At 40.7% G+C, this 72,089-nt stretch overlaps 3 protein-coding genes across 3 annotated transcripts in view; all 3 read left to right on the forward strand.

Annotated features, from left to right (window-relative positions):
- The first annotated feature begins 11,939 nt into the window (after positions 1-11,939).
- LOC146608784 (T-cell surface antigen CD2-like) lies at positions 11,940-18,219 on the forward strand. Its single transcript, XM_085347778.1, has 6 exons — positions 11,940-12,058; positions 12,646-12,789; positions 15,621-15,911; positions 16,134-16,213; positions 16,506-16,686; positions 17,898-18,219. Coding segments are annotated over exons 2-6 (636 nt in total). The 5' UTR covers positions 11,940-12,058; positions 12,646-12,707; the 3' UTR covers positions 17,900-18,219.
- An 8,118-nt stretch (positions 18,220-26,337) lies between these two features.
- LOC146608785 (uncharacterized) lies at positions 26,338-56,761 on the forward strand. The gene is made up of 13 exons (XM_085348685.1): positions 26,338-26,398; positions 29,347-29,637; positions 29,861-29,940; positions 30,284-30,449; positions 37,176-37,443; positions 41,985-42,088; positions 48,536-48,823; positions 49,066-49,142; positions 53,765-53,939; positions 54,302-54,589; positions 54,832-54,908; positions 55,681-55,855; positions 56,733-56,761. Exons 1-13 carry the CDS (start codon positions 26,338-26,340, stop codon positions 56,759-56,761), a joined length of 2,079 nt encoding a protein of 692 aa, XP_085204811.1.
- A 10,379-nt stretch (positions 56,762-67,140) lies between these two features.
- Positions 67,141-72,089, forward strand: part of LOC146608786 (uncharacterized) — a 21,097-nt gene continuing 16,148 nt past the window's right edge. The window contains exons 1-3 of the mRNA XM_085348686.1: positions 67,141-67,213; positions 67,547-67,834; positions 68,049-68,128. Of these exons, the coding sequence (XP_085204812.1) occupies positions 67,153-67,213; positions 67,547-67,834; positions 68,049-68,128 (429 nt within the window). The 5' untranslated portion in view covers positions 67,141-67,152. The remainder of the gene's footprint in view (positions 67,214-67,546; positions 67,835-68,048; positions 68,129-72,089) is intronic.

Consider the following 72,089-nt stretch of genomic DNA (forward strand, 5'->3'; position numbering starts at 1 on the left):
CTGCTGCTTTCTCAATGGTGGTCTGTGCTACCCTGGACAGCTTCACTCCTCCAGGGCTGTACTGGATGACCTCCTCCTCTGTGCTGAAAGTGAAAAACTATGTCAAACTGCTACACACATGCTTCTCCAGCACCTCCAAAAGACTGGCCACAAAGCATCAGCAAAGAAAATGCAGTACTGTCAGACTTCTGTTCAATATTTGGGATTCACACTGTCTCACGGAAAACGTTCCATGACTGCAGACAGGGTCAAAGCTGTGACCTCTGTCCCTCGGCCCACTACACAGAAGGAAATGTTGTCCTTCCTGGGCATGGTGAACTATTGCAGACAGTGGATACCAGACTGTTCTTTTCATGACCACATTCTGCGTGAATGCTGTAAAAAAGAGAAGCCTCCTCGAATACTGTGATCCACAGAAATGACTGCCTCTTTCAATGCATTAAAGGGAGTGCTGACCTCCGCCACTCAAAGGTGCTGCCTGAATTGTTCAGGAATGCCGGCCTGCCTGAGGGCAGTAGCAGCTTGCTCTATCATGATAAGGGACTGCGAGAAGCTTACACTCTCACATGACACTATTCTACACACCAATCACCAGGTCACGACCATTCTAGCAAACATAACTACACAACATATGCAAATCTCACCATAAAAGCGAGCAGCACACCCAATTCGCCAGCACATTTATTGATCCTATGCTGTGTTCTTCTGACCGACAGGATGGCTCAGACAGGCTTGACGATCATGACTGCATGACACGTATACAGGAATCCACAGCACCACGTCCAGATTTAGAGCAAACACCTATCCCAGACTCAGCCACGGTTTATGTGGACGGGTCCTGTTCAAGGCCGAGTGACAACTCATTTCTTTGTGGCTATTCAGTGGTGACATTGCCTGACATCATACTAGAGGCTCACTCATTACCATTTCACTCAGCACAAAAAGCAGAGCTCATGGCTTTAATACGCGCCTGTGAGCTACATTTGGATAAGCATGTGATAATTTACGCAGACAGCCGCTATGCATTTGGCGTTGTGCATGACTTTGGCACATTGTGGAGACAAAGAGGATTTAGATCTGCTGATGGAAAATAAATTGCTAAATTCTGATTTTGTTCAAAGACTTTTTCAGGCTATACAGCTACCATCGGCCGTTGCAGTTGTAAAAACGAAAGGACACAGTACAGCTGACACAGACGAAGCAACAGGTAATGCCTTAGCAGACGTGACAGCCAAGGCTGCAGCTGCATCACAGCTCCCACCTCCGCAGGAAGTATTATCTGTGCCCCTACAGCTGCCACTTGTTACACTCCCAGACTATTTAGACACAAATGTTGATTTAAAATTCATACAAGAGCAAGCCTCTGCATGTGATTACACCTATTGGGAGAATAATGACTGTACCTTAGATGACAGAGATGGCTTATACAAAATCTTAAGGGTTTGATTGCCCTCCCATATTCCCTGATGCCAGTCCTTGCCCGACATTTTCACTGTGTGAGTCATGTCGGACAAAGAGGGGTAATAGGGGCAATAAAATCAAGATTTGTAATTGAGAAAACATCACATGCAGTAAAAAGCATATTAGCAACCTGTCTAACATGTGCGCGAACTAATGTAGGTAGCTCAAAAGCAAAACATCAGCATTTACCACAACCAGATTTTCCATTTCATACATTATGACTCCATCTGCAGTAACCAAATTATTTCCATTTGAAATAAGACTATTTCCAACACCATGGTCAGCTTCCAGAGGGGCACCGCTAGTAGAAGGTGATGTATATTGCATTGTCCACTGATGTTCACAACCTGGTAGAAACACTGAATAATAACTATCAGAAAGTTTGTCTCTCTCAGCCTTTCCCCTCCACAGTTCCACCAGTGGAGACAAGGAGATGCGTGTTGGTGAAGCCACTAAAACCAAGGACACTCTGGGAGGCCGCGCATTTTCCAGCCCCCAGGCTTTACTGGCAGTGACGAAGAACCAGCATCCTCACAGACGGACAACCTCAGTGGATTCATGCCAGCAGGGTTAAGACCAGCCCAATCGGACCATCTCAGGCGTCGGATCAAGCAGATGACATCTCCGGCGGGCCAACGCCCGGAACCAGAGCAAATAAACACACACGGGTAGACGACATCTCCGGCGAGCCAGCGCCAGGATCCAATGTACATACACACACACAATCACTGATTAACACACAACGCCTGAAAGAACAACAACAAGGTACTCAAACATCCAGCAGGAACAGAAAGCCGGAAGTACCACATGATGTCTAACCTGATAAAGCTAGACTCATTCCATCCTGATAATGGAGAAAATGAAATGCCCATTGTCATCATACGACGCTTATTCTGTGTCTCTCGAACCTGGGACCAGGCCAGAAGACGACTGAAGAACTGTTTTTCTTATATATTTAGGTTATTTATTATATCTATCGCATTAACTTTAGGATTTCTCTTTGCTATTTTGTATTGAAAACTGCAACCATGTTCACATTTCTGCAGGTCATATTTTGCTGACGATACCTCATGCTCCATTTTGCAAGACACCTACTTAATGCACTCCTCACGCTCCCTAAAATCAGTAAATGACAACATAGACGCCACTAATAAACCATTTTATGCACCCCATAGAGCAGGAGCTAACGCCTGGTATGAAAATGCCAGAATAGCCGCTCGTGATTTAGGAAACAGTAACTGTTATGTCTGTTCAAAAGGTAATCCAGAACAGGTTATAGTAGGATACCCCATATCCGGTTTCCCCCTCACTGAGGGACTAGAGAAAATCGGCGGAGATAATGCTCTCTTTAAAGACGCTTTACAGTTGACTCTGAGCCCTCTCGATTGCTTACTTAGACACACACACACACACCAACTAACCCTGAGACTCCATTAGGCGAATTATTGAAGTTATCTAATGACACCGCAGGGACCTGCGCCCCAATGAAACGCCCCAAGAATAGGTTAAAGCCCTCACTGCCCTTAGGACAGATCCCTCTCCATTTTAATACTAGTATGATATGTCTGCGCAGACTAAAGTTAACTGGCCCAGACACACACATAGATTATACAAAGGATAACTACACATTCTTCTCTGACTCCCCAGGTGCACGCTGTAATGAGACATGGCTAGCTGTCTCTGTGGCTGAAGTTGTATCATATCTGGAGGAACACACACACAGTTCAAGTTCGAGCAGAGAATCGATCATTGTTCCCCCAGAGGGTGTCTTAAATGATACTGACTGGGGGGAGTTAGTTAAATCACATATGGTCACGCGCCTAACTAGAGCAATCCCTAACGCTTATTGGATGTGCAATAATACCCTTAGATTAGCTTTACCTGTTAATTGGACCGGTACCTGTGGTCTAGTGACCGTTGATGTATGCTGTACTTTCATTCCCAATAACACCGCTCCTAACGGTTCATTCACACAAGCTATGAATAAACTTGAAGCATTGCAGATAGAACTAATTGCCAATACAGGCCACGGTCAGTGGCTAGACAAGTGGCTGCAGGACACGTTTGGAAAATGGAAGGAACTAATTGTAGCCTTTGTAACCGTTGCAGCATGTTTTTGATGATTATTGTCTGTTGTGTGATACCATGTATACGCTCTCAGAATTTTTGATATTAAGCTTGCTCGAAGGACCAGTTACAGTTATGATTTGTCTTTATATTATGTTATTACATTCTGTCTTTATACTATGTTATCATTTCATGATAAAAGGAGAGAACTGTTGTGATATTTTGATACCATGGTAGCATTTACAGGATATTGTTTTATTGTGATATTATACAGAAAAGAGTTACTCAATAAGGCCCATTTAATAGTTGTTTTTCTCTTTCTCTGTGACCCAAGAATTAATGTGTAAGACTCACAGGCTGGTACCCCAAGGTCGAAAATACCACAGAGACGAGACCACTTCCTTACTCCCATCCTCCCTTTTTCTTTATCTCTTAGAAAAAGGCTCGTTAAAGGCCAGGTGGTTTGTTTCAGAATTCACTAATGAAAGAACTCTGTATTCTATGTCTAGGAGTGTATTTTGCTGGGATGATCATAAATTGTAGCTGAACTGATAAACTACACACAGGATACTTCTTTGCTCACAAGGCAGGAAGACGTTTCCTTATTTGGTCTGTACCGGTTTGAACTGAGAACTTGCTGACACACGAACCTTTTTTTCCTCTATATAAGCTGTTATGTACTAAATAAACCTTTGAGTCGATTTGGGAAGACAACCTGAAGCAGTCTGTGTTTCCTTGTTCTCCCAAGCTGCTCCCGACGTCGTAACTAACCCAGCTGAATGGCATACCTGAGTGTTACTTTAAATAATTAGGAATCTTAGAAGGAAAGGACAGAACTCTGCTTATCGCTCGTGCCTTGGAGGGAAAACCGGGATGGACATTTTTTTCCTTCAATTTGGCGTCAGAAGTGGGATTGACTGACAGAAGGTAAATATGCGTCTTTCATATTTATATAAAGACCGTATTATACCTCTCTCAGTGATCGATCCATAAAAAAAAACGGGATATGCTGACGAAGTTTCACTTAGTGATCCAGAGAGATACACTGACGACTTCCTCAGTCCCCGAATAAAGTAAATTAACCCTTGTGTGGTGTTGGTGGACCCGCTAGAGTTGTGGCTTTCCAAATTAACACTATCAAACAATTTTATGTTAAATTACTATGAATTAATGTGCTTCTCGTTTTTCTTTTATATAAAATGTTATAAATAAATCAGTTATAATCAAGTGGAAAGACACAACACATTTATACGTAAAAAAAAAAAAATAATAATAATTAATTGTTTAATTTTTCTTTTGAAAAAAAAAACAAAAAAACAAAAAAAAAAAAACACGGGTCTCAAGGGTTAAAAGCAGTAAATTAAAAGCAGAAAGACACAGGAAGTTGCCTGTTGTTTTGCGAGAAGTTGCTCGTTAAGTGAGAAGTTGCTCACCAAAAAGTGACACAGGAAGTTGCCTGTTGTTAAGCGAGAAGTTGCTCGTTAAGTGAGAGTTGCTCACCCAAACAAAAATTGCTAGCAATAAATTTAAAGTGATCTCAGCTGTGCCGCAGCGAAAATACTAACCTAAATCCTCCTAGCGTGTAAACCCCTCTGGAAATCACTGAACATGGGTCAGAATAATTCAAAGACCACAGACAGGTCCGATAAAAAATCTAAAGTACCTGTAAAACCAAAAATTAATAAAATACAAAATAAAGTCTCAAATAACGGCTCAGTACAACTCCCATTTCCGGTTACGTGTAACCTACGTCCGCGAATCGGTGAAGACGTCCATGATCACGTATCCAGAACATGCGGAAGTGCTTATGTGACTGACTTTGTTTACAACTTACGGACTGTAAGTTCAATGCATTCTAATTTATTTCCGGAGCCCTATCCCGAACGATTATCGCCAGAAAACAGGTCAGTAAAACTGAAGGCCAGTGCAGATACTACCACGAAAGCTAAAAGTGTTAAGATAAAGTTGAATTTTGATGTAGAAGGCTCAGAGGAAAGTGAGAAACTAATGTATGCAGGATTACCCGCTCCAGCACAGCAAGGAAGTTTCAGAGGACGGAAGGATAAAAGTAGAGATATGTGTTTTTATTGTGGCTCAGTTTTCCAGCAGCCGCAGACACCCAGAGCAAAAATGAATTTGTGTATTTCATTTAACATAAAGGGTGAAATGTTTGCTGACACTGATAACAGCTTATGTTTTCTCTGCCCTATGTACCGACATGATGGAGAAGGAACATCCTCTGTGTCAGCTGGACCCTCAGCAGAGAATGAACTCAACATCCTTTTTGTCCGGTACTCTATGTCACACACTGTGCCAAAAAAAAACGTGTACAAATACAACAAGCCACACTTTTGTTTCTCTCACACTGTTCAACAACATGATAACTGCTCACACAAGTGAAGGTCAAACAGTGATTTTGTCACATAACTCAGACATAGTTTATGACATAACTACACCATGTCGTCACATAGATCTAACCTATCCTATCCACTGTACTATTTCTGCACTTACGTTGCCAGCTGAATACCAGAATATGACATTGTGGTCTAAAAGTGAGAATGATATAGGATTTATTGACTGTACACTTTATCACGTACACCTATTAAAACACAACAAGCCAGTATATGTCAAGCAACGTCCCATTTCTGCCGAAAAAGCCGCAGCCCTAGATGTCATGATAGGAGATTTATTGACTACAGGAGTAATAAAGCCCACACTCCTGTCAATCCTGTGCCAAAGCCTGACAAACCTGGCGTATGGCGTTTCATACAAGACTTAAGGCAAATTAATGCAGTCAACATTCCTCTGCCACCTCTCGTTTCAGATGTTCACAGCATATTGACATGCATTGCATACACATTTTACCGTGGTGGATTTATGCTCCGCTCCTTTTTCTCAGTACCTGTACATGAAGAGACACAGCCGTTATTTGCATTCACACATAGAAATAAGCAGTACACTTGGACTCGTTTGCCCCAAGGCATGGTAGACAGCCCTGCTGCTTTCTCAATGGTGGTCTGTGCTACCCTGGACAGCTTCACTCCTCCAGGGCTGTACTGGATGACCTCCTCCTCTGTGCTGAAAGTGAAAAACTATGTCAAACTGCTACACACATGCTTCTCCAGCACCTCCAAAAGACTGGCCACAAAGCATCAGCAAAGAAAATGCAGTACTGTCAGACTTCTGTTCAATATTTGGGATTCACACTGTCTCACGGAAAACGTTCCATGACTGCAGACAGGGTCAAAGCTGTGACCTCTGTCCCTCGGCCCACTACACAGAAGGAAATGTTGTCCTTCCTGGGCATGGTGAACTATTGCAGACAGTGGATACCAGACTGTTCTTTTCATGACCACATTCTGCGTGAATGCTGTAAAAAAGAGAAGCCTCCTCGAATACTGTGATCCACAGAAATGACTGCCTCTTTCAATGCATTAAAGGGAGTGCTGACCTCCGCCACTCAAAGGTGCTGCCTGAATTGTTCAGGAATGCCGGCCTGCCTGAGGGCAGTAGCAGCTTGCTCTATCATGATAAGGGACTGCGAGAAGCTTACACTCTCACATGACACTATTCTACACACCAATCACCAGGTCACGACCATTCTAGCAAACATAACTACACAACATATGCAAATCTCACCATAAAAGCGAGCAGCACACCCAATTCGCCAGCACATTTATTGATCCTATGCTGTGTTCTTCTGACCGACAGGATGGCTCAGACAGGCTTGACGATCATGACTGCATGACACGTATACAGGAATCCACAGCACCACGTCCAGATTTAGAGCAAACACCTATCCCAGACTCAGCCACGGTTTATGTGGACGGGTCCTGTTCAAGGCCGAGTGACAACTCATTTCTTTGTGGCTATTCAGTGGTGACATTGCCTGACATCATACTAGAGGCTCACTCATTACCATTTCACTCAGCACAAAAAGCAGAGCTCATGGCTTTAATACGCGCCTGTGAGCTACATTTGGATAAGCATGTGATAATTTACGCAGACAGCCGCTATGCATTTGGCGTTGTGCATGACTTTGGCACATTGTGGAGACAAAGAGGATTTAGATCTGCTGATGGAAAATAAATTGCTAAATTCTGATTTTGTTCAAAGACTTTTTCAGGCTATACAGCTACCATCGGCCGTTGCAGTTGTAAAAACGAAAGGACACAGTACAGCTGACACAGACGAAGCAACAGGTAATGCCTTAGCAGACGTGACAGCCAAGGCTGCAGCTGCATCACAGCTCCCACCTCCGCAGGAAGTATTATCTGTGCCCCTACAGCTGCCACTTGTTACACTCCCAGACTATTTAGACACAAATGTTGATTTAAAATTCATACAAGAGCAAGCCTCTGCATGTGATTACACCTATTGGGAGAATAATGACTGTACCTTAGATGACAGAGATGGCTTATACAAAATCTTAAGGGTTTGATTGCCCTCCCATATTCCCTGATGCCAGTCCTTGCCCGACATTTTCACTGTGTGAGTCATGTCGGACAAAGAGGGGTAATAGGGGCAATAAAATCAAGATTTGTAATTGAGAAAACATCACATGCAGTAAAAAGCATATTAGCAACCTGTCTAACATGTGCGCGAACTAATGTAGGTAGCTCAAAAGCAAAACATCAGCATTTACCACAACCAGATTTTCCATTTCATACATTATGACTCCATCTGCAGTAACCAAATTATTTCCATTTGAAATAAGACTATTTCCAACACCATGGTCAGCTTCCAGAGGGGCACCGCTAGTAGAAGGTGATGTATATTGCATTGTCCACTGATGTTCACAACCTGGTAGAAACACTGAATAATAACTATCAGAAAGTTTGTCTCTCTCAGCCTTTCCCCTCCACAGTTCCACCAGTGGAGACAAGGAGATGCGTGTTGGTGAAGCCACTAAAACCAAGGACACTCTGGGAGGCCGCGCATTTTCCAGCCCCCAGGCTTTACTGGCAGTGACGAAGAACCAGCATCCTCACAGACGGACAACCTCAGTGGATTCATGCCAGCAGGGTTAAGACCAGCCCAATCGGACCATCTCAGGCGTCGGATCAAGCAGATGACATCTCCGGCGGGCCAACGCCCGGAACCAGAGCAAATAAACACACACGGGTAGACGACATCTCCGGCGAGCCAGCGCCAGGATCCAATGTACATACACACACACAATCACTGATTAACACACAACGCCTGAAAGAACAACAACAAGGTACTCAAACATCCAGCAGGAACAGAAAGCCGGAAGTACCACATGATGTCTAACCTGATAAAGCTAGACTCATTCCATCCTGATAATGGAGAAAATGAAATGCCCATTGTCATCATACGACGCTTATTCTGTGTCTCTCGAACCTGGGACCAGGCCAGAAGACGACTGAAGAACTGTTTTTCTTATATATTTAGGTTATTTATTATATCTATCGCATTAACTTTAGGATTTCTCTTTGCTATTTTGTATTGAAAACTGCAACCATGTTCACATTTCTGCAGGTCATATTTTGCTGACGATACCTCATGCTCCATTTTGCAAGACACCTACTTAATGCACTCCTCACGCTCCCTAAAATCAGTAAATGACAACATAGACGCCACTAATAAACCATTTTATGCACCCCATAGAGCAGGAGCTAACGCCTGGTATGAAAATGCCAGAATAGCCGCTCGTGATTTAGGAAACAGTAACTGTTATGTCTGTTCAAAAGGTAATCCAGAACAGGTTATAGTAGGATACCCCATATCCGGTTTCCCCCTCACTGAGGGACTAGAGAAAATCGGCGGAGATAATGCTCTCTTTAAAGACGCTTTACAGTTGACTCTGAGCCCTCTCGATTGCTTACTTAGACACACACACACACACACCAACTAACCCTGAGACTCCATTAGGCGAATTATTGAAGTTATCTAATGACACCGCAGGGACCTGCGCCCCAATGAAACGCCCCAAGAATAGGTTAAAGCCCTCACTGCCCTTAGGACAGATCCCTCTCCATTTTAATACTAGTATGATATGTCTGCGCAGACTAAAGTTAACTGGCCCAGACACACACATAGATTATACAAAGGATAACTACACATTCTTCTCTGACTCCCCAGGTGCACGCTGTAATGAGACATGGCTAGCTGTCTCTGTGGCTGAAGTTGTATCATATCTGGAGGAACACACACACAGTTCAAGTTCGAGCAGAGAATCGATCATTGTTCCCCCAGAGGGTGTCTTAAATGATACTGACTGGGGGGAGTTAGTTAAATCACATATGGTCACGCGCCTAACTAGAGCAATCCCTAACGCTTATTGGATGTGCAATAATACCCTTAGATTAGCTTTACCTGTTAATTGGACCGGTACCTGTGGTCTAGTGACCGTTGATGTATGCTGTACTTTCATTCCCAATAACACCGCTCCTAACGGTTCATTCACACAAGCTATGAATAAACTTGAAGCATTGCAGATAGAACTAATTGCCAATACAGGCCACGGTCAGTGGCTAGACAAGTGGCTGCAGGACACGTTTGGAAAATGGAAGGAACTAATTGTAGCCTTTGTAACCGTTGCAGCATGTTTTTGATGATTATTGTCTGTTGTGTGATACCATGTATACGCTCTCAGAATTTTTGATATTAAGCTTGCTCGAAGGACCAGTTACAGTTATGATTTGTCTTTATATTATGTTATTACATTCTGTCTTTATACTATGTTATCATTTCATGATAAAAGGAGAGAACTGTTGTGATATTTTGATACCATGGTAGCATTTACAGGATATTGTTTTATTGTGATATTATACAGAAAAGAGTTACTCAATAAGGCCCATTTAATAGTTGTTTTTCTCTTTCTCTGTGACCCAAGAATTAATGTGTAAGACTCACAGGCTGGTACCCCAAGGTCGAAAATACCACAGAGACGAGACCACTTCCTTACTCCCATCCTCCCCTTTTCTTTATCTCTTAGAAAAAGGCTCGTTAAAGGCCAGGTGGTTTGTTTCAGAATTCACTAATGAAAGAACTCTGTATTCTATGTCTAGGAGTGTATTTTGCTGGGATGATCATAAATTGTAGCTGAACTGATAAACTACACACAGGATACTTCTTTGCTCACAAGGCAGGAAGACGTTTCCTTATTTGGTCTGTACCGGTTTGAACTGAGAACTTGCTGACACACGAACCTTTTTTTCCTCTATATAAGCTGTTATGTACTAAATAAACCTTTGAGTCGATTTGGGAAGACAACCTGAAGCAGTCTGTGTTTCCTTGTTCTCCCAAGCTGCTCCCGACGTCGTAACTAACCCAGCTGAATGGCATACCTGAGTGTTACTTTAAATAATTAGGAATCTTAGAAGGAAAGGACAGAACTCTGCTTATCGCTCGTGCCTTGGAGGGAAAACCGGGATGGACATTTTTTTCCTTCAGTTATAATTAAAAAAAATTTAAACAGAGAGCCGTTTCTGCCGCATATATTAAAATAAACTGATATTTCATTCATTATTACCGTAATATTACCGTAAGGACCAGAATTTGTACCATGTACATGTGTATGGAATGGTGCCACCTTGTGGACATCTGCAAATACTGACAGAGTCACTGTTCATGTTTCTGAATATCAGCGATAACCAACTAATTAGGCCTACCATAAATAAAAACAGGGAAGAGGATGAAAAAAAAAAAACAATTTACAATTTAAACAAAATTGAAGGAATGAATCAGAATTTGCCCACGGCTGAGACAGTTGGTCAGACCTAGAATCTTTGTGTGGTGTGTCACAAGTGGCAGAAAAAAAGAGGAACGATGCTGATGAGAACTTGTACTTTAAAAAACAAACAAACAAACAAACACAGAAGAGAGCTTGGACAAAAAGCAACTAAAAAACTTTTTTATTTTTATTTTTTTAATTAATGAATTAAAACCTTCACATTTAGACAGAGACATTGTTACTCTGCTTCCTCTTATTTTATAAGCAGAATTGGCTTCATTCATTCACTCATTCAATCATATGACTTTTATTCACTTACTTCCACTTTTGTTCATTTTAACCAGCATGTTTTGTGTTTTTGTCTGAAGGCGGCATGTATGACATGACCTGCTGCCAGGTTAATAAACTGCTATCAGTGGAAAACGAGGAATCCGCAGTGGAATATGTAATCAATAGTTGCCAGAGTGACACTGCTTCTTTCATAAGAAATATCCAAACTTTTATACAGCTGTCTGAATGGCCAGATGTTTTTTTTTTTATTATTTATACTTCAGTATGTTTATGAAGGCATTTTGAAAACATGCCACCACGATGATCCCAAACAGATCCTGGAAATGACAGTTCAGGGGGCGGATCGGGTCCGCAGTCGCTTCCGCTTTGATAATCACAGTTCCCAGGATCACACCGCCTCCACCCTGAGTCAGAAGAAATCTTTTTAATTCATGATTTTTTTCTTTTTTTTTAATGGATCACATGGACTTTATTAATCATCATCTGCTGTCTGATAGCCTCACTGCAACTTAGGCTTCGTCCACATCCACACTGCTTTGGGTGGGTCTAAGCTTTGTGATCACAGAATCATTGTTTTCTAATACGCGCGTGTAAGAAATCGATGCAAATCTATCAACGTTATGTGTGCTGTGAACCCCGAAGACGAACGCGGTCAGTATCCATGATTGCTTTGATAAAGACGAGCTGAAGAGAGAGTGGGTGAGCTGGGCTGACTTATAACAGCGGAAAGAGAGAGAGAGCGAGAGAGCTGCGCAGTAAATTCCTTCCTTTAAATAATAAATAAATAATATTAAATACAAGAGACATTTTCAGCTCTAACCACAGTCTGGTCTATTGTTCAATTAGTTCAATTGTTTTTTTGTTTTTTTTTTTACTTTCACTTTCTATTTACTGTGTTCGGTGACGTCATCCTCACTCTCTATAGCCAGAAATTGAGGCAATATTCCTGTTTGAATATAATATGTTGGTAACCAAAAGGGAAACTTAAGAACATGCTAGACAGTCTGGATTGCATCAGTTGGCTCAACAATTTCCCGAAAACACATCTGCTTTGTTTGCAGCTGTTTTTGTTTGTTTGATACATTTTGTTCATTTTTGCTCACTTTTGTATTTTTTCACGTCGTTAGAAGGCCTTTGGATATTCATCTACCCCTGATTTGGACTGAGTAACTGTTTGGACCTGAATGTGATGAGAAGAGTGAAGAAGATGTCTTCTTCTTCCATTATCACCGCTGTGTTTCTGCTCTGCTGCTTAGCCAACGGCTCCACAGGTACAAATACAATTTAATGAATCTCATTATTAATTCCTCAGGCTTTATTAAAGGAAAAGTTCATTTTAACTTTTCAAATCGTTCTTTAAGATGCCACTTGTGATTGGCCAGATGTTCTATGTGATTTAGTGATCGTGCAGTTTTATTTCTTTTTCAATTTCTTTTTTTTCTTTATGAGGCTGTCAGTGGAAATGTGCTTTACCATCAAAAAACCTAGAATTTAGCAATAATTACTGAACTAAAGTATCTCTGCTGTCACTGAAGCTTTGCAAAATCCTCTTGGAGGATTGCCTTTTCACATCTCTGATGCAGCGTGATGGCTTTGCCCTTGCTGTTCTTAGGCTCACCACATCCAGCCATGGTTTCTGATTGGCCCGGACAGTGACAGTCCTGGTCTCTGTGACATCACTGATGCACTTTGAAATGTAGGCAATGACAGTTTGTCTGTGAAGGTTCTCAGTCATCTGGGTAATCGCAGTCTAAGGAGCTGGGAAAGAAAAATTTCTTCAAGTTTCTTGAACACGTTTCACCTCATATGAGAAGCTTCTTCAGTTCTAAGACCAATTGGTGGAGAGTCCCAGATTTAAGCCCTTTGGGGGAGACCCTCAAGAGGGTCATGGACCCCCTATTGATCCCCTACCTAATCACATGATCCAAGGTGTGAAAACAGGTGTAGGTGACAGCCAAGGTTTTGGGTGAGCTCATTGTGAAACCTGGCCCCACCCTATCATGTGATTTCCTGAGGTTAGATGGCCCAGGATGTGAGTGGGCGTTAAGGTGCCTGGGAAGGGATCTCAAAACTGGATCATAGATGGCAGACAGTTGGTGTCGTAAACCCCCGCCTCTGTTCAAAGATGGTCGCTCACAGTGGACATAAATGGCTTCTTTCACTCCTTTCAAACCATCTGTCTTCTCTGTCCAAAATGTGAACATTGGCATGCTCAAAAGAGTGACCTTTGACCTTTAGATGCAGATGGACAGCAGAGTCTTGTCCCGTGGAGGTGGCTCTTCTATGTTGATCCAGCTTGTTGTCCAGGGAGAGCACGTTGGACAGTACGATGGGGGAAATAGCAGGTTTGTGTGAATTAGCTGCTAGCCTACTCCAGATGCCTCCACACTTACCCGTCTTCTTCCTCTTGCACTGCCTGACACGTTCCATCTGTGTGCGAGATCTAGTAGCAGGGCTCGCTGAATGTAGGTGCCTCCGAAGCAGTCCGCAGTCCCTCAGTGTAATTCATAGCTCTTCCGTGATTAATAAAGTCAGTTTGCTTTTCTTGATTTTGAGAAGGAGCTCATGACAGTGTGGGCCTTGTTTCACAAGAAAAAGAGCAAAACAAAGACACTGTTTTGTCGGGACAGAGAGCAGCCGCCCTGTGTGTCCATGTCGGGATAAGATGGTGAAAGATGAACCTTTAGGCCCTCCCTCGATTCAGAGATGGTCTTTCCCTTTTCACGTAAATGGCCTCCTTGACGCCGTGCTCAAACCAGCGTTCCTCCCTGTCCAGGATGTGAACATCCTCATGCTTGAAAGAGTGTCCACTGGCCTGTAGCTGTAAATAGACTGCAGAGTCCGGCCTAACGAGGTAGTTCTTCTGTGTTGTGCCATCCTCTTTGCCAGAGGTCGTTTGGTTTCTCCGATGTATAAATCCTGGCAATCCTCCTGGCACTCAACAGCGTACACTATGTTACTCTGTTTGTGTCGGGGGACCTGATCCTTGGGTGGACCAATTTTTGGCGCAGCGTGTTTTGGGATTTGAAACCCACAAAGATTCAGTGTTTAGAAAAAATGCGTCTCAACTGCTCCGACACTCCTGACACATACAGGATCACTACGAGTCTTCGCTTAGGCAGCGTTCGTCCTTCTCTCCTGGATTGCCAGGAGCTTTCTGGTTGGGGAAACCTACAGTCAGCTGAGACCAGTGTTGGGCAAGTTTCTTTGAAAAAGTAATTATAGTTACTAGTTACTACTTCAAAAAAGTAACTGAGTTAGTAACTGAGTTACATGATTCTAAAAGTAATTAATTACTTGAAAAGTAACGATTGCGTTACTTTAAAAAAATGTTTAACCCTCTGGGGTCCAGCTTATAATTGTCCATTTTTAGCTACTTTTCATTTTTGATCAAAAACCAGACAAAAAACATAAAATCAGAGTAGAAAAAGTTATATTTTTTACTGTAACAACCACAAACATGTTTATTGAATCATATTTCATAACTTTAAATGCAAATAAAAATTGTCAATTTTAAAATCATATGCACAAGTTTTGCAAACAACAAAGTTATTTGCATCCATTTAACTTTTACCCTTTTTAAAATAACCATTTCAAATTATTTACATAACCATCAGCTGTTCTGCATTCAATAAGTGTTCCCACACCATATAGAAGAACTCCAAAAAAAGCCTGATACCTGCAGGTCTGACAGCAGCAGGTGTATCACTCCTGATAGCAGTCGCCTCATTGTTCTGACACACAACACAAAACTCTCTCTCGCTCACTCTCTCACTCACTCGATTGTTTTATAGCTGTTTGTGGTTGTGTAGTTTGTAATGCTGTTAGTCCCATCACTGGGACTGAAGAAGTCACTTGGATGAGTGACGAAACATTTCTCCCAAACAAAACGCTACGTCCAGTTGAACAGAATTAACTTTTTGGGATTACCTGGATGCACTTTTGTTTCTTCTTGACACCAGGTTTTCATTCACCTTTTAAACATTAAAAAAAAAACACCAAGAAGTAATAAAAATAATAATTTCCTTCAAATTTGATGAATTGACATGTAGTTGTTGAGAGCTTTTCTAGCATGACTATTCTTCATTTCTTTATCTTTCAGGCTCTCAGGATGATTGTGTTTATGCTGCAACAGGATCAAACTTCACTGTGCCACTTAGATATGAGCTGAAGGAATCAGATAGCCTGAAATGGATCAAGGACGCAAGCGTAATCTTTAATCGCAGACAGAAACTGGTGATCATAGGGAAAAATGATGATGTTGATTCAACTGGATCACTAAAGCTGACACAACTCACCAAAGACAAGTCAGGACGATACAGACCAGAGGTTTACAGCGCAGAGGGAATAAATGTGGGGGGAGATTTACAGAGTGTGCATTTGTGTGTATTAGGTAAGTAAAACACATTATATGTGTATTTATTGTGTTTGTACTACTTATATCACAACAAGCAAGTGTGCTAAGCTGTCTTAGTCATACTTTGTCATTAAGAGTATTTGGTTTTATTATGACGCCACTTTTCAGTCTTATTAATCAACAGTGTTGGTTATTGTAGAAAAGCATTATCAGCAGTAGTTTATATAATGTTGATATAAAGAAATTTTCTGTACTCAGACCGTGTGCAGAAGCCCAAAGTAACAGTGATGTGTACAGGCGACAAGACAAAAGTCTCTTTTACTTGCAATGTTATTAAGGTGAGTACAATATTTATTGTTTCAGGTGCAATTAAGTTAGAGTACTCTACCAATAACTGACTCATAATTAAGCTGTTGAAGAATCTGTAGTTTGCAGTGTGCATTTCCTCAGATGTTGTTTCAGTGAGGCTTGGGTCTCTATGTATGTATTATTTAATTATATAGGCTGGAAAATTACCCAAAATGTATGAAAAGATTATTATATTTCTAATTTTGGCGAAGTTTAACTTTTTATGTTAGACTTAAAATCTGAACCTTCCAATAAATCCACTAATTGTCTGTTTGTCTACAGAGTGAAAATAATTTTCAGATCAAATGGTTTATGGGTGATAAACCTGTGGCAGAAAAAGAGACTGGCAAGGAGCTGACAAGGCCAGTCAAAGACGTGCTAAATGCTGGTTTCTCTTGCAATGTTTCTAACCCCGTCAGCTCTGAGATCAGTCAGCCTGTTCAACAAGACTGCATTAAGCCCTGTAAGTAGTCAAGTCAGTGACACTGGGTTGTGCAAGTATGATGTGCTATCACGTGTCACCTGTCACTCATCTCCAAATAAATACATTTCTGCTCCTGTTGTTTTAAGCTGATCACAGTGGCATCTGGATCGCTGTGGGTATGTTTCACATCTTATATGAAATGTGGAGGAATTAAACTTCACACAATCATTTGTCTATTTCTAGTCCCACTTTAACATGTCAAACACAATTTGCTGTTATTCTTCACCATCAGGCATTTGTATTTGTTTGGTGGTAATCCTTGTTGTCGTCATTTGCTGTGTCCAGTCCAGACGGAAAAAGCGGATTAAAAAAATCCGTAAGATTTCTTTTCAAAAATGTCGTCTCCTTTTTATTTTGTTGCTGGGTTGTTTTGGCTGGTGTTTGGTGGCAGGGCGTATACTTCACTGAAAGCTCAATAACGTTTCTTCCTTGAGTATTGAGACAATAAGTTCATTTTTCTTTAGGTTTAGCCATTGTAATGAATTTCACAGTGCAGTATTGACATTAAGACTGAACAAACCAGGCTGAACATGTAATGCTGGATTAGGCTACAGATGACACAAATTATTGTGTCAAAGAAGGAAATTAAGTTTTTAATGTTTTGAGCAGTTTCTTATCTTTTACTACATGGTCAGAAATCATCACGTGTTGCTGAAATGACCTTTTTTGTGACTGGGTGGTCTGTGGTCTGGATTTGATTTCATTTTTATTTTTTTTTAAATCTGAGTGACACCTCCAACATGTGTTGAGCTTTTACATTTTGTTGATTGCAAAGCAGATGAAGTTTGATTCTAGCTCATCTTTGTTTAGCTGGCAACACCACATCAAAGCCAGGGTCTTAGTATGAGCAGGTTTTGCGAGAAATGATGAGAGATGATTGTGATGTGAAGACACAGGATGTCTTTTGTCCTGTTTCCCTCCTCTCACCCTAACCGGTGGCGGCTGATGGCTCCTCCTCCCTGAGCTGGTGGTTTCTTCCTTAAAGGGAGTTTTTCCTTCTCACTGTCACTAAAGCTCTTACTCATAGGGGGTCATATGATTGTTGGGGTTTTCTGTTTCTTTGGATTACTGTAAGGTCTTGACAATATAAAGTGTCTCGCATCAACTATTGTTGTGATTTGGCGCAGTATTGACACAACTGAACTGAGCTGATTCTCCCTCTGACCTGTCGTCTATGCTTATTTTAACAGAGGAGGAGGAGCTTCGTTTGCAGATCCCTCAGGAACAGCAGCAACATCAGCAGCAGCTGTAGTGAGCTGGCCTGCAACACTCAAATAACTGATCACCACCATCACGACCAGCAGCATCCCAGAACCTCTGAGTGAGACAACAGAAAAAATACAATCATTATCCAGCCTCAGTGCTGAGATGAAACGGTGTGTTTAGGACCCCTCGTTTGTTTACACTGACTGTATAAACTGGGTTAAATGTGCACACAATAATGGAGCAGGTTAATAAACCCATATAGACGATCAGTCTAAACAAGTGCTAATCAGTATTTGATCAACATTGATGGACTCATTTTTATTAAAGACTCATGTGTTACAGTGTTTTTAAAAGATGTGGAAAAACTAGATTATTCTTGGAATACTGTCGTCTACTTGTCTGTGTGGAAAAGCTTGTTCTTGTAAAAATGTGATGACACTTATATTTTGACTTTTTTAACATTTTTTCTACTTTTGTTTTTCCTGTAGGTTTTTTAAAATGTTACCTTTAAACAGTTGTAATTTAGCATAGCATAGCATGGCCATCTCTGTAGTCCTCTTGCTTGTGAACTCTGGGATTTGTATTACAACCAAAGTATCTCAAAGCCATGGCAGTCCTTTACTGTTTCTGTTTTAAACTGCTTGAAAGGGACTGACTTGTATTTTCAGACCTATGAATTCTGCCATAAACATCTGTTTGAAATGTTTTGTGTTCCTCTTCTGTTTGACAAAAAGTTCTGCTTCTATTTTTTTAATCAGTAATACTCTAATGTGAATAATAAGCATGGCCTTCCTTATGAACGCATCAACAGTTGGATGCGTGGAAAAAGTGTATAATTATATTTGGATATATTTTTGCAAAAGGCTGTGATTTTTCCTGCTGAAGTATTTCTTCAGCTTTCCAAGGATTTACCCATGAACTCCTGCAGCTAGATGGTACCAGAAGGTATATTTTGCTATCTGATCACATGGTTGTATAACATATTGACACTGGTCTCACTTCTGGGGCCCGTTCTTCGTACGTCGCTTACTACATCCAAGATCAAATGACACATCCAAGATCAAATCATCGCGCTAACCGTGAGCTCGCTAATCCGGTTCCCCGAACACGCCTGCTGTTGACGATTAGTACAGCTGGACGCAGTAATGTGACATCACTGGGTGTCGTAAAAGGGGCTACGCATCGATAGTAGAAACATTGATCGGCAACCCGCTGATTGGTCGGCGAAAATGTCGAAGGGGCGCGCTCGGTATTTTCCGGCAGCAGAGCAAGAACTCATGAGTGAGGGATTTCAGGAGTTTCAGAGTTTAATTAAAACGCAAGAGAAAACTGCAAAGGCTGCAGAAGCAAGGAGAGAGGGCTGGCAGAAAGTTGCTGACAAATCAAACTCGTAGGTAATTTAATAATAATACTAATAATAATGGATTGGGTTCATATAGCGCTTTCCAAGGCACCCAAAGCGCTTTACGATACCACTATTCATTCACTCCCACATTCACACACTGGTGGAGGCAGCTACGGTTGTAGCCAGGCTGCCATATCGCGCCATCGGCCCCTCTGGCCAACACCAGTAGGCGGTAGGGTAGATCTATCATATGACACTATATTGTCCAATATCATATGGCATTATATTATATTATAATATGTTATATTATATCCCCTTTCACATTAGAGCCACAACAGGACCCACAAGAACATGGGAACAAGTAAAAGTGGAATACAGGAGTATTCTACAGAATGGTAATATTTATCTCTTAGATTGCTTTTCGTCTCTTGGCAAGGTAATACTGGCCTGTAATACTCTGTTAGTTTGTTCATAACAGCAACCAAGAAAAGGGCAGAGGAAAAAAAGACAGGTGGTGGTCCTGCACCCCCTCGTCAACAAGTTGGTTAAGTAAATAATACCCTCACGGGAATATCGATATCTCTCTATGAGCACACTGTCGCGCTGAGCTAAAGGATCCTGTCTATCCCGTAATATACGCTGAATTCTGAGAACTCTCCTTATCAATCTTGCACCTTCCGCAATGGGTGGCTCGCGTATACGGACAGGACATGGCTGCGACAGGCTTCCCAAATCCACCTTCGCTTTTATAGCCGTGGTCTCTCATCTTGATTACACGAAGTAATTTACAATTACTACTCTGAAATATGAATTACATCTGTAATAATCACATACATGTAATAGAATGTTAATAGTACATTTCCCTTTTTTAGGAAATGACCTGTATGTATCTGTGTGAAATCAATAAAAGGATCAAGTGCTGCATTATCTTTAGTTACATTGATGTTATTTATTTATGGTGAAACAGTGGTGGAATATCGCTGTTGCTTTCGTATAAATGAAGCGGACATACCTGCGTGGCCGCGATCTAATCCTGTTTACATAAAGTAAACCTGCTCCCGAGCAGGTTTACGCTTACGGCTCTGTTGCTATGACAGCAAGTCCCGGATGAGCTTCGGGGAACCGACTGATCCAGGATCACGCGAAATCGTCAACAATCTAATCCGGCTAACCTACTTAGCGAGGTACGAAGAACGGGCCCCTGCCCTTGGATTCTGTTATTCGTGTTTTTTGTTTATCATTACTGATAAAATAAAGTATTTTACTCTTTTCTCTCGCCTCACAGTTCATTATTTCAAAACCACTACCAGGTGAAGAAAAGTGAAACAGTATTCTCTCCCGAGAAAGCAGCAGCGCCCTCTGCAGTTTGTGTGTTGAAGTGAAAAAGCTTACAGGACTGCAAGTACTGACGAGGACCAACCCTGCTCAGCTTCCAGGATCAGGCGTGTTCAGGGTGGTATGGCCATAAACGAGAGGACAGTGCAGAAACTGCCTTTTTATACGTGCTGTGATGACACACACATGCTTATATTCTTATGTTCTATATATAAGTGAAAGTCTCCAAAAGACAAAAATGTTTGACCTACAAATCGTCCTAACACACTGTGTGCTCTCTGTCAATTTAACACTGCTGAAATAAACGAACGTGTTCTTAAGGTGATGTTACTGCGGGAAAAGCAATTTTGCAGCTCAAATTTGAAGCTGCAGCTAATAAAGAAGGTTTGCATGTTTTTGTTGTAACATATGCAGTTTAGCACAATAATATATATATAGGCTTTTTATGTAGTGGCTCTCTCGCTTAGGGCCATACCACCCTGAACACACCCGACCTTCAGGAGCAGGACTACACCTTGACACCTCCCCTTCCTGTTCTGTATATATATTAACCCCCTCCTTTAAGTAACCTTTCAAATTCAACCAGTACCTCCAAAACTGATACATCACCTTTATTTGTTATGGAATCAATCAGTAGTCCCTGTACCTTACTCAAATGAAGCAAACTAGCCAGCCTGGTAACCCGTCTGCATCATCTAGCTTAAGTGAAACTCACCCTTAAGCCTTTAGCTGTCAGCAATTATCTCCTGCCTAAAAATTCCCAGCATGCTTCACCGCCAGAGCCTCTGTTCAGACCCCGACCAAGTCACTACCTGATTCAGGTTCCCTCACTCTTTCATCAAGTTTTCTCATCATCTGCACTTTCTTCTGATCTCTTTTGCTGGCGTTCCTTTTTCATGTTTGCTGGCACATTCAATAATGCTGGTACTTCATTCAGTGCAATCCCTGACAACCTGATTGAGGTCACGAGCCGCTCGTCATCTTAAGCCTGCCTACCAGTTAGAGTCTTCGACCTTTGTAGCAGACAGTCATCAATGCTTCTTGGGGATGGGCCATCAGTCTCCTCTGAGGGCTTCTCCAAACTGCAGCCTCAGTTCCTGCTCAGGCATCTGCCATTACCAACTAGAAACGCTGTCAAACCTGAATGAGGATGAGGTGTCAGCTGGTGAATTCTAGTGTTAGCCACATTGAGCTGCTGTGGGCAACAAGTTTCTTTTTCTCATATATATATATATTTAAAAGGTTCAGATCATGCATTTTAACATGTCTATACAAACAGGATTTTTGATGTTTGTGTTCCCACACCACCATGCAAACAGGTATAGAAGAAACCAGTTTAATGCAACAAAAACAGGAATACTGCTGTAAAACCATACAGAGGAGTTTTCTCTAGCACAAACAACTTCTGTGTATTTCCCCCTTCTTATCAGGCGTTCAGTTTCTGCAGTAAGTGTTAAACCACACATGAGAAGTGGCATGTTACTGACGACAAACTTGTTTTTTCCTTTTTAAAAACAAACAGCTGCAGGGTACAGTACACACACAGTCCCAGAGAGCCGTTTTTGTCTTAAATGCACGTAAAACATTTGGTTGCACTCACACACATCTATATTTCACTCCAGTTAAATTCATTTACCAGTCTTATCATGTTTAACATCAATCTTTCATCTGGGTCCTCTTCCATCACTGCTGACAGCAGGACAAAAACAGTTCTTCGTGCTTGTGTTTTCATTTTGTTCGTTTGTTTCGTTTTTATGTTTTTAGCAGTTTTGAACTTCAACATCAGAGTGAAACCAAGATGCCGCCTTATTAGGCAGAGAGGGTCTAACAAAACAGACTGTTGTGTTCCATTAATGTTAGAGTCTGAGGTAAAATGTATGAACCAAAAGTGTTTTTTCTTACCTTTCATCCTGCCAAACCTTCAGAGGTAAGATATATTTTAATCTTCTCATCATTATAGTTTTGGCCTTTTTAACTGCAGGTGTTCTATTGTACAGAAATGCTGATGTAATAAAGATTACATAACTTTTTCATGTAATACTCATGGAAGTTTTCATTCTCGTTCATTTTTTATATGTAAAGCATCTAAATTACTAAATCCATTTTTACTGGTCTATGGAGGAACAGCATGAGCAGTGGCAGAACTACAGAATGACCTCCAGCAGGACGCTGGTGTGAATGTCTCTGATCAAACAATCAGAAACAGACTTTATGAGGGTGGTCTGAGGGCCCAGTGTCCTCTAGTGGGTCCTGTGCTCAGTGCTCAGCCATAAAGAACATTATGCTGCCTGTTACATCGTTCAGTATGACCAAGTTTGGAGGTGGGTCAAAGATGGTCTGTGGAGCCATATTCATTGAGGGACTGACCTCTACAGCCTAGGCAATGGTACCCTTACTGCCATTAGATATCAGGATGAAATCCTTGGATCCACAGACTGTAGTTGGTCCCAAGTTCCTCCTGGTGCACAACAGTGCACATCCTCATCCTGCAAGCTGTATGCAGACAGTTGATCTGCATACAGTGGGTAAAATGAGTCTTGAACAAGTCACAAATTTTCTAAGTAAATATTATATTTCTATATTTCTAATGGTGCTATTGACATGAAATTAATTCAATTATTAGTCAATCAATTATTAATAAAAAAATAAATTTAAATAAAAGCATCTTAAATTGTTATTTTATCAGATACATTGTCCTCACAGGTGTCAGCATTAGTATCCACAGGCCCTAAAATCTTTGATTGATTGATCCAGTCTTATGACATTTGAGCCCATTCCAGTAATCTTCCACGAAGTGAGCAGCTGTTGCTGTCCCTCTTTTCATGCTTTGCTTTTGCTCTTAGAGCTTTCTGGCACTGACATAGTATTCATCTCACAGGCAACGATAATTTGCATCTTGATTAAGTTGGACTGATAAGCTACACTAATATCTTTCTTCAGGGTTAAGTTCAACTCCAGCTGCAGCCTCTGGGCCACTTTACTGTCGGCTATATTGCAATTAGATATTTGTTTTCTTTATTGTAACCAAAGTCATAATGCTCTGCTAGCTGATAGAGATTTCTGACAAAGGCTTTTACACTCTCACCATGTCGTTGGGAACTTTGATGGAAATTCACACGTTCATGAATCGTGTTGTTCTTCTTTAACATTTTGTAGGAATTATCGTTTGCATATCGCCGTCCTCTTGGTTGAGTTTAGCAGCAACTCAGAAGTGGGATAAACGTTGCCTCCAGACCAGCCATTGCGCTGGTTTAGTGAAGTCAAACAAATCAGGTGCATTAACCTTTGCCATTATCACTGCTTGCATCTTCTCCCTTCTGCTTCTACACCTTTGGTGGGCAACTTCTTCTGACACCGTGCCATGAAAAGTCACGGGAACTGCACAAAAACTGCACTAAAACTTTATTACTCTCAGAATCCATAGCCATTCATTCTCACTACAGATGTAATACCTTGTGTAAACTAGGGACAGCTACACTTACAGACCAGATTGTAAACAACACATCACAGCAGTGTCCTGTTTCAACTGAAAACAATGAGGAAACAACAAATAATATTCAACAAATAAAATCAGTTTGTACATTCAGGTTTATGAAAACAATTTAATTCAAAACAACAGTCATTTGTATTTTATAGCAATTTAGCATTTGATTTCAAGGTTCAAGGTTCTTTATTTGTCATATGCATAGTTATACAAGTATAAAACACAGTGAAATGTAGCCTGACACGCTCCTCGACATGTGCAAAAATTGGGGGGGGAGGGGGGGGGGGGGGTGTAGAGGAAGAACATGTATATATATATATATATATATATATATATATATATATATATATATATATATATATATACACACACATACAGTATATACACTGGGTGAATGTGCAGTAGTAGCAGCAAGCAGGTGAATTCTGTACATTAATATGAATAGACATCTGACTATTTTACAGGATAGACAATATGAACATATTTAAAATTAAAGGAATTGAAATGTACATTGTGCCTTGGTTTAGTGTCTGGAAGAGTCCTGTCTCAGTCAATTATAGATGATGTGAGAGGGCAGGTGTGTGTGTTTAGGGCACGGATGGCTTGGGGATAGAAGCTCCTCTTGAGTCTCTCTGTCCTTGCCCGGAAGATGCGGAACCTTCTACCAGATTGCAGAAGTTGGAACAGTTTGTTGCCAGGATGGGACGGGTCCTTCAGTATCTGCGCTGCTCTAGTCCGGCATCTCCTGGTGTAGGTGTCCTGAAGCGGGGGGAGAGCAATCCTGCAGCAGCGTTCTGCTGTACGGATCACTCTCTGGAGAGCTTTTTGGTCCTTCACACAGCTGTTCCCAAACCACGATGTCATGTTCTGTGTGAGGATGCTCTCCACAGCGCCTGTATAGAAAATCCTGAGGATCTTTGGAGAGACCCTGAACTTCCTCAGTTGTCGTAGGTGATACAGGCGCTGCCTAGCCTTTTTGGTCTGGACCTGAATGTGGGCAGCCCATGTCAGGTCTGAGGAGATGTGGACACCAAGATACTTGAAGGACTGCACCCTCTCCACTGGAGCTCCATTGATGATAATGGGCTTGTAGTCTCTGTGCTGACCCCTTCTGAAGTCCACCACCAGCTCCTTGGTCTTGCTGACGTTCAGCTAGAGGTGGTTGTCCTGGCACCACGATGCCAGATTCTTCACTTCATCCATGTAGGCCGCCTCATCGTTGTTGGAGATGGCACCCAACACCACTGTGTCGTCAGCAAACTTCACAATGGTGTTGGAGCCATGGGTGGCCACACAGTCTGAAGTGTAGAGGGAGTAGAGCAGTGGCGAGAGGACACATCCCTGAGGTGCTCCTGTGTTGATGGTGATGCTGTTGGAGAAGCACCTGCCCACCCTCACCACCTGAGTTCTGCCAGTGAGGAAGTCCAACACCCATGCACACAGACGGCTGTTAAGTCCCAGATCCCTCAGCTTTGTGAACAGTCTGCAGGGCACTATTGTGTTAAACGCTGAACTGTAATCAACAAACAGCATTCGCACATAGTTACCCGTTTCTTGTCCACGTGGCTGAGAGTGGTGTGTAGGACGTGGGCGATGGCATCCTCTGTGGATCTGTTGGATCTGTAGGCGAACTGCAGCGGATCTGTGGTGTCTGGGATGGAGGAGGAGATGATGTTCTTCAGCAGCCTCTCAAACACCTTCATTACTACCGAGGTCAGTGCAACTGGCCGGTAATCGTTCAGGGATGAGGGTTTGCTGTTCTTGGGCACAGGGATGATGGTGGATCTTTTGAAGCATGTGGGGACCACAGACTTCGCCAGGGACTCGTTGAAGATGGAAGTGAACACACCTGCTAGCTGGTCAGCACAGCAGCGCAGCAGACGGCCGGTGATGCCGTCTGGCCCCGCCGCTTTCCTTGTGTTCACTCTGGTTACTATTGAAAATATTTTGGTTATATTTATGTATGTTCTCTGAAGCAAAAAGCCAAAACAAGATGCACAGTCTGTGTTCTGGGTGTGAGATCTGCTTGCTTGGTTTATGAAAGTAGATGAGGCCTCTTGGGTCACTTCCTTTTAAAACCATACATGCACATGCCTACACTTGAACACACACACACACACACACACACACACACACACACACACACACACACACACACACACACACACAAAACATGTGACACTGTTGTGCTTTTACAGGAAATAACACCGACACTGGAAAGTGCTCTTTTGAGCTAAGAGTGATGGAAATAGTGAAGAACATGGTTTCTGCTGCCACCTTCGCTGTGTTTTTGCTCTGCTGCTGCTTCATTGCTTCCTCAGGTATAGTACAATTTACGGTACAATTTTGTTGTTCTTTTTGGTTTATGTTTTAGCTTTAAATTCCAAACTTGCTGGTTATGATATTTTTAAGGCAAAATTAATTAACATGTCATCTTCCAACTTTATAATTCTTCAAGACTTAACAGAGGCGAGATCTGACTCCATATTTATATTTATATTTACATGTTTCAGTACTATGTCATATACAGTATTGGGCAAGTCACTTTGAAAAAGTAATTAATTATAGTTATTAGTTACTTCTTTTAAAAAAAAAGTAACGGAGTTAGTAACTGAGCTACATGATTCTAAAAGTAATTAATTACTTGAAAAGTAACTATTGCATTACTTTTTTTTAAAGTTTAACCCTCTGGGGTCCAGGGTATAATTGGCCATTTTTAGCTTCTTTTGATGTTTCCTCTACATTTCACCTTTAAAAAACTGTTTATTTGCCTTGTTTGGTATCATTCTTTTCAGCACAGCCTCACATGTCTGAATCTACAGTTATGTTTTCATTTTGAAATATTGTATTAACACAGTTGATCTAAAATCAGACAAAAAGCAAACATGTTTATTGAATCATATTTCATAACTTTAAATGCTAATATAAATTGCCAATTTTAAAATCATGTGCACAAGTTTTGCAAACATTAAAGTTATTTACATCCATTTACCTTTTACCCTTTTTAAAATAACCATTTCAAATTATTTACATAACAATCAGGTGTTCTCCATTCAGTAAGATGCCACGGCGTTGTAACGATAGAAATAGTAATTAGTTTCATACCCTGGAGGACGGGGCTGTGGCTCCCCACACTCCCTAGCAGATCGTTACAGGGAGAAACCTTTGGAATGCAAGCATGCTGATCCACACAGGTGTGCACACAGGTGTACACACGGGTATTCACAGACGCGGACTACAGCTTTCTTGGCTGCTGCCTCAAAGCACATTTTGCGCTGTCTATCTTGCGTGCTGCACAATATCGTTTATTATTTAGTATCTACTGATATCTACTGCTAGCTAGTTTATTGTGATGGTGCTGTTTTTTTTATTATGTTGCTCTTTGTTGTTTGCTTTCTCTTCTGTTTTTTTTCTCCATACAGGTGACCCAGGTGTTTTGTTTTTTTTGTTTGTTTGTTTTTTTTTCTTTCTTCCCCCCCTTCTCACCGTCTCTTCTCCCCTTTGGTTTTCTTTCTCTCCCTCTCTTTCTTTCATTCTTTCTCCCTGTCCTATCCCCCAGTCATGTCTGTCCCGTTTGTAGCAACTGAAAGTAAAATAAATTCACAATTATAATAAAGGTCAATCAAATGGACCAATATGGCAAGGCCATGATGATCCACTTGGTAAAATAAATCCGCTTGGCATCTTTCTTGGCCATAAGACAACAATTCTGATGGCTAAAGATCCAAACGGGACACACACACAAAAGAAAAAAAAAAAAAAAAAAAAGTAATTAGTTAGATTACTCGTTACTGAAAAAAGTAACGCCAATACTTGAACGCCGTTATTCCCATCGCTGGACATATATACATATTTATATATGTACATATATATACTGTATGCTCTTCATTCTTGTTACAGTTGACCACAACATATTACTCAAACGACTGGAGAACTGGGCAGGTCTTTCAGGAACTGTACTAAACTGGTTCAAAACATACTTAGAAAACAGGAAATACTTTGTATCAATAGGTAACTTCACATCTGAGCAGACAAGTATCACATGTGGAGTTCCCCAAGGTTCCATCTTGGGACCCCTTCTGTTTAACATTTACATGCTCCCACTGGCACAGATTATAAAGAACAACAAAATAAACTATCACAGCTATGCAGATGACACACAAATATATATCACAATGTCACCAGGAGACCGAGGCCCTGTACAGGCTCTTGGTAAATGCATTGAGGAAATTAATGACTGGTTGTGCCACAATTTTCTCAAGCTAAACAAAAACAAAACTGAGGTAATAGTCTTTGGCGCCAAAGAAAAACGATTACAGGTCACCAGAGAACTTCAATCTATACACCTAAAAACCACAAACCAGGCGAGAAATTTGGGTGTAGTGATGGATGCAGACCTAAACTTAGAAAAACACATTAAGACAATAACAAAATCAGCTTACTATCACCTCAAGAATATTTCAAGGATAAAAGATCTGATGTCTCAACAGGACCTGGAAAAACTAGTCCATGCATTCATCTTTAGTAGGCTTGATTACTGTAACGGCATCTTTACAGGTCTACCTAAAAAAATCAGTCAGACAACTACAGCTCATTCAGAACTCTGCTGCTCGAGTCCTCACTAAGACCAAAAAAGTGGACCACATCAGTCCAGCTCTGAGGTCTTTACACTGGCTGCCTGTCCGTCAGAGGATAGACTTTAAAGTTCTGATGCTGGTCTATAAAGCTCTGAATGGTTTAGGACCAAAATACATCAGTGACCTCCTAACCCAGTATGAACCTTCCAGATCCCTCAGGTCATCTGGATCCGGTCTTTTATCAGTTCCCAGAGTCAGAACCAGACACGGAGAAGCTGCATTCAGCTTTTATGCTCCTTATATCTGGAACAAACTCCCAGAAAGCCTCAGATCAGCTGAAACACTCAGTTTATTTAAATCCAGGTTGAAGACTCACCTGTTCTCAGCTGCATTTGAATAAAACACCAAATCCACACTTTTAAGCTTAAATTTCAAAACTTACATTTAACTACTGATTTTATCTACTGTTCTGATTTTATATACTGTTTTGTTTGTTTTTTAATTAGTTTGTTTGTTTGCTTGTTTTAATAAATTTTAAATCATGCTTTTTATTTGTTTTTGTTTCTAATGTCTCTGTAAAGCACTTTGAATCACCTTGTTGTTGAATTGTGCTATACAAATAAACTTGCCTTGCCTTGCCTTGTTCTAATTTTTTCATCTGATTTTTTTTTACCTTCTTTTCTGTTTCAAAGGCTCTCAGGATGATTGTGTTTATGCTGCAACAGGATCAAGCTTTACTGTGCCACTTAGATATGAGTTGAAGGAATCAGGTACACTGAAATGGTTCAAGGACACAAGTCTAATCTTTTATCGCAGACAGAAACAGGTGATCATAGGGAAAAATTATGATGTTGATTCAACTGGATCACTAAAGCTGACACAACTCACCAAAGACAAGTCAGGACGATACATCCCAGAGGTTATCAATGAAGATGGACTAAATGTGGGGGGAAACTTACAGAGTGTGCGTTTGTGTGTATTAGGTAAGGAAAATAACATCATATGTGTATTTATTGTGTTTGTACTACTTCTATCACAACAAGCAAGTGTGCTAAGCTGTCTTAGTCATACTTTGTCATTAAGAGTGTTTGGTTTTATTATGACGTCACTTTTCAGTCTTATCAATCAACAGTGTTGGTTACTGTAGAAAAGCATTATCATCAGTAGTTTATATAATGTTGATATAAAGAAATTTTCTGTACTCAGACCGTGTGCAGAAGCCCAAAGTAACAGTGATGTGTACAGGTGACAAGACAAAAGTCTCTTTTACTTGCAATGTTATTAAGGTGAGTACAATATTTATTGTTTCAGGTACAATTAAGTTAGAGTAATCTACCAATAACTGACTCATAACTAAGCTGTTGAAGAATCTGTAGACAAAGGCCTCATTTTTCCTCCACTGAAACCAAGCATGATTTGAAGCGTGCTGTCTACAAGCATTTACTCAGAGATGTTGTTTCAGTGAGGCTTGGGTCTCTCTTTATCTATTATTTAATTATATAGGCTGGGAAATTACCAAAAATGTATGAAAAGATTATTATATTTCTAATTTTAGCCAGGTTGAGTTTTTTATGTTAGACTTCAATTCTAAACCTTCATCTAATCAACAAATTGTGTTTTCTCCTACAGGATGAGAAGGTCGAATGGTTTATGGATGGTAAACAGTTGGCAGAAAAAGGGAAGATGGTGTCGAGAGTAGCCAAAGACGTGCTAAATGCCAATTTTTATTGTAATGCTTCTAACCGTGTCAGCTCACAGATCAGTCAGCCTGTTCAACAAGAATGCTATAAGCTTGGTAAGTATTATTTACCATCAGCTGTACAAATGTTCAAATGTGCCTTTTCCAAATATTCATGAACTGAAGTAGTCATTGTATTGAGCTCACATGCTAACATGATACTTTTCTTTTCCTTTTATTTTAAAGCTTTTCCTGAAACACTCTTTGGAATTATAAAAAATATCTGCTGATTGTCAATGATTTTTTCAGTTTAGAAGTTGTATCATATTGTACATTATATTTTTTTGGATAGAGAGATTCAAGTAAATTTTGTGTCCCAGTTTTTTCCTGTTTCTGTTATATCGTTTTAACTCTTTTTTAAGTTTTTGCAGCATTTTCTATTTAATCAGAATCAGAATACTTTTTGGTTACAGTTGGTGCAAAACAATGAGAACACTAACAGACTGAACTAAATTAAATAATACAGTGTATTACAGAGTTTTAAAAAAATATAAGAAATAGCTCTAATATATACAAATAGCTCATTTATAAATATCCAGAATATTGCAGAGCTTAAATATATATGACTGACATTTTACTCTAAACTGTAAAACTTGTTTTTTTGTGCTATGTGCCAATGGGTAGAGCTATTGCACTGTGACTGTTATTAGATGGAGGAGATGTACAGGGCGATATCCACAGGCAGGAGTGATTTCCTGAGTTGTGAAGTGGTGCATTTGGGTAATCTAAGTCTGTTTTTGAACGTGCTCCTGTGACTGGCCAGTAAGTCAAGGAGTGCATCCAGCATTGTCCTTATCTTGCCGACACCACCTTAAGGGAGTCCAGCTCAATACCCACAGCATTACTGAGCTTATGGATCAGATTAGTTTTTTTTAACATGGTTTTAACACAATCACCAAAAACAAAACAAAAACCCCACAAAGATTTTGTCTTATCAAAATCAAAACTTTGAGAAATTGTTTGTATTGTACATATATTATTTTTGCACTTATATTCAAATGTTTAATTTAATTTAATTTAATTATAATAATTTATTAATGATTTATTAATAATTTATTAATTATTATTCTGTCAACTATAATTTATTCTAAAGAAAGACAAACAACATAAATTGCTTAACAAAGATGAGTTGAAAGAAAATCTGAAGGACAAGCTAACAAAAAGCTGAAGTTGTGGTAAACACGCCCATTGCTTGCAGTGTTTCTGCAATCAGCCAGTTTATCACAAATGCTTAAAGCCCTGTGAATATTATGTGGTGTCAACTGTCTGTTGATGGCTAAAATGGCCATTTTATTATACATATCTAATAAATACATTTTTCTACTTGTATTGTTTTGAAGCTTTCCCTGAGGTATGTGACATTTATGTCTGTATTCCAGTGCGCGCTGGAGCAGGTATGTTATGTTACAGTCTTGTTGAACTAAAACACATTTACTATTTTTCACATGCGTACAATTACAAATAAAGTACAATTTTATTCCTCTCTTTCACTGTCAGGTATTCTTCTGTTGGTGATCTTCATTTTCATTGTTTGCTGTATCCAGAAAAAAGCAAACATAATAAAGGGTAAGATTATTATTATTATCATGCTTAATTTTAGTATTATTATTATTACGAGCAAACTCCGGCCTGTGGCACTTTGCATGAAAACACAGACATGTGAAAATATTGTGTTATTGTAATCTCCATTATTACACTGCACATAGTGAGATGTTAAAAAAAGGCTGTTTATAAAAAACAAACAAATCACTAATAAAAACAGATGTATTGTTCATGCCACTGCACTACAAATTGTTTGTTAAAATTTATTTACAAACACAACACAATGCAGACTAAGATCAAACTCATAATCACAAAGCAGGTTGAACATGTGGTGTTAGATTTTACTAGACAAATTACTGTGTCAAAGAAAAGAAATAGTTTGGCCTTTGCAATATTTTATGCTGGTTGTTTACACTATCCCCTGCTGAATCACTACATTATCTCAGTGGAGGGGTTTGGGTTTCTCAGGGATCCCAGGGGCTACGTTGTCTTTTGCTTTTACCCCCATGGCAAAGTGGTCCTGGGTGAGGGACAGACAGAGTGGTTCAAAAGCCCCTATCAGCAGAAGATCAAGGGAACAGTTCACCTTGGCTGGGATAGGGTTACTGTGATGGCCAAACCCATGGCCACACTCTAAAGTCAGTAACTCTTGTGCATTTTCATTTCTTCCTTTGAACACAGTAACACACGTTTGTGTTGATTGGTTTGGATACATTTGTTCTGTTTGTAAGCGTACACATTTAGTTTACTTATGTATTCATACCAGTTCATTACTTAGTTTTATTTTTGACAAACCTTTGTTTCTTCTTACCTGCCATGATCCCGGGGAGTTGCCAGACAAAAAGTGGTGGGCAGGGTTTGAAACTATTAAATGCAAAGAGGGATAATTGGACCGCACCACCACTTCCTGCTGAAGGGGAGAATCTGTGTTTTCTTTCAATAAAAACAAAGTAGTTGTACTTAATTAAATATTTGAGTTTAGGGTTCAGTAGTTTTGATTTTCTTCTTTGGTGTTTAGTTTATTAACAAACTAGACTGTACTGCATTGTTTGTTGTTTATGATTGTGTTTTGTTTAGTTACCTCTCATGTCTCATAGTGGTCTGATCAGCCATTATATATAACCTTGTGTGACATTTCATGTTTAGGTCAGTTATATTTGTTTGGGCAGTCAGTTGGTTTGTTAAGTTTGCAGGTCTTTGCCTGAGTTCAGTTTTGTTTCTTTGACCTTTTTCTATGAGATCAACATTTATGACTTTTGTAAATATAATTTTGGGAGGTTAAATAAATGAAAACCCTATTTTTCTAATAATTCCTGTCACTCCTGCTTTCTTCAACTCGGTACATGTGGACCCTCCTGTAGGCCCACCACCTGCAGGAGGTGTCATAGGGGAGTGTGTGCTGGGTGGCGGTGTGTGCAAACCACAGTTTGTCCATAACAAACACCATTTTTGAACATAAGGGTGTCCATAAGTGCACGTGGCACCAGGACACCTAGGCCCCAGGTCGGTGATCTATAAATCCATGAGTTATTTTATAATTGCATCATCAGCTCTGCTGCCGCATGTTCTGGACACTCAGGTGAAGAGAGGTGCTGAGCTTTCAACTGATCACCACCTGGTGATGAGTTGGATCAGGTGGTGGGGGAGGTTGCTGGACAGACCTGGGATGCCAAAACACATAGTGAGGGTGCACTGGGTGATGGCCTCTAGCTTGGGGCAGTTTGCAGTTCAGTGTGAAGCGACAGGAATAAGAATCAGCACCTCCAAATCTGAGGCCATGGTCCTCAGCCGGAAAAGGGTGGAGTGCCAACTCCGGGACAGGGACGACTTACTGCCCCAACTGGAGGACTTTAAGTATCTCAGGGTCTTGTTCACAAATGAGGAGAGAAGGGAGCAGAAGAGCAACAGATGGATTGGTGCTGCAGTGATGCAGACACTGTACCGATCCATTGTGGTGAAGAGAGAGCTGAGCTCTCAACTTACCGGTTGATGTCCCTTTGTCCCTACTCTCACCTATGGTCACAAGCTTTGGTGAGGAGTTTAGCCATCCAGGAGGGGCTCACAGTAGAGTTGCTTCTTCTCCACATCAAAAGGAGCCAACAGAGTTGGTTTGGGAATCTGTCCCAATATGTCCCAATACTATCAAACTGGGACGAGGCCTTGGGGTAGACCCAGAACACGCTGGAGAGATCATATCTTTCCCCTGACCTGGGAATGCCTTGTTATTCCCTCGGATAAGCAGGAGGAGGTGGCCGTGGAGAGGGAGGTCTGGGCTGCTTTGCTTAGGCTGCTGCCCCCACGACCCGGCCCTGGATAAGCTGAAGAAGACAGATGAATGAATGGATAGTTTACACTATATTTTTTACTATGTAGAAATATATAAACACAACGACGGAAAAAAAAACTATCAATGACCATTTAATTTAACATCTATTAAACAAACGTTTAGTGTAAATCCTCAGTTCTCTCTATCTTTGTTCTTGGGGGGTTAAACAGTGACACTTATGTGAACTATTGAATGAATAAGTGTCTTTCTGGAGAGTTTTCATTGCTCCATTTAAACGGCACCCCCTCGCCCCAACCTTCAGAGGCTATAACCAGCTCTTCACAGTTGATGAGCCTTTTGTGTCTCGTATTTAACATTAGTGACACAAAGCAATCCAAACTCACAAACCCTGCAAACAGCACCACAGTGTCCATTCTCTGCACTGTGTTTCTCTAATTCAGATTCCATGTTTTTGCATGTGTCCTTGTTTAGCTGACCCAATATTATCAAATCTATGATGCTATTCATAGCAGGCTTTGCTTTTTACCTAAAGTAGTGAGAGATGGTTGTAATTCTGCAAGTCTGACATGTAATCTTGTGTTAACAGACAAAGTTGAGCTTCCATTGAAGAAGCATCATCATCATAAGCAGCTGGTTGGTAGCGTCCCGGAGCCTGACTTCTGTGCAGACTGTGGTCTGGAGGTAGACAACAGGATATAATGTAATCATTATTCAACATTCAGACTGTTTTGTTTTTCCGTCTTTCATTTTTTTTTCTTCCCGCCAAGTTCATCTTGGCTGTTAGAGCAACCGTTCAAGACTCATGCAGCATGGCTGATGTAATCTTTTTATGATTTTTTTTTCTTTCTGTCTGATTCAAAGATTCCCAGGATGTTTTTGACCTGTATGGTGCAACAGGCAGTATCTTTATTGTTTCTCTGAAACCAAGCTGGGCAAAAAATTGACCTTAAAATGGAAACACAATGATGAGAAAGTCTTTTCACAAAGAAAAGTGAAGGACATGGCATATCCAAACCAACAAGCCTGAAGACAAACAACTTGGGAAACTTTGTTTCAATGAATATGGAAAATTAGAAAAAGAAAATATGACCATATGTTTATTTGTTGTGGGTAGCTAACAACAGAGTAGATTTATTGTGGTTATACAATAAACATCACATTTCTCTTTGAATTTCTCTTTGTGTCAGTCTCAACCATAGATTACAGTGTGCAGTCACCTAAACACTTTTCAGCCTTATCAGATTAGTGTTTTCACATATATGGCATCAATGTGAACATGAATGTATTTTATGTTTTTATGTTTTTGATTTTTAATCTACTCATTAAAAAAAGTGTTACACCTTTGTCATCAGTCTTTATTTAATGCATCATCAGCATTTCTTCATATAATATAATATTAATGTATAAACATTATATAGAGATAATACGATCTCAGATTATGTGCAGAACTCTGTAGTGATGAAGAATTGCACAATAAACGTGATGTGTCTATACCCTGCCACCCACTGGTCGTTTAATGTTACTGTAGATGTATGACGTGTGTCATTGTAATTATTGTTATTTAACCCTGTCATGCATGAATTATGATAACCTCAATTAGGATATTTTTTCTTAAATCCCTGTAGAACTGCAATCACATAAGTTAGCGCAATAATTTTTTTTGCATATCAAACCGGAGGACTTGTACTTACATCTTATGCCATCAGTTTGTCCTAGGTCACGGTTTCCTTCCACACATATCTTTGCAAAAATTGCATAAAAAGCACTTACATCTTTTTATAGTTGCAGTTCAAGCAATATTTAAAAAAAGACCTGTCAGCAGATTTGGGCTGTAATTAAAAAACAACAACAGAGAACATTTTCTGCATAGATGTCCAAACAGGAGTACTTACACATTTCAGTGACAACATGATGCAGAGTTTGAGCTCTGACTCAGGTTCAGCTTATCTCAATAACCCATTAATCTTGCTTCATGGGACACCCCGAATCTCCGGATATTAACAATGCATACCTTATTTGCCACACGACACTCACAGAAGTGTTTCTCACTTATTTGAAATAAAATACACGTTTAATTTTACAAAATAATGACGGGATATTAATTTTCTTATGCAATTTAATTTAATTTACTTTCTTCTGACAGTGAAAGAAAAAATGAAAAGGACCCTGTAGCGGCAACAACAAAAATCAGTTTGTATTATCAGATTTTAAGAAGAAGTCATTTTGGAAAAACATACATTTATATTTTATGTCTAAATTATTAATAATCACCCAAATTAGGACAGTTCTTGCTTACCTCTTCAACATCTCCGACTATATAATCACAGATTATATTTATATATATTATTTGCTGAAGCAAGTCTTTGTTCTAAGTGTCACATTTGCTTTGTTCTTTATCTATGAGAGCAGACGAGGCCTCTTCTCTTCAAAACCATACCTGCACACTCACAGTGTATTTGTTTTCTTAGCAATGTCATGATGATTGTCGTGATCTGAAAAAGTTCCAGTCAATCTAAAAGTAGTCAGCTTCTAAAGTAGTCGACATTATTGAGAAGAATGTGAAATATCAGCTGATTGTCAATGATTTATCAAATTAAAACACGATATAACATCTCTATGGAGATTTTGAAAATTCTCACAAAGATATTTGTACATGCAGAAAATGTGTTTACATGCTGTGTACTAACTCAAGCTATGCAATGTGGACACCTTTGCAAAGCAGCGTTGCTCATGCACACAGAAATTAAATGTTAGTGTCTGACACTTTTTATCTGCATCGTGATTTCTTGGCAGCTACTTTGGAGCTAATTTGTAAGAGGTCTGTAGATGGAACAAAGTTTAGGTACAGCCCTGAATTTAGTATGAATAACACAATGTCCTTCAAATGTTATAAATTGACATACACTCATTCAGAGCCTTTCTAACATGGCTAATCTCATCTTTCTGTTTCAAAGGCTCTCAGGATGATTGTGTGTACGCTGCAACAGGCTCAAACTTCACTGTGTCACTTAAATATAAGTTAAAGGCATCAGAGAGCCTGAGATGGTTCAAGGACGCAAGGATAATCTTTCATCGCAGACAGAAACAGGTGATCATGGGGAAAAATGATGATGCTGATTCAACTGAGCAAAGACGAGTCAGGACGATACAGACCAGAGATTCACAGCACAGAGGGAATAAATGTGGGGGGAAATTTACCGAGTGTGCATTTGTGTGTATCAGGTAAGTAACAACACATTATACATACATTCATTCTGGTAATACAAATGTACTTTATAGCAAATGTTCTGTCTGTTTCTATGTTAGTCACACATTTAACCCACAGAAAACTGCTGGTTTATTAATGTACCAAAGTTACTGTCTAGTTTTGCCATACAGCATTATTATTATTTTTTTAATGTATTATCAAGATTATCTCTTATAATGTTGACATGATCACATTTTCTTTACTCAGACTGTGTGCAGACGCCCACTGTGAGGATGACGTGTACAGTCAATAAGACAAATGTCAGTTTTACTTGTGTTTGTCAGCTGAGGACAATATTTCATGTTTTATTGATATTTCATATAGAGAGTTCTTCAAATAACTGACTCATAATTAAGCTGCTGAAAACTCTGTGGACAAAGGTCTTCACTTCTCCACTGAAACCAAGCACGAGTTGAACTGTGTTGACTGTACGATGCTGCTAAAACAGCAAGATTTGGGTTTGTATGTATTTATTATTTTATTATATAAATTGGAAAATAATCCAGAGTGTAAGAAAAGATTAACTGATGTTTTGCACTGGCTGCTTTGGGCAATTATTCTCTTTTCTTGTTAGGGTCACGATTAGTCGATCATGTTTTCAAAAGATTAATTCTGCAGTTATTAATGTTTTCACTCATTTTTGTTAATTCTTTAATGTTGAGTTTGTTGCCTAAAGTCTCCTCCAAATAAAAACTCATACATATTTATATTTTTTCAACAAAAAAAAGCCCTGAGAAATTGTTTGCTGAACCTTGCACTGGAAAAAAAAATTCTCACACACATGTGCACACATACATCCACAGATACATAAAATCTATGGATAACAGAACACTCAAACCCTTCTATTACAGGACTTTTATTTTTTACTGGATTTTTGATGTTATTCTTGAAGTCTAAACTTTCAACTAATCCAGAAATTATATTTTCTTGCACAGAATGAGAACAACTTTACGATCAAATGGTTTATGGATGATAAAAAGTTGGCAGAAAAAGAGATGATGCTGACGAGAGTAGCCAAAGATGTGCTAAATGCTCGCTTCTCTTGCAAATGTCTAACCCCGTCGAGGGTCACTGTACTTGTTGTTATGCTTAAATTACTTATATTTGTAGTACGTGAAACACATTTAAAACTTTTTTTGAATAATTGCAGATAATTCAAATGCATTTTGTGATAAGATCTCTTAAGAAAATCTCTTAAGTTATGGACATAGCATCTAAATCTGCTCTTTAAAGAAAAAATGCAAATGCAAGCAGCACTTATTCATTTAAAATGATCTCATTTAACTTCACTTGAACCTTTTTTTAAATTTACTTTTTTTTTTTTTTTAAAGTTCATTAAAAAGTTTGCTTGGGTGTATTTGATCTGTAAATAAGAGTGGAGTCAGAATAACGTATTTTCATTTAATATTTTAATTTGTTTAACTAATTAAACATTACATTAAGAGAAGGGGACTCTTCTGTCTGTCCTTATTTTAACAGATTTGAGGGAGCTTTATTTGCAGTGGACTGATCAAGAACAGGAAAAGCCTCGTTATTATGAGCATCGCTACCAGCAGCAGCCAGCTGTCAACACCAACAAAGAGGCTGAAAACAGCAGCGTCCCACAACCTGGCACCTGGGCACACTGTGATCTGAAGAGACACAACAGAAAATAACATTATCATCACCGTCTGGCCTTAGTGATGAAGTCATGTGATCTGTGCAGGATGCCTATAATATGTTATAATTAACCCTCCTGTTATGTTGGTTTCCAGGAACACCAATTATGCTCCTGGGTTAATTTTAACCTGGGCAAATTGACTCATCCAAAAGTGTCAGAAACACTGGCATTGATTATTTTACAATTTTCTTTTATAATTTTGATTTTATTTTTTCGTTTTCTGTAGTGATGCAGATGACATGTGACATCTCTTCTGTTCTGGGTCAGTCAACATAACAGGGTTAATTTAAAATCCAAAGGACTGAGAAGCACTTAGAACTGGGTAGTTTTGTATCATGGGCAGGGTTCTTCCTGGCTTGGCATGAACATATGAATAATAGGTAAAGTAAAATTACGGAAAAAGCGGTTCTGGTAGCTAAACGTCCAGACTGTCCTGTAATTATAAAAATATAATTTGTGTTAATTATAAGAAAGTGTATTTTTTTGCTTTTCTTTATTAAAAAAACAAACAGAAAAAACAGAAACTTTTCTGTCATTTCTTACTTCATTACTTCCATGTAGCATGAATGGAAAATTTGTGAAACGTATGAAAATTCAGTTAAAAGTCCAAAATTTATGCCCTCCTTCACAATTTCCAAAACTATCCAGCGCAGTGGGGCCAGATTGGAGTCTTTTGTCGGCCGAGGTGTGGAGGTGGTGAGTGACAGGAGAACGGCGGCTAAGCTGTCATCCCTGTTGGACAACATCTCCCACCCCATGCAGCAGACTGTGACAGCACTGAGCAGCTCCTTCAGTGGGAGACTGCGGCACCCACGGTGTGGGACGGAGAGATTTCGCAGGTCTTTCCTCCCCACTGCTGTCAGACTCCACAACAAAGACTTTAACTGAACAAACACACACATCCACACATGTGCAATAACACTAAGTGCAATAATCCTTTCTGTCATCGTTGTATTTTTACTCAGTTGTATATAGCATTCGTATTCTATTTTTATCTTATTGTATATTTTTATTCTATTTTATTCTACTGTATATAGTATATTATTTTATTCTATTCTGTACAGCTGTGTACTGTATTTATTCTTATTGTATTCTAATTTTTGCGTCATAACTTTTGCACTGTCCACTTCCTGCTGTGACAAAACAAATTTCCCACGTGTGGGACTAATAAAGGTTATCTTATCTTATCTTATCTTATCTTATCTTATTATAGCCGCGGGCCTTACGTTTGACATCCCTGGTTTAGAGAATTTAATGAACATATCTATCAGATTTGACAACAAGGCTGCCAGACTCAGGCCAAGTTAGAGTCTTTAAACCCTTTATTCACAGTTTCTCAAACACTGGTAGGAGACACCCAAGTCACGTGACCACTACTAATTGAGGCTTTGGCGTATTTTGCGCCAGTTTGGACACTTGACTGCTGTTGCCTGGACTGAAACAAACCTGATGACACGTCAAACTCCCAAAACCTTTAAAGTCCTCAGCAGCAGCAACAAGCAGATTGTAGGCTGTGAAGTCAGTGAAACCCACAGTACCCACAGTACAGTGATGGACGATGCGCTTTTAATCCACAACTTTCAATATTGGCAGAAAAAAGAGGAACAAGGCTGGTGAGAACTTTGAAAAAAAAATCATACAAAAAGCGGCAAAAATCTCATTTTTGATTAAAACCTTTAGACAATCGAGACCTTGTTACTCTACTTCCCCTTATTCATCTTATTTTTTATAAGCAGAATTAGCTACAATCATCTATTCACAAGTCCAATCGTGTGACTTTTATTCACTTACTTCCGTTTTTATTCTTTATAACCAGCATGTTTTGTGTTTTTGTCTTTAGACGGCATGTATGACATAATCTGCTGCCAGGTTAATAAATTGCTATCACTGCAAAACGAGGAATCCGCGGTGGAATATGTAATCAATAATTAATAGTTGCCAGGATCACACCGCTTCTTTCACAAGGATTATTTTGAAAACACGCCACCACGATGATCCCAAACAGATCCTGGAAATGACCGGTTCTGGGGGCGGATCGGGTCCGCATCGCTTCAGGTTTCATGATCACAGTTCCCAGGATCACACCGCCTCCTCCCTGATTCAGAAGACACCATCTGATTGGTATGTAGATTCACGTTTATCATCATCATCTTTTTACTTTATGATTCTTTTATGGATCACATGGACTTTATTAATCATCATCTGCTGTCTGATAGCCTCACTGCAACTTAAGCCTCGTCCACATCCACACTGCTTTGGGTGGGTCTAAACTTTGTGATCACAGAATCATTGTTTTTAATACGCGCGTGTAAGAAATCGATGCAAATCTATCAACGTTATGTGTGCTGTGAACCCCGAAGACGAACGCGGTCAGTATCCATGATTGCTGTGATAGAGGAGCTGAAGAGAGAGTGGGTGAGCTGGGCTGACTTATAACAGCGGAAAGAGAGAGAGAGCGAGAGATTCCTCTACTTTAAATAATAAATAAATAATATTAAATACAAGAGACATTTTCAGCTCTAACCACAGTCTGGTCTATTGTTCTTTGTTTTTTTACTTTCACTTTCTGTTTGCTGTGTTCGGTGACGTCATCCTCACTCTCTATAGCCAGAAATTGAAGCAATATTCCTGTTGGAATATATTTTATTGATAACCAAAAGGGAAACTTAAGAATATGCTAGACAGTCTGGATTGCATCAGGTGGCTGGACATCTGCCAGCTTTCTGCTTTGTTTGCAGCTGTTTTTGTTTCTGTTTCATGTTTTTTGTTCATTTTTTTGTTCTGTTGTATTTTTTCACGTCATTAGAAGGCCTATTATGTGGGATGGATATTCATGTATCCCTGATTTGGACTGAGTAACTGTTTGGACCTGAATGTGATGAGAAGAGTGAAGAAGATGTCTTCTTCTTCCATTATCACCGCTGTGTTTCTGCTCTGCTGCTTAGCCAACGGCTCCACAGGTACAAACACAATTTAATGAATCTCATCATTAATTCCTCAGGCTTTATTAAAGAAAAAAGTTCATTTTAACTTTTCAAATCGTTCTTTAAGATGCCACTTGTGATTGGCCAGATGTTCTATGTGATTTAGTGATCGTGCAGTTTTATTTCTATATTTCTTTTTTTCTTTTTGAGGCTCTCGGTGGAAATGCATTTTACCATCAGAAAAACCTAGAATTTAGCAATAATTACTGAACTAAAACATCCAAAAAGTTTTTACTGGTCCTTTACTGGGGGTAAAACTCCACGAAAATGTTGTATTTTACAGTCAATTTAAAGGCTGATTTTGATATTTTTTGGTAGTGGCGCTGAAATGGGAGCGGCAAATGAACTCAAGGAGTTGGAATGATACATGAAAATGAAGATTTCCTTATTATCCATGAAAATATTAACATTGTGCCTCATAACAAGATGACAGATGTAACTGCGAATGTCCTTTGATTTCCTTCACAGAAAATGAAATTGTTAAAGTTGTTCAGCAACTGAAAAATTCCAAAAGGTTGATTCTGTTCATCTGGACGTAGCGTTTTCAGTGGGAGAAACGTTTCATCACTCATCCAAGTTAGTTCTTCAGTCTCAGATTTGTTACGACCGAGAGGACCAGGCTGTGTGTGTGGACTCAAGTGCAGACACAAAGGAAGGCAAACTGATGTGAATACACTGCTTTATTTACAGTGATACTTTAATTACAATGCAGGGAAAATATGTAGGCTATGAACTGTGAACTAAGAAACCTATGAACTGTTAACTGTGAAGTCTAAGACTATGAAACATTAAACTCCAGCTGTGTGCTATGACTAGATACAAGAGTCCATGAACAGATCCTGGGAAGGGGGGGGGAAGGAGCAGTAGGTGCACAGAGTCACTATAATTCAATTCAATTTCTTTATTGTCCCACAAGCAGGATAAAAATAAACAGAACAATAATATAAAATAATAATGACAATAATAGTGATAGAAAGTCCAAGGACAGTTATTTGCCATTGAGGAGACAAGACGCAGTAGGGATAAAAGAGACCTGGAGTCTTTTAGTCTTCCTCACAGGTACTTTAAAACGGCGGCCGGAAGGCAACAACTCAAACTCACTGTGAAGTGGATGGTTCAAACAATTAATAATAGAATGAGCCTTTCTAAGCACATTTCTATTGTAAATGGCCAAAAGTCCATCTTGCCAGCGCCCTGAAATTTTGCTAGCAGTTTTTACCAGAAGTCCGAACCGATTCTTATTCTTCACCGTCAGGTTACCAAACCAGGCAGCGATACAAAAGGACATCACAGATTTGATAAAACTTCTATAAAACAAAGACAACATCTGAGATGAGACATTAAAAGATCTCATTTTCCTTAAAAGGAACAGTCTTTGTTGAACTTTTTTAGTAGTGGCATCAGCATGAGATTCAAAACACAGTTTATGGTCAAGTACCACACCTAGATATTTATAACTCTCAACGATCCCAATATCGGCAGTTTTAATGATAGTGGGTGATGAGCTATAAGAGGACTTCCTAAAATCAATAATCATGTCTTTAGTTTTTGACACATTAAGTGAAAGGAAGGACTCATCACACCAATTCGCAAAATCATCTACAACCTGTCCATGGCCTGACTCGTCCACCACTAGAAGACTGACGATTACTGTGTCGTCACCAAACTTCAGGATGTGTCTGTTTGTGAAATTGCTGCGACACTCATTTGTGTACAGAATGAACAGAAGGGGAGAGAGGCAGCAACCCTGGGGAGATCCAGTAGAGGAGGAGATCACATCAGAAAATATATGATTCACCCTCACGCATTGTGACCTATTAGTCAGAAAGTCTGTCACCCAGCGGACCAGACTAGTGTCAAGCTTGAAATGATTGTAAAGCCTGTCAGCAAGTAAGAAGGGTTGAATTGTATTAAATGCTGATGAAAAGTCAGCAAATAATAATCTTGCATGGGTGTGAGGGGCCTCAAGATGCTCATACAAGAGAAGCAGGAGTGTGACAGCAGCATCCTCCACACCTCTCCCTGAACTGGAAGGGGTCAAGATGGTGTTCAACATGCATTAAAATCTCCTTCTTAATTATCTTCTCAAATGTCTTCATCACTAAAGAAGTCAGAGCCACGGGCCTAAAATCATTCAGTGCCTTAGGAGAACTGCCCTTAGCAACAGGAACAATGACAGCATGTTTCCAAATCTTAGGTACTGTCTGTAGCTCTAAAGAAAGTGAGAAGGTATAGTGAAAAATCCCACTCAGCTGATCAGCACAAGTTCTCAGTACCTGTCCACAGATGTTGTCAGGTCCAGGACTCTTGCTTTTAGTGTGTCTAAAGAGATTAGCTACCCCTGTCTCATCAATACAAATTGATGGGGGAGTGATGGTCTTTTCCCTCAGTGTGCTGGTCTGCCTAGAACAGTCAAAGTTCTCAAAACGAAAGTAAAAACTGTTAAGACTGTCTGCCAGATGTTTGTCAGAGGTAAACCCCTCTAAGGTAATATTACTTTTACCTTTCGTCTGTAGCCCTGCCATTGTTTTCATACCAAGCCAAGCTCTTTGGAGGTTGTTACTGCTGAGTTCTGCCTCAGTCTTATTTCTATACCTCATCTTGGCGATCTTTATTACAGCCCTCACGTCCTTCCTCAATATTCTCATAGTGGGAACGTCTCCCTCGTTAAAAGCAATTTTCCTTTTAAGAATCAGATCCTTAATATCTTTAGAGAGCCACGGTTTGTTATTAGGGAAAGTCTTAAATTCTCTGACTGGAACCACAGAGTCTTTGCAAAAACAGATGTAGCTACACACCACATCGGTGAGTGCATCCAAATCAGAAGTGCTCTCTTGAAACACGGACCAGTCAGTGCAATCAAAACACCCCTGAAGGGCAACACAACTGTCTTTTGTCCAGACATTAGTCCGCTTCACACAGGCCTTCTCCCTCCTAATCACAGATCTGTAAGCAGGGAGGAGATGAATAACATTGTGATCCGAAGAACCTAGCGCAGGTCCGGCCACAGACTTGTATGCCCCCTTAATTGGTCCATAATACAAATCCAGCGTTTTGTTATTCCTTGTAGGACAAGTGACATATTGAAAGAAATTGTTCAGTGATTTCTTAAGATTACAATTGTTAAAATCACCGAGAATAAAATTTGGAGCATCCGGTGAGAGAGTCTGCAGATTGTGTACCACTTTAAAAATGGCATCGGCAGCAACTTTAACATCAGCTTTAGGATGAATGTAAACAACAGTGACAAAAATTTGAGGGAACTCCCTCGGTAAGTAAAAAGGCCTGACAGATACTGAAAGGAGCTCGATGTCAGGAAGACACAACCGCTCCCGCACAGTAAAGTTGTTACACCAGCCCTGGTTGATATACAAACAAACCCCTCCTCCGTGAGATTTGAGTGTTACTCCACAGTTCCGATCCAATCTGACAGGGGTCCCAAAGCTCTGATTCGCAGTGAAGTGTCACTGTCCATATCGGTCAGCCACGTCTCGGTAAGCGCCATCAGACAAGCCTCCCTGTAATCCCGTAGATGAAGCACATTTCCTTGTAATTCATCCGTTTTGTTCCTAGGAGATTGGACATTGGCCAGAATCATAGAAGGCAGAGGAACACGATTCTTCCTCCAAGTTTTCTTACACGGTGACGCACGCCGCCTTTCTTTCCGCGTTTTCTCAAGCAGCGGGGCTTTCCAAAATTAGTCTTTGACCGGGCAAATAAATCCTCACCAAGAATCACATCTGTCCGAGCATTAGAAGAGTCGTACATAGACAAACAGGACCAATGTAATCCAAGTAGTTCCTCGCGTGTATAAGTGATTGTCAGTGAGAGCGAATGACTCCAGGTGAATATCGGCAACAACAATAAAACTAAGGTGTAGAAGATCTCCATCTCGGCAAAAAAAACTTCATAAAAAGTTAAAACCACGGTTAAGAACAGAGTTAAAACAAAGTTAAAAAGAAAAAGAAAACGCCAGTAAACACCTGCTGCAGGTCGCCACAAGAGCAGCGCCCCCTCACCACAGTGAGTCCTCTCCAGAGTGTGAGGCGTGTGAGGCTGAACCCTCTGCCACTTCTGATGGTGTGAACGTGGAAATAGAAGAGATAGACAGTCAGTGGAATTCCAGTGAATCACGGCTGGTTGATTAAACTATCATTGTAATGGCTTACGCGTTGCAGGCTAAGGGGGACTAGGGAGGAGAGTGTCCAAAGGGTCCGGGTGAGTAGTGGTCCAGAGAGAGTCCAACAGTCCTGGCAGGCAAGAGAGGTGCCACGATGAAGGGAGTGAAACTAGATAGCTGAAAACCTGCATCCAGGCAGAGATGCGTATTGTTCCAACTTGTGAAGCCAGATGACCAGGCGGATAACTATGACAGAAAGAAAAGACTGTGAGTAGAAATAAAAAAGTTACGGTATCTCACAAGAGCTTGCGGCCTAGCACTAACGCGAGTTAGCTGAAGGTCTGGCAGAGGTCTGTTGGGAGTGCTGGTTTTAAATGCCGGTGACTTGATTGCAGTCAGATGTGAAGGCTGATTGGAGTTTCCGCCTGAAGGCGGAGCCCAGCAGAGTGGAAAAACTCCGCACTTACCCGGACCATGACATGGTTACTGCAGGTTTCACCAACCTTATAAGCAGTAAAGTTGCACAATAACTGAAACTAGCACCACTGAATGAACAATGGGCTGTGAGGTCAGTTCCTTGATCATTAATCAAAGTCAAAGTCAAGTCAAAGTCAGCTTTACTGTCAAAGACCATATATTTACAGTCATATTTTGAAATGACTGTAAATATATGCCCCCATGGCCCTCAGTGTACACTAAAACATCTTTTATACACCACAATTCAAAACTACACAATTATATAAACAGCGGTGTCCAACACAATCCTAGTGATTGTGGGCAAGTTCATGTGCAAGTGGGGGTGGGGCAGTCAGGGAACAGGTGATGGGGGAGGTTCAGAGTTTTGTATGTCTGGGGAATGGGGGGGTTCAGAGGGGAGAGGTGAATGCAGGTCTGGAGTTCATGTGTGTGAGAGCAGGGAGATAATTCAGCATCCTGACAGCCTGACAGGCGAAGCTCTCTCTCTCAGTCTGCTCGTTCTAGCCTGGAGGCTCTTCAGTCTCTTTCCTGATGGCAGAAAACTGAAGAAGCTGTTGGACGGTTGAGTGGAGTCACCTGTAATGCAGAGGGCTTTCCGGATGAGGCAGGTGCAGTAGATGTTCTGGAGGGAGGGAAGAGAAGAGAAGTACCAATGATCCTCTCCGCTTGCTTCGGCAAGAGCCATACCACACAGTGATGCAGCTGGTGACGATACTCTCAACTGTGCCTCTGTAGAAGGTGCTCATAATGGGGGTTGAGGCTCTTGCTCTCCTCAGTTTGCAGAGGAAGTAGACTCGCTGTTGGGCTTTGCTGACCTGTGACGCAGTGTTTTTTGACCAGGAGAGATCTTCTGAGATGTGCACACCCAGGAACTTGGTGCTGCTTACACTCTCCACAGCAGCACCATTGATGGTTAGTGGGGTGTGCAGGGAGTGAGTTCTCCTGAAGTCTATGATGATCTCCTTAGTCTTCTCCACATTCAAGGAGAGGTTGTTGTTGCTGCACCACTTGGCCAGATGGATAACTTCACTCCTGTAGTAGGTGTCATCACTGTTGCTGATGTGACCTGCCACAGTTGTGTCATCTGCAAACTTGATGAAAAGTATATGAAACGTACCTACTCCAGATGCCTCCACGCTTACCTCTCTTCTGTTTCCTCTCGAACCGCCTGAGACTTTTCCACTATGGGCGAGATCTAGTAGCAGGGGTTGCTGATGGTAGATGCCTCTGAAGCAGTCTGCAGTTCCTCAGTGTAATTCGTAGCTCTTCCATGATTGAAAAGTTCGTGGATTTGCTTTTCTTGATTATGAAAAAAAAGCATGCAACTGTATGAACATTGTGTAAAACAAGAAAAAGAGCAAAAAAAACACGGGGATACTGTTTTGTCAGGAGAGAGAGCAGTCGCTGTGTGCGTCCACGCTGCCATCTTGATACGAATTAATATGCAAATTCTCATGACCACTGGTCAACAACCACTGATCAATGGCCATGAGTACCATTCACAGAGAGTTGGGAATGAAATACATTTCAACTCCTGTTGTTTTATTCTGAAGCTGATCCAAGTGGCGTCTGGATTCCTGTGGTGGTGTGTATACCACCGCAGCATTGCCTGTGGGCCGTAGTTCAGCAACTGAAAAATGTTTTTTGCATATTTGTCTTGTCTTGACACCAGGTTTTCATTCACCTTTTTAAAGATAAAAAATGTAATAATTAAAAATAATAATTTCCTTCAGATTTGATGAACTGACACGTGGCTGTTGAGAGCTTTTCTAGCATGACTGTTCTTAATTTGTCATGAAATTCCTCTTTATTTCTTTGTCTTTCAGGCTCTCAGGATGATTGTGTGTACGCTGCAACAGGATCAAGCTTAACTGTGCCACTTAGATATGAGTTGAAGGAATCAGATAACCTGAAATGGTTCAAGGACACAAGAATAATCTTTAATCGCAGACAGAAACAGGTGACCACAGGGAAAAATGATGCTGTTGATTCAACTGGATCACTAAAGCTGACACAACTCACCAAAGACAAGTCAGGACGATACATCCCAGAGGTTCACAGCACAGAGGGAATAAATGTGGGAGATTTACAGAGTGTGCGTTTGTGTGTATTAGGTAAGTAACAACATATTATACATTCATTTTTCTGGTTATGTAAATATGCAAATATATTTCATAACAAGTGTGTTGATGGATCAGAAGCTGTTTAATTTTTACATTTTTGTCAACAGAAAATGTTTGACATTAATATAAAGTGACTGTTCAGTTTGGTTTTGCAAGTTTTATGTATTTATTTTTATTAATACATCATTAGCAGAAGTTCATATAATGTTATTTATTACATTTTATTACCTCAGACCGTGTGCAGAAGCCCAGCGTGACGATGACGTGTACAGACTCTGACTCAGTCAGCTTTACTTGCAATGCTGGTCAGGTGAGGACAATATTTAATATTTTATTGATATCTCATGTTCCTCAAATAGCTACTTATAATTAAGCTGTTGAAGAATCTGTAGACAAAGGCCTCATTTCTCCTCTGCTGAAACCTGCTGAACAAGGGTGGATCTAGAGAAATTTTCTTAAGGTGGCATGGAAATCAAATGGGATGGCAAAATCAAAGTATTAAAAAACAAAACAAACAAAACAAACAAAACAAACAAAAAAAACGTGTTTGCAGGTGTTACATGTGGTTAAAATGATTCAAATGCAGTAAGTATACACATCTCGTATAAATATAGTCTATAACAGGGGTTCTTAACCTTTTTTACCTCGGGGCCCAACTTATCCACTACAAAGTGGCCCGAGGCCCATTCAGATAATAACACTGTATTGAAAACAATTGATGTTGCTTTTAGTTTGATTTATATGTAATAACTAAATCAAATCAACTTCATTTTAACAGTTAAAATCTTGTCAAATAAACATGATGATGACATGATGCAATGTAATAATCACAAAGACATTCATTCATTATGTGCATGCGAACCTGCAATAAAAACAAAATGCCAAACAGGTTAACGATTCATGCACCAAATCAAACTGCAAATAGAAATTGAAAGGCTCAAGTCAGGGTTAATAACACACAAACATAATAATTAATAATTGAGTTTTACTACAGCTAAAGAGATAAGAAAAGAGGGGGAAATAGAAATTGGATAAATAATGTAGTGATAAAATAAATACATTCAAAATAATTTTCTAATGAAATAAATAAATAAACCGTTATAAAATTTAAGTAAAGTGCAAATGAAAATATAGTCTCATGTACTGAGAGACTGTGCAGTGGAACTCACTGATGTCTTCACAGACATCTTCAACATATCACTCATCCAGGCTGTCGTCCCCACATGTTTTAAAGCCACCACAATCATTCCGGTTCCAAAAAAGTCATCTCCCTCCTGCTTTAATGACTATCGTCATGTTGCACTTACTCCCATCCTGATGAAGTGCTTCGAACGACTAGTCATGCAACATATCAAGTCTGTCCTGCCCCCCTCCCTGGATCCCTTCCAGTTTGCGTATCGGCCCAACCGCTCAACCGATGATGCCATCTCCACTCCACTCCACTCAGCACTCACACACCTGGACAAAAAAGACTCATATGTTCGAATGCTGTTCATAGATTTCAGTTCAGCATTCAACACTATAATCCCCCAACAGCTCACTCAAAAACTGGTCCAGCTGGGGCTCAACACCTCACTGTGCAACTGGCTGTTGGATTTCCTCACCGGAAGACCTCAAGCAGTACGGGTCGGCAGTAATACATCCAGCACCATCATTTTAAACACGGGGGCCCCGCAGGGATGTGTGCTGAGCCCCCTCCTCTTCACTCTGCTGACCCATGACTGCACTCCATCATATAGCTCCAACCTCTTCATCAAGTTTGCGGACGACACAACGGTGGTGGGTCTCATTAGCAACAGGGATGAGACCGACTACAGAAGTGAGGTGAGACGCCTGGCCACGTGGTGTGCTGACAACAATCTCTCTCTGAATGTGGAGAAGACGAAGGAGATTGTCGTGGACTTCAGGAGAATGCACACCCAACATGCTCCTCTGACCATTGACGGAGCGTCTGTGGAGAGAGTGAGCAGCACCAAGTTCTTGGGTGTGCACATCACACAGGATCTCTCCTGGACGTACAACACCACAGCACTGGCCAAGAAATCACAGCAGCGTCTCTTCTTTCTCCGCAAACTAAGAAGAGCAGGAGCACCAGCCCCCATCATGTACACTTTCTACAGAGGCACCATCGAGAGCATCCTGTCGAGCTGCATCACTGTGTGGTTTGGAGCCTGCAATGCGTCCTGTCATAGAACCCTCCAACGCATAGTGAGGGCTGCAGAGAGGATCATTGGTGTCTCTCTCCCCTCCCTCCAGGACATTTACAGCACCCGTCTCACTAAAAAAGCCCTTTGCATAGCGGCTGATCCCACGCACCCAATGCAAAGCTTCTTCAAGCTGCTGCCGTCAGGGAGGAGACTGCGGAGTCTCCAGGCCAGGACCAGCAGACTGAAGGACAGCTTCATCCATCAGGCTGTCAGGAAGCTTAACTCCCTCCCGATTCTGCCCCCTCTCCCCTCTTCTCCTCCATGGTCTCACTGAACTCTGTCTCACACACACACACACACACACACACACACACACACACACACACACACACACACACACACACACACACACACACACACACTCTCTGACTCACTCACTGGCCTGCACCAGTTACCAGTCACTTTGTGGAGCATTGGACTGCCATTACCTCATAAGACTTTGTTGTTACACTATCTCTTACCGTATATTACTAAATCTCCATTTGCACTATTTGCTTATTTGCACTACTCTGCCTGGTTTACACTCAATGTCATTTACCCTTACTTGAATATTGTATATTGTATATTGCATAGCTTTCTTGTTATACGTAAAATTGTATTGTATTTATTTAAATTTTTACTTTTTAATTATTTTATTTGCATTTTTTAATCACTCTCTTATATTTAAATGTTCATTTGCTATTTCATCTAGGGTTTGAGAGTAACGAAATTTCTATTCTCTGTATGTCCTGTACATGTGGCAGAATTGACAAATAAAGTTGACTTGACTTGACTTGATAATCTGTGAGTGAATTTGAAAGTTGCTTCAGCAGTAAACCTTTTTTCATTGGCAGAACCAGAAGTTACTCTTTATATTTGAGACAAATGAGCAACAACAAACAAGCTGCAACTCCCCTTTTATGCTCACCTCTTAATGAGACACTTGAGCCTGCCTCTGAGACACGGTCAGATGTAGTCTGGGTGGAATAGGGGAAAGGCTCCCTCTCAGAGTAGCTTCCAGTGTTGCTCTGAGTCTGTTTCAGGCTTTGGTCTTGGTTGTGGCCACAATAGAAAATCCTGATTCACACAGATATGTAGTTGTGAATGGGAGAAGGAGTTTCACAGCTCTCAGTGCCAGACACAGGTACTCCTTTGAGACAGCAATCCAGAAGGAGCCCCGGCCCAGTTTGCCCCACTGCAACTTTAAAGTGCTGTCGGTGGAAAGTTCCCGAATCTGGGATTCCAGATGTGAGGGCAAAGCAACATCATTTTAAATGGGATCCACTGGAAATGGGTCCAAAATCCACATGTCCTTCTCTGGGATCCTCAGGGAAACATTCATCAAATTTCTCTGTCAGTGGTGAAAGGTGCTGACAGACAGAGTTACTGATCTTCACCTGAGGGGATTTTTCCAAGATGTGAGACAAAAGTGGAAACATGTCCATCCTCTTTTCCTGGGCCCTCTTAGTCCACAAAGCAAGTTTACTCTTGAAAGCTTCAACTTTGTCTGTAACAAACGACATGCTGCTGTTTCTCCCTTGAAGTGAGATGTTCAGCTGGTTCAGCAGTGAAAAAATGTCACAGAGGTAGGAAAGCTTTGAATTGGCATAATAATGTGCAAGAGGAGATGTTCTCTGCGTAGGAAAAGACCTCATTCCTTAGTTCAAACAAATGCTTGAGGACCAGTCCTCTTGAAAGCCATCTCACCTCACTGCGGTAGAGCAGCTGGACATGATCTGCTTCCATGTCCTCACAAAGCTTGGCAAAACATCTGGAGTTCACAGCATTATTTTTAGTGAAATTGAGAGTTTTCACACTTACATCCATCACCTCGTGGAACTCTGGTGACATCTCTGTTGCTGCTGCTGCAGGGCTTTCACAGTGGAGAAAACAGTGGGTCCGTTTAGCTTCTGGTGCACGGTCAAGAATCTGCCTAATGAAGCTGTGGTGCCTGCAAGTCCTTGAAGCTGCACCATTACTGTACACCCCAACACAGTTCTGCCAGTCCAGGTCGTTCTCAGTGAAACATTCCTGAGCCGTGGCTCGAGTTGGTAGCAACATGCAAACTGCTGTCCCAGTGATAACAAACACCAGCAGCAATGCACCATTCGTGACATCAGCGGGCTCCTCTAGTTGCAAAGAGAAAAATGGACTACTTTTTATTCTTTCCAGAAGCTGATGCTGTATGTCTAAGGCCATGTCCGCTAAATGGTGGCTCACATTGTTGTTAGAGTGGGATGGTCAGTAGCTTCTTTGCAGCAGCCTCTCCGATCATCTCATGGCACATATGTACAGCGGCAGGCAAAATCAACTCCTCCGCTTTAGTGAAAGACTTTTTACTCTGTGCCACAAGTCTGGACACGAGGTAGCTAGCTTTTAAAGCACATTTAGATTCACCAGTCAGTGACTGATCTCTGTTTAATGTTTTAGCTGAGTTTGTGCTTCTGAGAGGAACCACTCTCTTTTACTCGCCTTGATAATTGGAGCATTTGAAATGGACTCAAAGTCCTCTAAACATCTGTTTATAGAGACTTCCTTATCCTGGTAGACATTTAACTCTGGTGCTGATGAAAGCACTTAGATGTGGTTATGAATTTTGGTTGTCAAACTGCCATTTCTTTCTTTTTGTAATGAGGGGAAGAAGTGACAATATTTACACAGATTATAAAAAGCATGAAAAAGAAAGGAAAAGCAGAGTGTGAGGGAAAGAGATGGAAAAGACTGTTGTCCATATTTTCTTCCACAGAAAGACAACACTGTGAGATTTGAATGGACTAGTGCGGAGACACAGCTGGAAGAAACAGGGGAGATCCTAATAAAAAGAGCTGTAGATGTGGTAAACACCCCTGTGGTTTGCCGTGTTTCTAACCCCATCAGCTTTGCCATCAGTGACCCTGTTATACAAAACTGCTTCACGCCCAGTAAGTATCATGTGCTATCACCTGTCCATTTTTATTTCACTCATCTCCAAATGAAATACATTTCAACTCCTGTTGTTTTATTCTGAAGCTGATCCAAGTGGCGTCTGGATTCCTGTGGTGGTGTGTATACCACCGCAGCATTGCCTGTGGGCCGTAGTTCAGCAACTGAAAAATGTGTTTTTGCATATTTGTCTTGTCTTGACACCAGGTTTTCATTCACCTTTTTAAAGATAAAAAATGTAATAATTAAAAATAATAATTTCCTTCAGATTTGATGAACTGACACGTGGCTGTTGAGAGCTTTTCTAGCATGACTGTTCTTAATTTGTCATGAAATTCCTCTTTATTTCTTTGTCTTTCAGGCTCTCAGGATGATTGTGTGTACGCTGCAACAGGATCAAGCTTAACTGTGCCACTTAGATATGAGTTGAAGGAATCAGATAACCTGAAATGGTTCAAGGACACAAGTGTAATCTTTTATCGCAGACAGAAACTGGTGATCACAGGGAAAAATGATGCTGTTGATTCAACTGGATCACTAAAGCTGACACAACTCACCAAAGACAAGTCAGGACGATACAGACCAGTGGTTACCAGTGAAGATGGAATAAATGTGGGAGCTTTACCAAGTGTGCGTTTGTGTGTATTAGGTAAGTAACAACATATTATACATACATTTTTCTGGTTATGTAAATATGCAAATATATTTCATAACAAGTGTGTTGATGGATCAGAAGCTGTTTAATTTTTACATTTTTGTCAACAGAAAATGTTTGATATTAATATAAAGTCACTGTTCAGTTTGGTTTTGCAAGTTTTATTTATTTATTTTTATTAATACATCATTAGCAGAAGTTCATATAATGTTATTTATTACATTTTATTACCTCAGACCGTGTGCAGAAGCCCAGCGTGACGATGACGTGTACAGACTCTGACTCAGTCAGCTTTACTTGCAATGCTGGTCAGGTGAGGACAACTATGAGTCTGTTTCATTTACATTTCAGGTTTCAGGTCAGAATATTTTTCAAAGAGTTGAACCAATAATTGTGAGTTTGGAGACAAAGTTTTCGTTATTTCAGCCTCGCTGAGCTGCTGTGAGCAGCTGTTCTGTTTTATATGAGGAGGTTATAAAATTGTTTAGACATCTTGATCCTCCAGAAGATTCAACTCCACTTACTGATAAAGACACTGAAATGTGCTTAAAATGTCTATGAAACCACTAGCTCTATCGTCAGCAATACTTTTACTCATGTTTCTTTATTTTTTGTTGTATTTTCTGAGTTCAGACACACAGAGTCAGTATGTAAATCATCAGATCCTAAGAACATTCACACAGAAACTGCTGAATCCACAAGGTTTGGATTGGCGTTTCTTCATACTACACATATGTTACTTAAACCTGATCTCTGTTTAATGTTTTAGCTGAGTTTGTGCTTCTGAGAGGAACCACTCTCTTTTACTCGCCTTGATAATTGGAGCATTTGAAATGGACTCAAAGTCCTCTAAACATCTGTTTATAGAGACTTCCTTATCCTGGTAGAGATTTAACTCTGGTGCTGATGAAAGCACTTAGATGTGGTTATGAATTTTGGTTGTCAAACTGCCATTTCTTTCTTTTTGTAATGAGGGGAAGAAGTGACAATATTTACACAGATTATAAAAAGCATGAAAAAGAAAGGAAAAGCAGAGTGTGAGGGAAAGAGATGGAAAAGACTGTTGTCCATATTTTCTTCCACAGAAAGACAACACTGTGAGATTTGAATGGACTAGTGCGGAGACACAGCTGGAAGAAACAGTGGAGATCCTAATAAAAAGAGCTGTAGATGTGGTAAACACCCCTGTGGTTTGCCGTGTTTCTAACCCCATCAGCTTTGCCATCAGTGACCCTGTTATACAAAACTGCTTCACGCCCAGTAAGTATCATGTGCTATCACCTGTCCATTTTTATTTCACTCATCTCCAAATGAAATACATTTCAACTCCTGTTGTTTTATTCTGAAGCTGATCCAAGTGGCGTCTGGATTCCTGTGGGTATATTTCATATCTTATATGAAATGAGGAGCAATTAAACTTCACACAATGAACTAATTTTTTTTCTATTTCTAGTCCCACTTAAAATGCCAAATACAATTTGCTGTCATTCTTCACCATCAGATATTTGTATTTTTTTTGTGGTAATCCTTGTTGTTGTCATTTGTTGTTTCCAGACCATACAGAAAAAGCTGATTCTTTTTACCTAGAAATGCAGCCAAGGCGCAAGGTTTTAATAAAAATGTCAAACTATTTACAGAACAATCAGGTGTTCTGCATCAAATAAGATGCCACACAAATTATTTGTGCCTCTCCAAAAAATAATTTCTTTCCACTATAAGCTAAAGGAGAATATCACAATCCTGATGCCTGCAGGCCTCACAGCAGGGGTGTATCACTCCTGCTGTTATCCACCTGGAGACAGCGTTTACACTGTAATCTGCCTTTGGTGGCTTTTTGGCTGTGACATTCAGCCTTATTGTTCTGACACACAAAACAAAATTTTTTGTGACTGGGTGGTCTGGGTTTGATTTCTTTTTTTTTTTAAATCTGAGTGACACCTACCCTATGTGTTCAGGTTTTAGAGTTTGTTGATTGGAAAGCAGATGAAGTTCGATTCTGGCTCATCCCTGTTTAGCTGACAGCACCACGCCAAAGCCAGCGTCTTAGTAATGGCAGATTTTGCCAGAAATGTTGAAAGTTGATTGTGATGTGAAGACACAGGATGTGTTTTGTCCTGTTTTCCTCCTTTCACACCAGGGTCGGGGCAGATGAACACTTCTCGCTGAGCTGGAGGTTTTTTCCTGTTAAGAGCTTTTCCTTCTCACTGTCACTAAAGCTCTTACTCATAGGGGGTCATATGATTGTTGGGGTTTTCTCTGTTTCTTTGGATTAGTGTAGGGTCTTTAAAATATAAAGTGTCTCGCAGCAACTATTGTTGTGATTTGGCGCAGTATTGACACAACTGAACTGAGCTCATTCTCCCTCTGACCTGTCGTCTATGCTTATTTTAACAGAGGAGGAGGAGCTTCGTTTGCAGATCCCTCAGTAACAGCAGCAACATCAGCAGCAGCTGTAGTGAGCTGGCCTGCAACACTCAAATAACTGATCTCCACCATCATGACCAGCAGCATCCCAGAACCTCTGAGTGAGACAACAGAAAAAATACAATCATTATCCAGCCTCAGTGATGAGATGAAACAGTGTGTTTAGTGTGTTTACACTGACTGTATAAACTGGGTTAAATGTGCACACAATAATGGAGCAGGTTAAAGGAGATGAATCCATACAGGCAATCTAATCTAAATCTAAACAAGTGCTAATCAGTATTTGATCAACATTAATGGACTAATGACTCATGTGTTACAGTGTTTTTAAAAGATACATTATTAAAACTACATTATTCTTGGAATACTGTCGTCTACCTTATTTTCCGCACTATAAGGCACACTTAAAATCCTTTAGTTTTCTCAAAAATCGACAGCATACCTTATAATCCGGTGCACCTTATGAATGAATTCTGGTTGTGCTTACTGACCTTGAACTGATTTTATGTGGTACATGGCGCTCAAAAATCTGTCAAAAAAAGTTTTAGTACGAAGCTATGAAGCTGCACTGCTTGATGGATTGTCGGAGCATTTCGGCTACCATAGCCGGGCGCCTCGCAGAGTAGTCTGGGTCCAAAACTCCGCTTCAGGTCCCAAAGTCAAACGAACACTGCGGCATCACTGAGAGTTAAAAACTGTCTAAATTCTTTCATCTTTAATAAAATGATCAGCGTTGCTGCTCTACCAGTTGTAACAATTAAGTTTGACATCCAGGCATCCATGAAAACAGAATTTATTAAATTTAACAGAGTTAGAAGTTAGCAGGAAGTTAACTCGCTGGTTTCCACCTAAACATGATATACCATGTTCTGAAAAAATGAAAACGTACAGCTCTGCTATCACTTCCAACATAAATGAATTCAGAAAACTACATGTCAAACAGTTTAATATCTATTATTGTGCTAAACGTCACATGTTACAACGAAAACATGCAAACCTTCGTTATTAACTGCAGCTTCAACATTGAGCTGCAAAAATGCTTTTCCCGCGGTAACATTTCGACAATAACCTGTTAGTTTATTACTAGGGGTGCAACGATATTCGTATCGATATTGAACCGTTCGATACAGTGCTTTCGGTTCGGTACGCATATGTATCGAACAATACAAAATTTGTAATTTATTTTATCAACTTTCCTTCTGAAGATGCTGTCTGTGTTGAGCGCTCAGTGAATCTGCGTTCGACTACTCCGCCTAGGCTGCACTGTCGAGCGCAGATCCACTGAGCGCTCAACACAGACAGCATCATCAGAAGGAAGAGCGCAGGGCAAGCTAGCAAGACAGAAGTTAAGCTCTCCTTGCAACATGGACCTCCCCCACCCTCATTCAGATCTGGTGTTTGGAATTATTTTGGTTTTCATGTGACGTATGACCCTGAAGGTAAGCGAGTCATGGACTAAAGTAAAACAGTATGTTGGATGTGCCATGCAATGCTTAATTACATGGGTGGGAACTAGTGTGTTAGCGCAGTTAGCTCGTTAACGTGTTGGCCGTCTAGCCCCATGCACGGGGCGATCGGCGGTAGCTCGTTAACGGAGATTTGCCGTGTTGTGGCGTTAAGGTCATTTCAACGAGATTAACCTGAAAGCACTAGTGGGAACACAACGAATATGACTGCACATTTACGCCAACATCATCCTAGTGCAAAGACAAGTGGAAGCAGACAAAAACGACAAGCATGCTACTAACTTTACCCGAGTCATTTAGACAGCCGTTAGCACATGATTCTCCTTATGGGGACCTGATATGTTTAATATGCTGCTGAGAATATAGCCCAGAAGAAGCGGATAGTATAGCTTTTATTTTGGAAAGAGACATTTCTCTGTAATAAACTCTCTTTTCCAAAGATGAGTGATTCCTCAATCAGATACAGGGCTCGCAATATCGCTAGCCCGACGTCCTGGAGCTAGCGATTTTTCCAGTCGGGCTACCAAAATCTATCTCTTCCCTGCCCATCGGGCTATTGTAGGAAGGAAAAATATATGTCAATGCTTTTGCATTCTTTCGGAAATGTAGCTGGGTAATTATGTCATTGGCATCGGTGAGCCACTGTCAATATGTGACATATTGAAGTCGCGTTTGAATTTGCGCTTGTTTTTTGCTTTCACTTTGCAATCTCGCGAACTGTGTATAGAGAGCGACAGCACTGATCTGCGAGTGATGATAATTTGTGCACCAATTCCTCTGACATCGTCTTATCAATCGTTAGCTTACTACGCAAACATGACAAGTGAAATCTCCCGCAGCAAGCTTAAACATGTGAGAGGTTGATTGCGCAGAGAATCGCTGAGCTTATGTGAGTGCGCGTGTAAAACCAGCAGGATTTATATTTTAGTTCTGCTGAGCCAAATAAGACAGGTCAGGGTGAAGAAGTGACAGCCAAAGAAAAGCTTACCACAAAACGGAAAAGTTATGACAAATCAGACTATAAGGCAAAAAGAAAGTGCAGCTTTATGGTTTCATGGACAAAATAATTTCTGTGGCTGCAATATGACGAGCTAAATAACCAGGGCTGCACATAAGTGGTCCGCAGGTGCGCATTCGCTGTCAAAATAAAAAACACGCACAAGGGTTAGGGTTAAATTTAAAAACTGTACTTTTGAGTTAAAATATATATTTATAATTTTAATAAATGACAAATTAAAAAGGCATGAACATCTTTTTTGTATCGAAAATATATCGAACCGTGACACCAAAGTATCGAACCGAACCGAACCGTGAATTTTGTGTATCGTTGCACCCCTATTTATTACAGCACAGTGTTAAATGGTAAATGGTAAATGGCCTGCATTTGTATAGCGCTTTACTTAGTCCCTAAGGACCCCAAAGCGCTTTACACTACAATGTAGCCACAGCTGCCCTGGGGCGCACTGACAGAGGCGAGTGAAGTTAAAGTGATAGAGAGCACACAGTGTCTTTTGTGGTTCTGGCAACATCTCCTTGCAATATCAAATGGCAACATCTTCTATAATCAACTGTCCTGCTTGATCATGATCAGATCTACAGCTGCTAGTTTTGTAGGTTTTCATTGTGTTAGGTGATGCTCCTTTAAGTGACCTTCCAAATTCAACCAGTACCTCCAAAACTGAAAACATCACCTTTATTTGTTATGGAATCAATCAGTAGTCACTGTACCTTACTCAAATGAAGCAAACTAGCCAGCCTGGTAACCCGTCTGCATCTTCCAGTTTAATTTCAACTCACCCTTAAGCCTTTAGCTGTCAGCAATTATCTCCTGCCTAAAAATTCCCAGCATGCTTCACCGCCAGAGCCTCTGTTCAGACCCCGACCAAGTCACTACCTGATTCAGGTTCCCTCACTCTTTCATCAAGTTTTCTCATCATCTGCACTTTCTTCTGATCTCTTTTCCTGGCGTTCCTTTTTCATGTTTGTTGGCACATTCAATAATGCTGGCACTTCATTCAGTGCAATCCCTGACAACCTGATTGAGGTCACGAGCCGCTCGTCATCTTAAGCCTGCCTACCAGTTAGAGTCTTCGACCTTTGTAACAGACAGTCATCAGTGCTTCTTGGGGATGGGCCATCAGTCTCCTCTGAGGGCTTCTCCAAACTGCAGCCTCAGTTCCTGCTCAGGCATCTGCCATTACCAACTAGAAACGCTGTCAAACCTGAATGAGGATGAGGTGTCAGCTGGTGAATTCTAGTGTTAGCCACATTGAGCTGCTGTGGGCAACAAGTTTCTTTTTTCCATATTTTTAGTTCATAGAGTTATTTGATCATGAGAAGGCTATAATAAAGTCAAATGATGCTTTTTCCAGAGATGGTTGTCATAGTGCTGCAGCTGCACAAACAAGGTTGTGAAATTGTCACTTACTGCCTCACTTTAAGGGTTACATGATTATATATATATATATATATTTATTGATTTATTTATTTATTTATTTATTTTTTCAGGTTCAAATCATGCATTTTAACATGTCTATACAAACAGGATTTTTGATGTTTATGTTCCCACACCAGCTGCATACAAACAGGTATAGAAGAAAAATATACCCTTACCCCCCCAGGCGTTCAGTATCTGCAGGGAGTGTTAAACCACACATGAGAAGTGGCATATTATAGACCACGTACACACATAGTCCTAGAGAGCCTTTTTCTCTTAAACACTCATAAAACATTTTGTTGCACTCACTACCATCTTTGCTCACAGCAGGACAAAAACAGTTCTTTGTGGCTGTTTTAATTTTGTGTAGTTGTCGTTTTAATCAGTTTTAAGGTTACACGTCAGAGTGAAACCGAGATGTCGCCTATTAGGTCTAACAAAGGAGACTGTTGTGTTCCATTATTGTTATAGTGTCGGGTAACACATAAACCAAAAGGGTTTTTTCCTACCTTTCATCGTGCCAAACCTTCAGAGATAAGCTATAAATCTTCTCATCATTATAGTTTTGGCCTTTTTAACTGCAGGTGTTCTATTGTACAGAAATGCTGATGTAATAAAAATTACATAACTTTTTCATGTAATGCTCATTGAAGTTTTCATCCTCGCTCATTCTTAATATCTACAAAATCCACTAGTACTGCTCTGGTATCTGCTCCTTTGTGTAAGGAGGAACAGGTTGAACAGTGCCAGAGCTACGATATGACCTCCAGGAGAACACTGGTGTGAATGTCCAAATAATCTGAAACACACTTCATGAGAGTGGCTTAAGGGCCTGCTGTCCTCTGGTGGGTCCTGTGCTCAATGCTCAACACCATTGCGTTCAACTGGAATTTGCCATCGAATACCAGATTTGGCAGGTCTACCATGGGTTCCCAGATAGCAGCTTCACCCGGAGCACATGTGACAGATGTGAAAAGGTCTGGAGAAGCCGGTAACAACGTTATAGCTGTGTCCCAATTCAGGGTCTGCATCCTTCGGAGGACCCGGCCTTCTCGGTCTTCGGAGGACGCGGCCGACGTAGCGAAGTGCGAGGTTTGTGACATGGGACGGTCTAGCCTCCGTCGAGCTGCTCAGGTTGCCTAGTACCATGATACTAATCGCTGGAAACGTTTCATACAGCATTGTTTGACAGAGACATTTTTTATGTTCATTTGTTTGTTTTTATTTGAGCTTTGTTTGATTTGTTGAGTATCTGAGGCTGACACCACGGGACTATAAGAACATGATTGTTGGGCTTCATTTCTGTGCTGAATAGTCATTTTAAGATTAGCTAGTAAATAAAAATTAGCTTATGTTGTTCATGAGACTAAAGTCATCTCACTTTGGTAATGTAAACATAATATGGCCAATATTAAAGTTATTATTATATTAAACTTTAGTTATTGCAGCAGTGAACTTGAACTCCATGTCAAATACTGAGCCTCAGTAAAGATTGAAGTTGCAGTTATTTATATTTCCTATCACCTTAAATCTTCACTCAAAGACAAGTATCTCTGACAGTGTATATATAGATGTATTATATATAAGAGACAAATATTGCTCCTTTATTATGTTGGCATTAGTAAATGTGGCTCAGTGCTTACAAACATGTGTAAAAAGACAATTTACGAGCTGTGATAACTGTTTCTGATAAAATGAAGAGTAGACTGATATATGAAATACAGTGGGGCAAAAAAGTATTTAGTCAGCCACCGATTGTGAAAGTTCCCCCACTTAAAATGATGACAGAGGTCAGTAATTTGCACCAGAGGTACACTTCAACAGTGCGAGACAGAATGTGAAAAAAAAATCCATGAATCCACATGGTAGGATTTGTAAAGAATTTATTCGTAAATTAGGGTGGAAAATAAGTATTTGGTCACCTCAAACAAGGAAAATCTCTGGCTCTCACAGACCTGTAACGTCGTCTGTAAGAAGCTTTTCTGTCCCCCACTCGTTACCTGTATGAATGGCACCTGTTTGAACTCATCATCTGTATAAAAGACACCTGTCCACAGCCTCAAACAGTCAGACTCCAAACCCCGCCATGGCCAAGACCAAAGAGCTTTCGAAGGACACCAGGAAAAGTATTGTAGACCTGCACCAGACTGGGAAGAGTGAATCTACAATAGGCAAGCAGCTTGGTGTGAAAAATCAACTGTGGGAGCAATCATCAGAAAATGGAAGACATACAAGACCACTGATAATCTCCCTCGATCTGGGGCTCCACACAAGATCTCATCCCGTGGGGTCAAAATGATCATGAGAATGGTGAGCAAAGATCCCAGAACCACACGGGGGGACCTGGTGAATGACCTGCAGAGAGCTGGGACCACAGTAACAAAGGTCACCATCAGTAACACACTACAACGGCAGGGAATCAAATCCCGCAGTGCCAGACGTGTTCCGCTGCTGAAGCCAGTGCATGTCCAGGCCCGTCTGAAGTTTGCCAGAGAGCACATGGATGATACAGCAGAGGATTGGGAGAATGTCATGTGGTCAGATGAAACCAAAGTAGAACTTTTTGGTATAAACTCAACTCGTCGTGTTTGGAGGAAGAAGAATACTGAGTTGCATCCCAAGAACACCATACCTACTGTGAAGCATGGGGGTGGAAACATCATGCTATGGGGCTGTTTTTCTGCCAAGGGGACAGGACGACTGATCCGTGTTAAGGACAGAATGAATGGGGCCATGTATCGTGAGATTTTGAGCCAAAACCTCCTTCCATCAGTGAGAACTTTGAAGATGAAACGAGGCTGGGTCTTCCAACATGACAATGATCCAAAACACACCGCCCGGGCAACAAAGGAGTGGCTCCGTAAGAAGCATTTGAAAGTCCTGGAGTGGCCTAGCCAGTCTCCAGACCTCAACCCCATAGAAAATCTGTGGCGGGAGTTGAAAGTCCGTGTTGCTCGGCGACAGCCCCAAAACATCACTGCTCTCGAGAAGATCTGCATGGAGGAATGGGCCAAAATACCAGCTACTGTGTGTGCAAACCTGGTAAAGACCTATAGTAAACGTTTGACCTCTGTTATTGCCAACAAAGGTTATGTTACAAAGTATTGAGTTGTATTTTTGTTATTGACCAAATACTTATTTTCCACCCTGATTCACGAATAAATTCTTTACAAATCCTACCATGTGGATTCATGGATTTTTTTTTCACATTCTGTCTCTCACAGTTGAAGTGTACCTCTGGTGCAAATTACTGACCTCTGTCATCATTTTAAGTGGGGGAACTTGCACAATTGGTGGCTGACTAAATACTTTTTTGCCCCACTGTATTCCTTTATTGGGTGAGAAAATCAGACCATGTCATAACTGCTTTAAGTCATACAGAATAGATATCAGAGCCTTAAACAGGCTGACTTCTGCTAAATGGGTCAAACTGGGCAGAAAGTATACAAACACATAACATCCTTATAGAATATGATGTAACACTATAGATCAACTTACCTCAGAATATATAAAGCATATGAGCAATATGATGCAACAAACACAGCAGTGCTACTAATGCAAAAAAAACGCTGTCTCAGTGTGGACGGGAGGCCAAAACGAAGACAAAATGATGCGTTTTCAAACGAAAATGAATTAGTGTGGACGTAGCCTGAGGGAACAATGGGCTGGGAGGTCAGTTCATTTCCCATAATTATGCAAATTCTCATGACACTTAACAGCGTACAGTATGTTACTCTGTTTGTGTTGGGGGACCCGATCCTTGGGGTGGACCAATTGGGATTTGAAACCCACAGAGATGTAGTGTTTAGAAAAATGCGTCTCAAGTGCTCCGATACTCCTGACTCATACAGGAACACTACAGGTTTTCGCTTAGGCAGCAGTTGTCCTTCTCTCCTGGATTGGCTGGAGCCTTCTTTTGGCGCCTTCCCAGCTTTGACAAAAGTTCAGCTGGGATAACCATCTTTACTCAGGGCCTTCTTGTCAAGAGGGCCATTTACATGGAAAGGGAAAGACCATCTCTGAATCGAGGAAGGGGCCTAAGGGTACATCTTTCACCATCTTACAATGCTGTGATTGCAGCCGTTCCCCAACTCTCTGTGAATGGTCCTCATGGCCATCTCGCCCTATGACAGCTGGGATAGGCTCCAGCGCCCCCCGCGACCCTGAAAAGGATAAGCGGAAGCGAATGGATGGATGGATGGATGGATGGATGGCTTTAAAACCAAGTTGACTCTGCAAGTACTAACATCACTAATGTCACATAACTTTGCCGACATGTGGCCAATAGTAATGTTTTAAAGTTCTTCGTTGTCAAACATATGCACATAAATAAGTGGAATAATATTCAGTACTTGCTTTTAAAAGTTTATTCTTCGGCTGCCCCGTTTCAGCCATCCGCCTTTTTTTTTTTTTTAATTATCCACACTCAACGCCGCGCTATGAATTCTGGGATATGTTGGGCCACAAAGGATACACCGACCCATCCTTCAAATTTGGGGAAATGAAGGACGCATTTGGAGCAGTGATGTAATTGGCCAGCTTATGCTGCCTGTAACATCGTTCAGCATGACTGGTACTACCAAACCGGTCATGGCTACAACTGTAGCTTGCCTCCACCAGTGTATGAATGTGAGAGTGAATGAATAGTGGTATTGCAAAGCGGTATTGTAAAGTGGTATTGTTCTGTGCCCCTGTACCAGTTTCCTTTGTTAGAATTCCCACTGCCTTTGTAAATCTAGTATTTCACGTAGTTCAGTATCACTCCTGTTTGCTAAGGTTATTAAAGTCTCATGTTATTCCTCTTAGTTCAGTGTTTTCATAGTTCACAGTTGCATTATGGTCTCCCCCTTGAAAATAAAGTTCTGTTAATTACGCTCACCCGTGCCTCACTGTGTGATCTGCACTTGAGTCTGGTTGTCTGGGTTGGCCTCGGCCATGACTCTACAGCCTAGGCAATGGTACCCTTACTGCTATTAGATATCCAGATGAAATCCTTGGATCTACTGTCAGACTAGTGGGTCCTGAGTTCCTCCTGGTGCACAATAGTGCACATCTTCAAGAGTATGCAGACAGTTGATCTGCATACAGTGGCTTGAAATAAGTCTTGAACAAGTCACCAATTTTCTAGGTAGATATATTTCTAACAGTGCTATTGGCATGAAATGAATTCAGTTGTGAATAAAAATCAAATAACCACTGAAGAAGATTTTATTTTACATTCTGAGTTCATCAGAATTAAATTCATCATACCAGTACCTGTTCTCCAAGTACATCTTTAGTAAATGGACCTCTTAATGTATGTATCCAAAATGAGTTTGGGCATCCCTTTCTTTTAATATTAACAGTTTAATGTTATCTGTGCTAATCGGAAATGTCTCAGATGTACCATTAATTGGCAACTGCACAAGCCATTTTCCATCAGTGCAGTCGGTAACACAGTCTCCACTGTTCCTACAATTGTTGATGAACACATTGGACTGACAAGCTACACTCATATCTGACACTTCATGTACCAATACCTTTTCTCAGGGTTAAGTTGAACTCCAGCTGCAGCCTCTGGGGCTCTTCACTATCGGCTATATTGCAATCACATATCTATACATCTTTATTGGCACCAAAATCACAATAGTCTCCTAGCTTCTACATTCTCGCCAAGGCGTTGGGAACGTTGATGGACATTTGTGAATTTTGTAATGCCTGGGCTCAAACATTTTATACGAATTATCCTTAACATATTGTTTGTCTCTTGGTCCAGTTTAGTAGCAACTCAAAAGCAGGAAAAACGTTGCCTCCAGATCGGCCATTCTGCTGGTTGAGTAAGGCCAAACAAATCAGGTTCAAATGATAGGATTCTATGGCAGCCACAAGATAAATCAGTTTATACATTCAGGTTTATGAAAACAATTTATTTCAAAACATTAATGTATATTTTATAGTAGTTTAGCATTTGATTTGTTGGTTACCTGTTGAGAATCTTTTGGCTATATTTATGTTTGCTTTCTGAAGCAAAAAGCTAAACCAAAATGCACAGTCTGTGTTCTGAGTGTTTGGTTTGTGAAAGTAGATGAGGCCTCTTTGGTCATTTCCTTTTAAAACCATACATGCACATACATACACTTGTATGATGGCACACATGCATATGTAATGTTACTGCGCTTTGGCAGGAAATAACACTGATACTGCAAAGTGGCGGCTCTTTTTAGCCCAGTGTGATTAGATTAGTGAAGAAGATGGTTTCTGCTGCCACCATTGCTGTGTTTTTGCTCTGCTGCTACTTCAGTGCTTCCTCAGGTACGGTACAAATAATCTTATTATTCTGTCTGGTTTATTTTTTAGCTCTAAAATCCAATCTTACTGATTATGATTTTATCTATCTATCTATCTATCTATCTATCTATCTATCTATCTATCTATCTATCTATCTATCTATCTATCTATCTATCTATCTATCTATCTATCTGTCTGTCTGTCTGTCTGTCTGTCACTGTACTATATTTTTTTCTTGTTTTTTAAATAAAAAAGTTAAGGTTTTGTAGTTCTTAAGCAATTACAAACACATAATTTGCTTTTCTAATATTATCTGATTATATCATCTGATTCCTCACCTTCTTTTCTGTTTCAAAGGCTCTCAGGATGATTGTGTTTATGCTGCAACAGGCTCAAGCTTTACTGTGCCCCTTAAACATGAGTTGAAGGAGTCAGCTAACCTGAGATGGTTCAAGGACAGAACCATAATCTTTTATCGCAGAGGTAAATATGTGATCACGGGGAAAAATGATTATGTGGATTCAACTGGATCACTGAAGCTGACACGACTGACCAAAGACATGTCAGGACGATACATCCCAGAGGTTACCAATGCAGATGGACTAAATGTGGGACATTTACCAAGTGTGCGTTTATGTGTATTAGGTAAGTAACAACACATTATACATATATTTATTGTGTTTGTACTTCTTCTATAACAACAACCAAGTGTGCTAATGTATCAGAAGCTGTTCCAGTCACACTCTGTGATTAAGTGTTTGCTTTTATTTTAAAGTTACTGTTCAGTTTTATCAATCAACAGTACTTGTTATTATCAGCATTAGTTTATATAATGTTGATATAAATTTTCTTTGCTCAGACCCCGTGAAGAAGCCCAAAGTGACGATGATGTGTATTGAGGCACAAAAAAATGTCAGTTTTAGTTGCAATATTGGTCAGGTCAGTACAATATTTACATGTTATGCTTCATATATATATATATATATATATATATATATATATATATATATATATATATATATATATATATATATATATCCATAGGTCCCTCATAGGTCCCTCATCCTATTCATAGAGGAACTGACCTGAAAAATAGGATCATGGCCAAGCTTGAAACCTGGATCCCCCGTAGCCGGTTACCAAGATTACGTGAAGTACCCTCAGAAGGTCTGCTAGATGATGTTAATGCAGCACTACGGGCAATACCTACAACCACAATTACCGACACTAACAAGCTGATCTACAATACGGCAGCAGTGATCAGTGAGATGCTTGGTTACAAGTTGAACAGCCACAAGGGGCAGTACCCTCCATGGAGAAGGAGGCTAGAGGGCAAGATCAAAGTAGCACGGAGGGAGGTTAGCCAACTAACAGAGTTGCAGAAAGGTGCGACAAATAAGGTGCCTAAGAAATACAGCAAGCTGTCCATACCTGAGGCCTTGGAAACTGCCAAGCAAAGACTCACAGCCTTGGCCAGCCGCTTGAGGAGGTACACCAGAGAGATAGAAGGCAGGAGAATAAACCAGCTGTTCTCCACAGAACCAGCAAAGGTGTACTCTCAGTGGCAAGGGAACAATAAGAGAACAGCACCACCAAGGCTGGAGACGGAGCAATACTGGAAGAGCATATGGGAGAAGGATGCAACCCATAACGGCAATGCTCAGTGGCTAGTGGATCTGAGGGCAGACCACAGCGACCTCCCTGAACAGGGTCCAGTAACCATCACAGTGGCAGATATCCAAGAAAGGGTCTCCAGTATGAAGAGTTGGACAGCACCAGGGACCGACATGGTTCACGCCTACTGGCTGAAGAAGCTGACTGCACTCCACGAGCGTCTGGCAGCACAAATGAACCAGCTGCTAGTTAACGAGAGACACCCGGAATGGCTAACTGAAGGCCGGACGGTCCTGATCCCCAAGGACCCCAAGAAGGGACCGGTCCCCTCCAACTACCGACCAATAACCTGCCTCAGTACTACATGGAAGCTCCTGTCAGGCATCATATCAGCTAAGATGAACAGGCACATGGGTCAATACATGAGCGGGACACAGAAAGGAATTGGCAAGAATACCAGAGGTGCAAAACACCAGCTACTGGTAGACAGAACAATCAGCCGAGACTGCAAGACCAGACTGACCAACCTGTGCACTGCCTGGATTGATTACAAGAAGGCCTATGACTCAATGCCCCACAGCTGGATACTGGAATGCCTAGAATTGTACAAGATCAATGGGACCCTAAGAGCCTTCATCAGGAACTCAATGGGGATGTGGCGTACAACACTAGAGGCCAACTCCAAGCCCATAGCACAAGTTACCATCAAGTGCGGGATCTACCAAGGAGATGCTCTGTCCCCACTGCTGTTCTGCATAGGCCTGAACCCCCTCAGTGAGATCATTAACAAGACTGGCTACGGATACCGACTACAGAACGGAGCAGTTGTCAGCCACCTCCTGTACATGGATGACATCAAGCTGTATGCCAAGAGTGAACGAGACATCGATTCACTGATCCACACTACCAGGCTATACAGCAATGACATTGGAATGTCGTTCGGACTGGAGAAGTGTAGTCGGATGGTAACAAAGAGAGGGAAGGTAGTCAGAACTGAGGGGATTGAACTACCAGAAGGCAACATTGCAGACATAGAGGACAGTTACAAGTACCTGGGGATCCCGCAGGCAAATGGGAACCATGAAGAGGCCGCTAGAAAGGCTGCAACCACCAAGTACCTGCAGAGGGTCAGGCAAGTCCTGAGGAGTCAGCTGAATGGTAAGAACAAGATCCGGGCCATCAACACATACGCCCTGCCCGTGATCAGGTACCCTGCTGGGGTAATAGGCTGGCCAAAGGAGGAGATAGAAGCCACTGACATAAAGACAAGAAAGCTCCTGACCATGCATGGAGGGTTTCACCCCAAGTCCAGCACCCTGAGGCTGTACGCTAAGCGGAAGGAAGGGGGCCGGGGACTGGTGAGTGTCAGCACCACAGTCCAGGATGAGACAAGGAACATCCAAGAATACATTGGGAAGATGGCCCCAACTGACCGAGTGCTCAGTGAATACCTCAGGCAGCAGAAACCCAAGAAAGAGGAGGGAGACGAGGAACCATCATGGAAGGACAGGCCCCTGCACGGTATGTACCACCGGCAGATAGAGGAGGTGGCTGATATCCAGAAATCCTACCAGTGGCTGGACAAAGCTGGACTGAAAGACAGCACAGAGGCACTAATCATGGCAGCACAAGAACAAGCTCTGAGTACAAGATCCATAGAGGCTGGGGTCTATCACACCAGGCAAGACCCCAGGTGCAGGCTGTGTAAAGATGCCCCAGAGACAATCCAGCACATAACAGCAGGGTGCAAGATGCTAGCAGGCAAGGCATACATGGAACGCCATAACCAAGTGGCCGGCATAGTGTACAGGAACATCTGTGCCGAGTATAACCTAGAAGTCCCGAGGTCAAAATGGGAGATGCCCCCAAGGGTGGTGGAGAATGACCGAGCTAAGATCCTGTGGGACTTCCAGATACAGACGGACAAAATGGTGGTGGCTAACCAACCGGACATAGTGGTGGTAGACAAACAGAAGAAGACGGCCGTAGTGATCGATGTAGCGGTTCCGAATGACAGCAATATCAGGAAGAAGGAACACGAGAAGCTGGAGAAATACCAAGGGCTCAGAGAAGAGCTCGAGAGGATGTGGAGGGTGAAGGTAACGGTGGTCCCCGTGGTAATCGGAGCACTAGGTGCGGTGACTCCCAAGCTAGGCGAGTGGCTCCAGCAGATCCCGGGAATAACATCGGAGATCTCTGTCCAGAAGAGCGCAGTCCTGGGAACAGCTAAGATACTGCGCAGGACCCTCAAGCTCCCAGGCCTCTGGTAGAGGACCCGAGCTTGAAGGATAAACCGCCCGCAGGGGCGTGCTGGGTGTTTTTTTTTTTTATATATATATATATATATATATATATATTACACATTTAATGTTTTATTTAAATTTACATTATTTAAATTTCATTTTGAGCATTAAGTAGCTTACTCATTTCATTTCATTTCATTTCATTTTTATTTATTTCACACTTGGTACTACAAATCAAACAAAACAACCACATCTTCTGTCAACAAAACCCAACAACCATGTGTGAAAAGGAGCAGGAAGAAGAAAATATTCTTATTAAACCCTGCCCCCTATCTACCATCGAACTTATATCACCGGTGGGCACCAAAAATCAGGAACAAACTAATATTGACATTTCTCTCCGGTCGAATCCCAAACCAACATCACATTCATTCGCATTCTTCATACTGAGTTATCGTTTTAAACATATAACACTTTTTAAAACATTGTAAATTTATACAATTCTTTAAATTATAATGAAGTGAATTCCACAGTCTTATACCCCTAACCGTTGTGCTCATTAATCTTTGTGTAGTCCTGGCTAACTGATGTTTAAAATAAAATTTCCTTCTATTCTCTTCTCCCCTTGAACACATCAAAAATACTCTTTGTAACTTAAAAGGCAAAATATTATTTTTAGCCTTAAACATAATTAATAATGTCCGTAATTTCACTAAATCTCCTAATTTTAATAATTTTGATTCTATAAATAATTTATTTGTATGTTCTCTATATTTAACATTATGAATTATTCGTATAACTTTCTTCTGTAATAGGTTTAAAGGTTTTATGGTATTCTCATATGTATTCCCCCAAACTTCAACACAATAGTTGATATATGAAAAAAACAAAGAAAAATATAAAATACGCATTGTTTTATAATTTAATAAATCTCTTATACTACCCAAAATATAAATACTTTTGACCATTTTCTTTCTAATATGTTCAATATGAGATTTCCATGTCATAATTAAACTGCTGAAGATTATGTAGACAAAGGCCTC

Source organism: Diplotaxodon limnothrissa, linkage group LG23, assembly GCF_057381915.1.
Source record: "Diplotaxodon limnothrissa isolate DT_005_m linkage group LG23, D_limnothrissa_male_GT1.1, whole genome shotgun sequence".
Taxonomy (NCBI): Eukaryota; Metazoa; Chordata; class Actinopteri; order Cichliformes; family Cichlidae; genus Diplotaxodon; species Diplotaxodon limnothrissa.

Excerpts from the sequence above, each read along its gene's own strand:
- LOC146608785 (XM_085348685.1), top strand. The coding sequence starts at position 26,338 with ATGGTTTCTGCTGCCACCTTCGCTGTGTTTTTGCTCTGCTGCTGCTTC. Across the intron at positions 26,399-29,346 it reads CTGCTTCATTGCTTCCTCAG|GCTCTCAGGATGATTGTGTT; the intron begins GTATAGTACAAT and ends TCTGTTTCAAAG. Across the intron at positions 29,638-29,860 it reads TGTGCGTTTGTGTGTATTAG|ACCGTGTGCAGAAGCCCAAA; the intron begins GTAAGGAAAATA and ends TTCTGTACTCAG.
- LOC146608784 (XM_085347778.1), top strand. The coding sequence starts at position 12,708 with ATGAGAAGAGTGAAGAAGATGTCTTCTTCTTCCATTATCACCGCTGTG. Across the intron at positions 12,790-15,620 it reads CTTAGCCAACGGCTCCACAG|GCTCTCAGGATGATTGTGTT; the intron begins GTACAAATACAA and ends TTTATCTTTCAG. Across the intron at positions 16,214-16,505 it reads TTACTTGCAATGTTATTAAG|AGTGAAAATAATTTTCAGAT; the intron begins GTGAGTACAATA and ends GTTTGTCTACAG.